Source organism: Stegostoma tigrinum, chromosome 5 (genome assembly GCF_030684315.1).
Source record: "Stegostoma tigrinum isolate sSteTig4 chromosome 5, sSteTig4.hap1, whole genome shotgun sequence".
In the NCBI taxonomy this organism is placed as follows: domain Eukaryota; kingdom Metazoa; phylum Chordata; class Chondrichthyes; order Orectolobiformes; family Stegostomatidae; genus Stegostoma; species Stegostoma tigrinum.
In genome coordinates, this window is record NC_081358.1 from 85,736,165 (window position 1) to 85,808,253 (window position 72,089).

General features: G+C 41.3%; 1 protein-coding gene across 1 annotated transcript; it reads left to right on the forward strand.

Annotated features, from left to right (window-relative positions):
* Positions 1–3,589: 3,589 nt before the first annotated feature.
* LOC125451728 (serine/threonine-protein kinase H1-like) lies at positions 3,590–56,837 on the forward strand. Its single transcript, XM_048529272.1, has 3 exons — positions 3,590–3,841; positions 15,840–16,506; positions 56,529–56,837. Exons 1-3 carry the CDS (start codon positions 3,615–3,617, stop codon positions 56,835–56,837), a joined length of 1,203 nt encoding a protein of 400 aa, XP_048385229.1. The 5' UTR covers positions 3,590–3,614.
* Positions 56,838–72,089: the final 15,252 nt, after the last annotated feature.

Here is a 72,089-nt window from a genome sequence, read left to right on the forward strand (position 1 = left end):
CCAGTCTGCACTTTGTTTCTCCAGTGTGGAGGTGACCACATTGTGAGCAATGAATGCAGTAGATTGGATTGTGTGAAGTGCAGGTGAACTGCTGCTTCACCTGAAATGTATGTGTGGGTCCTTGGATACTGGGGAGGGAGGAGGTAAGTGGGCATGTGTTACACTTTTAGCAATTGATGCCGTGGGGCTGTGGAAGGGTATTGGGAGTGAGGGAAGAATGGACCGGGGTGTCCTGGAGGGAGCAGTCCCTGCAAAAGGCAGACAAGGGAGGGGAGCGGCATCTCAGTGGAGGTGGCGGAAAGGGTCGCTGATGACCTTCAGGACATGGATTCTGGTGGGTTGGTAGGTGAGGACAATCATGTCAATCCACTCGTTTTAACACACCTATTTTACATCTATAGGCCTAGCATTAAAATAGAGGCCATCCACCTCGCCTTCCTCCCCAACCTGGCTGAACTCTCTCTGTCCTGATCCCTTGACTATTTTGTGCTTTGTCCCTGGATGAACACAGCAGGCCAAGCAGCACCTCAGGAGCACATGCTGCTTGGCCTGCTGTGTTCATCCAGCCTCACATTTTATTATCTTGGATTCTCCAGCATCTGCAGTTCCCATTATCTCTTGTGCTTTGTCCCTACTGTATTGGCTCAAACAACCCAGATGTTGCTAAGGAGGACTTTGCAGAGTTGAATTGTGACAAAAAAAATTATAAAAATGCATCGATGAGTTAAATACACCTGCTAATCCCATCAGGTTCAAAGGCAGCAGAAGGTTATTTTCCAGAAATGCAGTCTGCAGTCACAAGCCCTCTAAGAGGAGCCAGGATACCAGAGTCATCCTGAGTGGCCAACAATCATAAGTGATTAGCTCGTTCCACTCTAATGCTCAACATTAAGTATTTCCCACTCCCTGACCTCACTGTTTCCAATGGGGCCTTGGCGATTGACTCTGGCCAACTGAAAACTGATTCAGAGAGTGCCAGTCCGCCACATAGGCCAGTGAGATCAATGTTGCGGTGTCAGGCATTGACCGGTTCTGGGTTGAGACCACAGTTTGTGTTGGGTGAGCACTTAAGGTGGGATAATTCTTTCCAGATAATTTTTCCAGTTTAATGAATCAATACAATTTGTGGTAGCTGTTGGTTGTAAAAACGAACAACCACACATGCGCAGAAAAATCAGAGTTAATGTAACGGGTTTATGACCCTTCCTCAGAACTGATGGTAGATAGAAAAAGATCGGCTTATGTGCAGATAATAAGGTAGGACGGGGGTAAGGAATAAACAATAGGTGGGGATAGAGCCCAAAGACAGAGGAGAACAGTTGGATAGGCAAAGGAGTTGAAAACAATCAGCAAGTGAATAGCTGTTAATGGACACTGTCAGGGGCTAACAATAGGTAGCAGGTAATGGCAGGCCATGTGATAACAAGGCCTGGTGTGTGGCATAGGGGGCTGGGACATGGAGGTATTCAGGCCCTAAAATTATTGAACTTGATATTGAGTACTGAGGGCTACAGGGTCCCCAAGCAGAAAATGAGGTATCGCTCTTCCAGCTTGTGCTGAGCTTCGCTGGAACACTGTAGCAAGCCAGAGATAGTGAGGGTGGCCAGGGAACAGGGTGTGTGTTAAAGTGGCAGGAAACTGGAAGCTCATGGTCTTTTCTGTGGGCAGAATGTAGATGTTCTGCAAAATATTCACCCTGTCTATGCTTCATTTCCCCAAAGTGGAGGAGACCACATTGTGAGCAGCGAATGCAGTAAAGTGCTGTTTCACCTGCAAGGTATGTTTGGGCCCTTGGATAGTTGGGAGGGAGGAGGTAAATAGACAGGTGTTGCACTTTTGGCAGTCGCAGGGCAAGGTGCCATAAGACTGTGACAGGGTGTTGCGAGGGAAGGAAGAGTGGACCAGAGTGTCCAGGAGGGAGCAGTCTCTGCGGAATGCGAAAAAAGGAGAGGAGGGAAATAGAGATAACATGGTGTGAAGCTGGATGAACACAGCAGGCCAAGCAGCAACAGAGGAGCAGGAAACCTTGACATTTTGGGTCGAGGCCCTTCTTCAGAAATGGGGGAGGGGAAGAGGATTCTGAAATAAATAGGGAGACAGGGGGAGGCGATAGAAGATGGATAAAAGAGAAGATAGGGTGAGAGGAGACAGACAGGTCAAAGAGGTGGGATTAGAGCTAGTGAAGGTGAACGTAGGTGGGGAGTTAGGGAGGGGATAGGTCAGACCAGAGAGGACTGACACGTCAAGGAGGCAGAATAAGGTTAGTGTGTAGGAGATGGGTGTAGGGCTTGAGGTGGGAGGAATGATTATGGAGGCAGGGACAAGCTGGGCTCGTTTTGGCATGTGGTCAGGGGAGGGGAGATTTTGAAGCTTGTGAAGTCCACATTCATACCCAAGTGAAATATGAGATGCTGTTCCTGCATCTTTCGGGTGGCATCATTGTGGCAATGCAGGAGGCCCAGGATGGACATGTCGTCCGAGGAGTGGGGCTGGAGTTGAAATGGTTCGCGACTGGGAGGTGTAGTTGTTTGTTGCAAACTGAGCACAGGTGTTCTGCAAAGCAGTACCCAAGGGGAGAGAATATGTATCTGGTGGTGGCATCTTGATGGAGGTAATGGAAATAGGTAGGTAAGGACAAGGGGAACCTTATCACTGTTGCAAGACAGAAGAGAGGGAGTGAGGGCAGAAGAGTGGGAGATGGGTCGGACCTGGTTGAGAGCCCTGTCGACAATGGTGCTGGGGAATCCTTGGTGATGAAGAAGGAAAATGTTTTGGTCGCTCCCTTGTCGAAGTTGGCCTCATTAAAACATTTGAGACGGAGCTGAAAGAATGTAATGGAGTCTTTCCAGGAAGAAGGGTGTGAGGATGTATAGTTCAGGTAGCTGCAGGAGTCAGTGGATTTGTAATGGATATTAGTGACCAGTCTATGTCCAGAAATGGAAACAGATTTGTTGAGGAAATAGATCATGTGAAAGTGATGGCAGTGTGGAAATGAATTAACTTTTCCAACTCCGAATGAGAGAGGGAAGCAACTCTGGTGATATCATCGATATGTTGGAGAAAGAGTTGTGGGCGTGGGCCTCAATCGGATTGGAACAAGGAATGTTCCAGCACCCCACAACAGACAGGCATAACTTGGGCCTATGGCCACCCCTCTGACCTGAAGAAAATGAGAGAGGTTAAAATAATTTTCTTCACATATGCTGCCAGAGCTGCTAAGGTTTTCCATCAACTTCTGTTTTTGTTCCTGATTTACAGCATCTGCAGTTCTTTTGGTTCTAAAACAACCACAGATGCTGGAAATCTGAAATAGGGAAAAAGTGCCAAACACGCGTTGTTGATGCTGCTGGGCAATTCTTTGTTGCAAATGTTGTGATAATCGAATCAAGTCACAATTCTTTGACGGGAATATTTTAGCCAGGCGCTCTCCTAGGTGCACCCACACCAGTGTGGAGTTTCTGTAGAGGTGAATGGCAGAGGCACCTGTAGGATGGCAGGCTGGTCGCTTGGGGGCAGTGCTGCTGCCTTACCTGGCAGCGTGCGGGCACACGGTGAGTGAAGGTCTGGATCGAGATCGGCCAGATGCAGCTCGGTGACCGCACCATGTCCGAGTGATGGGCTGCGGGACGAGTAAAGTGCTGCCAGAGCCACCGAGGAACTGCTGCGTGGATTTTGTGAAGACCGTGGTGAAGTGCAAGCCGAAGGTGTGCGAGGAGGGGCCGCTGACAGCGGGATCCAAAGGGGTGGACAGCGGGCAGAGCGATGCGAGCTGCTCCGATGGAGTGAGGAGAACCCGGGTGGCCAAGTACAGAGCCAAGTTCGATCCCAAAGTGATAGCAAGGTAAACCCGCAGCCATGGGCAAGCAATACTGAATTCATTCCAATCTCAGGTGATCAGGAAAGCGACAGTTTTACACCGAGCTCCTAACTTTTGCTGTGGTGTTATCGCACAAATTAGAGCAGCTTTGTCATTGCTTTCATCGTTCTGAATTGTGTTTGACAGCGAAACGAGATTGAACGTTTTTGAGGAATTGCTAAATTTGAATGGTAGCTTTAAAATATTACGGTGTCCCCTGAAATCATGGTCCCATTAATGGGTCAGCTTGTTCCGACCGTGAAATCATTGTTGTGTTTTGATTTGAAACGAATCAGTTAGATCAGAGATTCAGAATGAAGCCGTCTGGATGCGAGCTGCTTGGTTTTTCCATATGTATTTGCTAATGAAATTTGTTCTTCATGGGATAATTGGTTGTAAGAGAGGACCAAAACTTTAGAACAACACGATTCAATTGGATGTTTATCTTTTATTCATCCCTACCACATTTTGTTTTCTCATGAAAAATAATTTTCTTAACATACATACAAAATATTTTTATTTTGTATTTAGCATGGATGAAATTTTAAAAAATAATCATTCCAGTTCTGCTGTCCTTCCAGTTTCCTGAATCAACAGTAAGTTAAAGTAAAAATAATTCTGTGGATGCCCCTCCAGGATGATTTTTCCAATTTGTTGAATTCCACTTTATTTTGAGGAAGTTGCTGTGCATGAGCTCCTTTATTCTGGGAACATGATTTCCTTCATATTTTCTTGCATATTTTGTCTGAGGCAATAAAGTATTGAATTGCTGGAAAATTAGGCTAGGGAAATAGTATTTGGGAACAAAGAAATGGAGAGGAACTGCATATGTACTTTGCATCAGTTTTCACTGTGCAAGACACTAGCAGCATACCAGAACTTCAAGAGAGTCAGGGGTAGAGGTGAGTGTAGCGACCATCAGTAAGGAGGTGTGAGGGAACCTGAAGGGTCAGAAGTTGGATAAACCACCTGGACTAGATGGACTATACCCCAAAGTTCTGAAGGAGATAGCTGAGGAGATTGTGGAGGCATTGGTGGTCATATTTCAGGAATCACTATAGTCAGGGAAGGTCCCAGAAGACTGGAAAAAAGCTAATGTAGCACTCCTGTTTCAGAAGAGAGAGAGGCAGAAGGTCATTGCTAAGATTTTGGCGTTCATTAGCAAGGATGAGATTATGGAGTACTTGGAAGTGTGTGGCAAGATAGAGTGAAATGACCACAGCTTCATCAAGGGCAGGTCATTCCTGATAAATCTGTTCAAATTCTTTAATTTTAGGTAACAAGCGAGTTAGACACAGGAGAGCCAGTAGATGTGATCTACTTGGATTTCCAGAAGGCCTTAGTCAAGGTCCAGCACAGGATGCTGCGAAAACAGATAAGATCCCATGGAGTTAGGGCAACGTACTGGAAAGGATAGAGGATTGGCTGACTGGCAGAAGGCAGAGAATAGGGATATAGGGGTCTTTTTCAGGATGGCAGCTGGTGACTAGTGAAGTTCCGCAGAGGTCCATGTTGGGGCCACAAATATTCACATTATATATTAACAATCTGCAGGAAGGAACGGAGGACATTGTTGATAAATTTGCAAATGACACAAAGATAGGTGGATGGGCAGGTAGTGTTGAGAAAGCAGTGAGACCACAGAACGACGTGAAGCGGCTAGGAGAGTGGATGAAGAAGTGGCAGATAAAACACAATGTGGGAAAGTGTGACTCTTTAGTACTGAGATGAAGAGGAATTTCTTCAGCCAGAGGATCGTGAATTTGTGGAACTCACTGCCACAGAAGGCTGTGGAGGCCAAGTTATTGAATGTATTTAAGACATAGCTTCTTGGTTAGTAAGGGAATCAGGGGTTACGTGGAGAAGGCCGAAGAATGGGGGTGATAAACATCAGCTATAATCAAATGGCAGTGCAGACTCAAGGGGCAGAAAGGCCTGATTCTACTCCTATGCCTGATGGTATTTTGTAGGAAGAATAGAGGTGTAGACTATTTTCTAAATGGGGAAAGGCTTTAAAAATCTGAAGCAAAAAGGACTTAGGAGTCCTAGTTCAGGATGCTCTTAAGGTGAGCATGCAGGTTCAGTCAGCAATTAGGAAGGCAAGTACAATGTTAGCATTCATTTTGAGAGAGCTAGAATGCAAGAGCAGAGATGTATTGTTGAAGCTGTACAAGGCTCTGGTCAGACCACATTTGGAACAGTGTGAGCAATTTTGGACTCAGTGTCTTAGGAAGGATGTACTGGTGTTGGAGGGAGCCCAGAGGAAGTTTACAAAAATGATCCTGGTGATAATGAGTTTGTCATATGAAGAGTGGTGAGAATTCTGGGTCTTTACTTAAGAGAGTTTAGAGGGATGAGGGGGCATTGAAATTTGCAGAATACTGAGAGGCCTGGATAGAGTGGTCATGGAGAAGATGTTCCATTTAGGAGGAGAGACTAGGACCTAAGGTCCTAACATCAGAGTGGTGACCCTTTAGAGCTAAGATGAGGAGGAATTTCTTCAGCTAGAGGGAACTTGTTGCCATAGAAGGCCTGTGAAGGTCAAGTCATTGAGTATATTTAAGACAGAGATCGAGGAGTTCTTGATGAGTAAGGGGATCAAAGATTATGGGGAGAAGGCAGGACAACGGGGTTATGAAACATAACAGCCATGTTCAAATGGCATAACAGGCTCATTGGGCTAAATGACATAATTCTGCTGCAATGTCTCATGGTCTAACTTTACCTACATAGATTTCAGAGATGAAATACAAAATAGTCACAACTAAATTAGCCTAGAAATCCAATCATACTGCTCACCTAACATCATAGTTAAGGACGTTTTCTCAGGGCTAGAGAGGAACTTATATTGGAGAGGAAGGATTGTCGTCATTCATGTAGGTACCAATGACATAGGTAGGATTAAAAGGTTCAGCCAAGGAAGTCTGAGTAACCAGGGGAAGTATCAAAAAGCAGAACTGCAAGATTACCAGTGGAGCAGTTAGTAAATTGGCACAGAGTCAATAAAATCAAAGCGTTAATGTGTGGCTCAAAGATTGGTTTGGGAGGAAGGGACATTGCCATAGCTTCTATGGAACGAAGGAATTATTTCATGAGGATAGGCTTCAATTAAATCATGCAATGGTGAATCAAATAATTACAGCTGTAGGGAGGGTTTCAGCCTAAATCATGAGGCCAGAGGTGGTGGATTAGAGTTCAAGTGAGAGGAAATTTAGAAAGTTAAAGAAAAAAGACTTGACAATATGTCGGGTAGTAATATGGGAAAAGATCCCATTGTGTAAGAGGAAGGTAGACCAGTGAATAAGGTCAGAGTAGTGAGGAAAATGTTAAAAAGACTAAATGTTTCCAGTGACACATAGCTTTCATAACAAGGTAAATGCATAGGGAGAAATAAATGATAAAAATCTGATAGCTAAAGTGAACTGGCATACTATATTAAGGTGTAGTTCAACAGAAACTCAGTGGTGGACATTTCAGGGATCATTTCAGAATACTTAGATTAGGTACATTCCCACAATGAAAAAAATAGAGAAGGAAGACAATGGTTGCTTCCAGAAGATGTGTACAAGTAGGATAATTACCGAGTAGCAAAAAGTCAAATCGCTACTCACACAAAGGCATTCATAGGTTACCATAGAAGCAAAGTATTTCTAGGGAAAGTAGTGATCCAAGTCAAGCATATGGCTAGAAGATAATTATGAAGAAACACTACTTACAGACTCGAACAGTGCAATTACATGGTTCAGGAGGTCTCAAATTAAGGGTTTGCTACAAGCAACCTTTCAAAACAAGGTGTTTTAGGTTTCAGTGAGCATATCAGTATCAATCAAGAATGCCTCCTTCTCATCATTAATGTGTGTTTCAACCTCAATCTTCTTTGAATAGTAGAAGGAAATAAACTTGCTGCGATCAATTGATAATGGGCCAAGAAACAACCAAACATGGTACATCAGTTCAAGGAACAGTAGGTCATGAAGCTACAAGCCAAGGGAGAGTAGTTAGTGAACAGTCAGTTAAAGGATGACTGGTTGAAGATCTCATAGGGTTTTCTAGACTAATGGCATTGCCCAGAACATTGACAGAATCCATTGAGGTCAGCTCTGTTGACACAGGAGAGTTGTTTCATGCTGTTGATAAGATAATATGGCCAGTAACCTAAATTCTGTTCCAGCAAATAAATCAGAAGTAGAAAAGTAACCACAATCCCTCTTCCATACCTACACTGGCCCAAAACCCGACCTCTTCCTCCATTACATTGATGACTGCATTGGCACTGCCTTGTGCTCCCATGAGGAGCTCAAACAGTTCATCCATTTCACCAACACCTTCCACCCCAATCTTAAGTTCACCTGGATCATCTCCAATACCTCTCTCTCCTCCCTGGACCTCTCCATCTCCATCTCTGGCAACCACCTAGAACCGATATCCATTTCAAGCCCACTGACTCCCACAGCTACCTAGAATACACCTCCTCCCACCTACCTTCCTGTAAAAATGCCATCCCCTATTCCTAATTCCTTTGTCTCTGCCTCATCTGCACCCAGGATGAGACATTCCACTCCTGTACATCTCAGATGTCCTCGTTTTTCAAGGACCACATCATCCCCCCCAGAGTGGTCAAGAACACCCTCGACCGTGTCTCTTGCATTTCCCGTAACTCATCCCTCACACCTCCTCCCCACAATAACGACCAAAACAGAAGACCCCTCATCCTCACGTATCACCCCATCAACCTCTGGATCCAACGCATCACCCTCCAACACTTCCGCCATCTGCAATCCGACCCCTAATCTGCTTTCCGGAGGGACCACTCTCTCTGTGACTCCCTTGTCTGCTCCACACTTCCCTCCAGCCCCACCACACCCGGCACTTTTCCCTGTAACTGCAGGAAGTGCTACACCTGCCCCTACACCTCCCCCTCACCTGGATCCCAGACGATAAGAAGACTTTCCACATCAAGCAGATGTTCACTTGCGCATCTTCTAATGTGGTATACTGCATCCGCTGTTCCTGTTGTGGCCTCCTCTACATTGCGGAAACCAAGCGGAGGCTTGGGGACCGCTTTGCAGAACACCTATGCTCGGGTTGCACTAAACAACTGCACTTCCCAGTCACGAACCATTTCAACTCCCCCTCCCATTCCTCAGACAACATGTCCATCCTGCGCCTCCTGCAGTGCCACCACGATGCTATCCGAAGGTTGCAGGAACAGCAACTCATATTCCGCTTGGGAATCCTGCAGCCCAATGGTATCAATGTGGACTTCACAAGCTTCAAAGTCTCCCCTCCCCCCACTGCATCCCAAAACCAGCCCCACTCGCCCCCGCCTCCCTAACCTGTCCTTCCTCCCACCTATCCCCTCTTCCCACCTCAAGCCGCACCCCCTTCTCCTACCTATTAGCCTCATCCTTCCCCCTTGACCTGTCTGTCCTCCCTGAACTGACCCATCTCTTCCCTACATCCCCACCTCCACTCGCTTTTACTGGCTCCATCCCCGCATCTTTGACCTATCTGTATCCTCCCCACCTATCTCTCCTCAATCCATATTCTATCCGCCTTCCCCTCTCTCCCTATTTAATTCAGAACTCCCTTGCCCACCCCCATTTCTGAAGAAGTGGCTAGCCTCAAAACGTCAGCTTTCCTGCTCCTCTGATGCTGCTTGGCCTGCTGTGTTCATCCAGCTCCACACCTTGTTATCTCAGATTCTCCAGCATCTGCAGTTCCTACTATCTCTGAACCAAGGATGTGCCACCATTTATCACAAATATGTTCTAAGTGAAAGAAATTGAGGAGATAAAGGGTCCTGCTTTTTGCAGGGACTTTAAAGATCTCACACTATCAAGAACAGAATCAAAGTGAACAACCCCCATGACAAAGATTGATTAATATCCAAAGTCCAAAAAAAAACGCATTCTGGCAGCATCGAGAAACCACCTAGACTGCCTCAATTTTTGAAATCAGAGACTTGAGGGGAGATTGGGAAGTAGTAAATGTAATTGTATATATGAATGGAAAAATATTAGCAATGGAAAAAAAAGATTGGTGAGCTGTTTTATAATACGTTTGGATTTAAAATGTTAAAGCTCCTAACTATATCCATCAGACTGATGTAAGTTGGTCTTAATTGCTAACATGTAATGAACTACTTCTTAACTAATACAAGAGCTTCTTCTTCTTAGACTAATGCAATTTTCCTCTGTCACACCAGACCAGTTCTCATCATTGACATGGCCTTTACAACCCATAGTCTCACTAAAACCATGCTTCCCACCTATAGAGCTTCACCTTCCCACCACGATCTTGCTTCCTACCTGTGTCCGCAACAAATTGTCAAAGGCGTAAACACCCATCCTACATGCCCAGTGAGCCATGCCTTGATCGCCTTGAACAGCCAACATGCTCCATTAGTCAACCATGCCCTGATCCCATTCCACACCTGCTACTCGTTACCTGCAGTCAGCCATGTTTTGATCTGCTTTTATTGATGTTATCCAATGTCATACATAAATTCCTTCTCTCCTAGCCCAATAAAGTTCCCCTGCAATAAAAGCAACTCCCCGTAAGTCCAAACACACCAAGACTGTTTTGTGCCATGTTTAAGAAGTTGTGAATCTGAAAGCTTTTGTTTCTTAATACCTGCAGAATTAATTGCAACGGTACAAATTAATCTGTTGAATTTGTGATAACATGGTATGAAGGTGGTTGAACACAGCAGGCCAAGCAGTATCAGAGGAGCAAGAAAGCTTGACGTTTCGGTTCGGGATGAGTATGTGTGACTTGTTTTAAATTCACACATGAGATGTGGGCAACACTAGCTGGGTCAGCATTTATTGCCCATCCCTACTTGCCCTTGAGAAAGTGAACTGCCTTCTTGAACTGCTGCTATCCATTTAGATGCCATTAGGAAGGGAGTTCCAGGATTTTTACTCTGCGATACTGAAGGAATGGGGTGATATATTTTCATGTCTGGGTGGTGAGTAGCTTGGAGAAAAACTTGCAGGTTGTGTTGTTCCCATGTGCGTACTACCCTTGTGTTCTAGATGGTGGATTTGGAGACTGCTGTGTATAGAACTTTGCTGAATGTATTAAAAGACATTCCAGTTGCTTGCGATCAGGAAGCATAATACCCCTTCAACCTGCTGTTGCCTAAATTTGCTACATTCATTCCATCATGAGAAAGCTAAAATTTTACCTCCCATATAACTCGCACTTCCAGCACATAAAATCCCCCCTAAAGAGATTGCAGTGGAATGTAAATGTATAAGGTGAGTGGCGAAAATCTGGTAGATGGACTAAAATGTTGAAAAATATGAGGCTGTTCCAGGACGAATAAAAAAGCAGACTATTATTTACGTAGACAGAGAGACTACAGAATGCTGTGGCACAGAGGAATTGAAATGTGCTTGTACGTGATTCAAGGCTTGCAAGTACTTCTAGCAGATAGCAAATGGCATATTGATAATTATTGCAAAGAAAATGCCGTATAAAAATAAGGAAGTCTTGCCTTGTCTTTGTGGATGTATTGTATTTGGATTTTCACTGCTTTTGCTGAGCAGTGTTGCAAGTTTCTTGCTAGGTAGTGGCGAGTTGCCAGTGAAGAGGGAATTAGAGTTAGCTAAATACCTTATTAGATTTTACTAAATACCTTATTAAAGCTGCAACTCCTCTCATTGGTATTCATCAGGTGGCAGATGCAGTTTCTGTGGATAAGTGTGAAGCTGTCAACTTTTGTAGGAGAAACAGAATGACAGTATTATTCAAATGATGATAGCTTGGAAAATGTTGATGTATAAAAGGGATCTAGGTGTCCATGGAGAGTTGTTGAAAACAAGCAAACAGATGCAGGAAGCAATTATTTTGTTGGCCTTCATTGCAAGAGGGAGTGAGTATAGAAGATTTTGTTTATTGGGCCTGGATTCACTGAAGTTTTGAAAAAATGGAAAGAATCTCAATAAAACAGAGAATTCTGACAGGCGTGGACAAATTGCATGCAGGGATAATGCTTCACCCGCCCAGGGTGTACAGAATAAGAGGTCATGGTTGCGGGATATGTAGTTCATAAGAACATAAGAAGTAGGAGCAGGACTAGGCCATTAAGCCCCTCTTGCCTGCCCTGTCATTCTATTAAGATCAGGGCAGATGTGCACCTGGCCATCACTCTCCTTTCATGCCTTTCAATCATAGCCCTCAAATCCTCATTATTTCAGAAAACTCAACCTCCTCCTTAAATAGTCTCAGCAATCTAGCCTTCACAACTCTCTGGAGTGTAGAGAATTTGAGACGTTCATTATCTTCTGAAATAAGAAATTCCTTCATATCTCAGATAAGAGTATCCCCTTATTCTAAAATTATATTCTTTAGTTCAAAATATCCCAGCTAGTGGAAAAATCTTCTCACAATCTGCTATGAAAAGCCCACTCAGAAATATTTCAGTAAGACCACTCTTCGTTTTCACAAACTCTAATGAATAAAGGCCTAGTTTCATCTAATCAACTCTTTATCCCAGGAACCAGCTTTGTGAATGTTTTTTTGAACTGCCTCCAATGCAATTGTATCTTCTCTTTAGCTCAGGAACCAAAACTGTACACAATATTCCAGATGCTACCTCACCTACACCCTGAACAGTTGTATTAGTCTTAACTATGTCTCCTTACAAATGCCTTATGATCTTATCACAGAATGTCCTGTCATCTATTTTGGTATCATTAATAAATTTAGATACATTACACTCTGTACCCTCCTCCAAGTCATTAATATAGGTAGTAATAATTAGACATTTTAGTCTTCACTCAGAAGGTGGTGAACTTGTGCAATTTTCTACCAAAGAATACTGTAAAGGCTAAGAAACTGAATATATTTAATAAAGAAATAGATTTCTAGAGGCTAGAACTGTCAAGGAATGTGGGAGAAAGTGGGAAATGATGTTGAGTCAGACGATCAGGCAAGATCATGTTGCTTGTCTGAGTGGGCTCAATGGTCAGCTCCTGTTACGGTCCACTCCTGTTTTTGTTTTCTGTGTTACAAACAATCAGGGCACTGGGAGAGAATACCAAAAGGACTCACAATTTTGGCCTCCTTAGCTAAGGAAGGATACTCTTGCATTGGACACAATTCAGAGAAACTTTACTGAATTGATTCCTGGGCCGAATGTGTTGTCTGAAGAAGAAAGGTTGAGAAGACCGGACCCACACTCACTGTTCTAAGGGAACTTGACAGGGTAGCTGCTGAAAGGATTGTTTCCCCCATGGGGTGCTCAGAACAAAAGTCACAGCTTCAAAATAGATATTAAAACTTCCATTTAAGACAAAGATGAGAATTGTTTCTTCTGTTACAGCGCTATGAATCTTTAGCATTCAATACCATAGTGAATAATGGGATTGAATATATTCAAAACTGAGTTTTTGACTGACAAGTGGGTCAAGTGTTACATGAGGCAGGCAGTAAGCTAGATTGAGGCTATGGTCAGGACGGCCATTAAATGCTAGAGCAGGCTCATCTGGCTTAATCCTGCTTCTAGTTCTCATTTTCTTATTCTAATATATCTGCTCATGCATACACATTACTCCAGCCCTTCCCTGGCCTTTAGCTGTCTGGAATTTTATTTCAATTTCTCTGCTTTCTTGCCTTTAGTCAAAAGCCTACTTACAAACTCATTCTTTTGACCATTTTGATCATTCCTCCAAATACTGCATTTCTGGTCAAAATCTACATTTGTCAGCTACAGACACCAAGTAAGCACACGACGATACTATTCATCCACAAAAGAATCCAGATGCAGTTTAACATTGTGGCTCATTGGATGTGTCTGAAGTATTCCTTTTCAAAACTCAGATCTCTCGGGCATACAGCAGAAGGGTTTCTCTTGGCTTGAGCTTAAGATCTAGGATGAAACAAAGCTGGATCTTTGGAACCGGTAGTATTGATTACAGATAGGGAGGAATTCATCTTATTCTAATCTGCCATTGCATAAACTCGGAGGTGAATTAGCCTCATAATTGGTTAGTAAATCACGTTGTCTGAACTAGATTCGAATGCAGTCAGTGATGAATAAGTGCGAAAGCAATAAGTTTGGAAATCTGGTAGGTGGCTAGTATATTAGTCACAAGCCCTTCCCCAATGCTGAAACTTCTGCTTTGTCAGTGCGAGTTAGTTGCAACATGCAACTTGAACATTTTGTCAACTGTTGTGTTATCTAGAATCTAGCTATGACAGCAGACATTCATATATCCAATGTTTGGTACCTACCATAATTGGGTTGCCTGGTGGCAAAAATATGCTGATGGATCTACCATTTATTGGAATATAGTATGTATGAAGAAAATGACTGAGCAAAATACTATTTGAGGACCAGGATCTCAAATCCAAGGCTAAGACCATTGTGCACCAAGGCAGGACTGATCCCCATATTCTTACATGTTTCAGCGATTTAAACAACAGCAAGTGCCTCAAAACACTGGAGAAGTACTTGCTCTCTTTTAGGATGGGCCCTGTATGGGCAGGCAGTGAAGTGGTGCCTTCACAAGATCCTTCAAACCAGTTAGCAAGAAAGGCAGACTATCTCCCAAAACAAGCCCAATGTTGACTCATCAAGATTATCAACAACACCTCTGCTGGGTGGGATCTGTTATTCCATACGCCCAAAGTAACAGATTTGCTCGAAATTCAGCCATGGCAGGAGAATCCTACATTTCCAGAAACATTTTAGGATTGTCCTCAAGGCATCCCTGAAGAGATTAAACAACTCCAACTACTCTTGGAAGTTCCTGATTTGTGACTAAACAAAATGGAAATGATTTATTCAAGAAAGCACCAAATACATTGACAGAATTCATCAGGAATACACAAAGATAAGACAAAACAGCAGAAGCGTGCACAAAGTCTCCAAACAAGTCATCTCCCATTCCTTTAAACACTTTCTGCCCTGCATGTGGCAGAGTCCACAAATTATGGATTGGGTCTCTCAGGCATCTCAAAATTCATGCATTTGGTGTGGAAGTAACTAATTCCAAGGGATTGACTGTGTATGAAAAGAAGGTTTAGATGATAATACATTCTTACATTTTATCATGGATCGTGCTACTAATGATGAATTCCTGGTCCCCGCTGGTTTTTAGAAGTTATACTCGTTCTTTTTAGTTGTCCAACTTGTGACCACCATTAAGAAAAGGAAGAGATAAGTGGAGTCTATTGTAGCCAAATTGGCTCCCAGATGGTAGTTAAAAATCGAAGCTTGATCAAAGATTAGTGGCAGGTCCACTAACTAAAGTATCAGTGATAATGGGAACTGCAGATGCTGGAGAATCCAAGACAATAAAATGTGAGGCTGGATGAACACAACAGGCCCAGCAGCATCTCAGGAGCACAGAGATGCTGCTGGGCCTGCTGTGTTCATCCAGCCTCACATTTTATTGTCACTAACTAAAGTACATCAGATTCTAGCATATGGTTGATAGATCAATCCAAACCTAAAATGATGATCTACATTGAGACACACGATACCTCAAACCTTATGAAACTGAATCTGTGATCTGGCCCTCAGAGTGGTGGTGACAACAGGTATATCTTGGGAAGTAAAGAAATTATTTTGTTTGCCTCTGAACTACTATGTTTATACATACCTCTAATTGTTTTCCATGTGAATAGTGAAAATCAGCCACCATGTGTATTATTGGTTAACAAGTGCATTCCACTTGATATTATGGAAACTGGATCTGTAAATGAAATCAATAGGGATTGAGATTAACTATTAGTGTCAATTTCCAAAACAAAACTAGCAAATTGCTCACTGGTGACATAGTTTCTCTCTTTTTAACCATTATATGCAGCGGCTTAATAGGACAAGTATGGCTTGACTGTGCTGTTGCATAAAGCTTTAACCTCAGCAGTAACTCGTGATATAGAATATTAGAATTAGCATGAGGTAAAGCATTCCAGCTATGTCAGTGACCAATGTTGATAAATTTCTACTGTTCATCTTCATCAGGTATGACATCAAGGCTCTTATTGGGCGAGGAAGCTTCAGCAGAGTGGTGAGAGTTGAACACAGAGCCACCAAACAGCCTTTTGCCATCAAAATGATAGAAACAAAAGCTAAAGAAGGAAAGGAAGTATGCGAGTCTGAGCTGAATGTGCTGAGGAGAGTGAGCCATCGGAACATCATTCAGTTGATCGAGGTTTTTGAGACCCAGGATCGTATCTACATGGTGATGGAACTGGCTACCGGTGGAGAACTTTTTGACCGCGTCATTGCCAAAGGATCATTTACAGAGAGAGATGCAACAAGGGTATTGCAGATGGTTTTAGATGGAGTCAGGTACTTACATACCTTGGGAATTACACACAGAGATTTGAAACCAGAAAATCTCCTGTATTATCACCCAGGTTCAGACTCCAAGATCCTTGTCACTGACTTTGGACTAGCTAATTCTGGGAATAAAGGTGGAGATTGGTCCATGACAACCACTTGTGGGACACCAGAGTACATTGCACCTGAAATTCTGTTGAGAAAACCTTACACCAATGCAGTAGATATGTGGGCTTTAGGTGTAATCTCCTATATTTTGCTGAGTGGAACTATGCCATTTGAAGATGAAAACCGGACGAGGCTTTACAGAATGATTCTGAAATGCGAGTACAGTTATGTAGGTGAGGTAAGTGAAACTTTTTGAATTATTAGTTTAAAGCTGTAACTTTTACTTTTCAAGTTCTTAACAGCTTAAGGTAAAACTTCTTATTTAACTCTATTTTGCAATTCACTTTTCAACTCCTTACATAGACTGTTCTTGTGACATTTTAGCAGGTACAATTTTTCATTAGTTGGAGTCTTGTCAGTAGACTTTGTTCACTTCACACCATCACCAAAGTCAAAATTATTTTAAAAGCATTTTTAACAAAACTGGGACACCATAGATTTCTTATTTTTTCTTGTAAAGTTTTCATTAAAGGATTAAATAAAGAGAAACTTGTCCAGTCATAATTTGGTAAATTGGCCATATCAATTCGAGAGATGGTCAAGTTAGCAACAAAAAATTGGAAAGAAGAGCTTAGTTGATATATAAAACAAATTGAATTGATACAAAATTCTCCTAAAATGTTAACTCTTCTTGCTGTTTAAAAAAGGCCATATGGCCATATATCTTGTGCACTTTGGTGTTCAGTGGGAGAAAATTTAAAACAAATTGCCACTTATTCTCACAAGCTAACTATCTAGGATAACAAGGTGTAGAACTGGATGAACACAGCAGGCCAAGCAGCATCATAGGAGCAGGAAAGCTGACGTTTCAGGCCTAGATCCTTCTTCAGAAATGCTTTGATTGTTCGTAAGAGATTCAACCAGCCAGTGCTTGCAAAACCCAAATTAAAATATCTGTAGTTAGATGTAATTTTGAAATTGGGCAGCACTTTCTGAACAATTCTGAGTCTGCTAATAGCTGCATGAATTTAGTAATAATCAGTCAAGCTCATATCTTGGCTTATTTACTATTGCAAGAAGAGACATATATTCATATACAGGATATGTTCTCTATAAACAGAAGAAACATATCAAAGCCTCACGGCAGAAGCTTGGCAAGCCTTAGGAGCTCCATTACTGTATAAACAGCAACTCCTGAGCTAATTAGAATCATTTTTTCCAATCAGTCAACACACTGTAATATAAATTATTGTGTTTGTTTGCAATGTGGCATTCTTGCACTTGTTCTGATTAGTGTAAGAATAAACATTTCAGCAACATCTATCTCCCTCTCTGTTTCATGGCTATTGGCAGATCTTGCTGGTAGCAATTAGTTGCCATTTCTTCTACATTAATAAGAGAATGACTACACTCAAAAACTGTAGTGTTTTGGAATATCCTTTGCATTGTGGGATGTAAGGAAGCAATTGATGCCCAAACCAGTTCTTTTGCTGTAAAAACCTCTTTTGAAAACCAAACAAGACTAGGATCTAAATCTTGATGAACACAGCAGGCCAAGCAGCATCAGAGGAGCAGGAAAGCTGATGTTTCGGGTCTAGACTCTGCTGTGTTCATCAAACTCTACACCTTGTTATCTCAGATTCTGCAGCATTGGCAGTTCCTATTATCTCGGGATCTAAATCTCCTTGGCGATTCTCATGTATGGTCACAATATATGTTCTAGACACAGCAATATCCCTGCTACTGCTGGACTACCCATTCCTGCCAGGTAGACTGCTTGTGATTTCTGTACAGACTGGCTGTAGCTGCATTTGAATATCAATGTGCTAATGCATGGGTGACACCATATGCAGTTAATTTGTTTATTGTAACTTGTATCATTGACTTTCAACAATCTAACAATCAGATATTGACTGGTAGATTGTTTGCATTTTCTCCTGCATTGTCTATGAGTGTATGTCAGCCATTTTTCTTTGGACATATGACATTGATATCAGTAAGAGCTTGACATCACTGACATATTTAGTCAATTACACAATGTGAAAATCCTGTTTACTTTTCAAGTGAAGATATTTTCACACTGAGTCTTCACCCTGGTCACCTCATGTATGGGCTTGCACTTATGTGGATCCCTGGCTGACTCTGTTGTTGCAAACATGTGATTTTTGTTTGGTTACATTTTGCTGCAGCCTCCATTAACATTGCTGGAACCAGAATTCCTATGTTGTTGATCTCAATATTCATTTACACCACATGATTTGCAAAGATCTTGGTACACTCAAACATATGAATTAGGAGCAGAAGTAATCCATTTTTCCCCTTGAGCCTGCTCCACCGTACAACAAGATCATGGTTAATCTGTTTGTATTTCAGATTGCACACTTTCATCTATCGCCTAAAAGCTTTGATTACCCTGCCTAAAAGGAATCTATCTGCCGCTGTCTTTAAAACATTCAATGACCTCTCCTCCATTATGTTATGAGGCAGAGAACTCTGACAAATTTCTACTCAGCTCTGTCCTAAAACTGCAACTTGTAAGTGTTAAACTGTGTCCCTTAGATCTAGACTCACCCACAAGCAGAAACACCCTTTCGATGTCCACCTCATCAAGACCATCTTACATATTTCAATCTGTCACCCTTCACTACTCTAAATTCCAGTAGATACAAGCCCAATCTGCACAATCTATCCTCTTAAAACAACCCACTTATTCCTAGTATCAATTGAGCAAACCTCCTCTGAACCACCTCAAACAAACATATACTCTTCCTTAAATAAGGGTATCAAAACTGCAGTATTTAAGATGTGATATCACAAATTCCCTGTTTAACTGAAACAAAACATCCTTACTTTTCATTTCAATTCCTCACATAATAAAGGAGGCAGCCTTCCATTTGTTTTTATAATTGCTTACTCAATCTGTACATTAACGTTTTGAGACTTTTGCACTTGGACACCTAAATCTGTCTAGATGAATTTTGCAGTTATTCTCTATTTAAGAAATACTCTGTTTTTCTACATATAGAAGTGAACAGCTTTACATTTTTTCCTACATTATCCTTTATCTGCCTGATTTTTGTTCACTCACTTCATCTAACTCTGTGTTTGCACCCTCCTTCTATCTACCTCACAAAACATTGACATTTTTGTGACGTCTGCACATTCACCTACCATGTGTTTACAGGCCAATCGTATAAAATGTACAAAATAGAAGCCTCATCCTGATCCATGTGTGACTCCACTCAACATATTCTGCCCATCTGAAGAAAAAGCTTATTTATGTGTACTCTACGTTTATTACCAGTCAGCCACTCTCTGCCCAGGCCAATGCATTACCCCTGGTACCTATGAGCTCCTGCATTACACAATAACCTTTTATGTTGCACATTGCCAAATCTGAATCTTTCTAAAAATCGTGTATTACTCTTTCAAAATAGTCCGTACATTGGTTAAATGTGTTTTCCTTTGAAAAACCATGCTAGTTCTATACAATTACCTTGAAATTTTCCAAAAGCCCAACTATCTCATTAACAGTTGGTTCCCACATCTCCCCCACTCTGGATGTCCAACTAACTGGTCTATGCTTTCAATTTTCTGCTGCCTGACCTCTTGGAATAAAGAAATTATGTTTGTTGCTTTCCAGTCTGATAAAGTCTTTGCTGAATCTGGAAAACTTTAAAATTAATACCAACCTATTGACTACCTCATTAGCAAGCTTTTTCAGAAACTAGGATGTTAATCAAGACCCAATAGCTTGCCAGCTCACAGCTCCGTCAGTTTTCTCCGTACCGCTTCTCTGGTGATTATAATCTCACTCAGTGCAAACATCTTCAGCTACTTCAACAATGACCTTCCCTCTATCCTAAGGTCAGAAGTGGCGACGTTCACTGATAATTGAACAATGTGCAACACCATTCGTGACATCTCAGATACTGAAGCAGACCATGTCCACATGCAGCAGAACCTGGACAGGGTTCAGGGTTATCTGGGCTGACAAGTGGCAAATATAAGTGCCAGGCAATGGCCATCTCTAACAAGAGAAAATCTATCCATCGCCCTTGACATTCAATAACATTACCATCACTGAATCTCCTACTATCAACATCCTGAAGATTACCATTGATCGGAAACTGAATGGCCTAACCATATAAAAACTGTGACAACAAGGGCAGGTTAGAGGCTAGAAATCCAACAGCCAGTATCTCAGATCCTGACTCCCCAGAGCCTGTCCATTATCTGCAAGGCACAAGTCAGGAGTCCAATGAAACACTTCCTACTTGCCTGGATGAGGCCAGCTCCAATAACACATAAGAAGCTTGACTTGATTTGGCACTCTATACATAAATCCTGGATCTCCCTTCCTGACAGCATTGTGCTTGAACCTATACAAAATAGAATGTAGCAGTTCAAGAAGGTGGCTCACCCCCACCTTCTCTAAAGCAACTAAGGATGGCCAAGCCTGCTTCCCGTAAATGAATTTAAAAAACGTTTATCTCTCCCTTCCAACTCTTGATTCACAAATGTTGCTGGAAAGTATTTTTGTACCCTTTGTTGCAGGATTTCCCAAACTGGGGTTGTGAGCTGAACATCTGGGATCACAGGCTTTGAGATAGCAGTGACTGTAGACCTCTTACTGAGCTAACACAGCTAACACAATTTCCTCATTGCGTTGATGAGGTCACAGCAAGAATTTGAGACATGAGCTCAACGAGGGAAATTGTTTGGTTGCACTGTTCTATATTTGTCACAAAGTATTTGCTCACTTTATCCACCATTTCCTTATTGTCTCTTATTAAATCCCCATTCTGTTTATCTGGAGGACCAATACTCAGTTTATTTACAACAACAACAAAAGCAGAAGTTACAAGAAAAGCTCAACAGGTCTGGCAGCATCTGTGAAGAAAAGAACCAGAGTTAATGTTACGGGTCTGTCGACCTGAGGAAGGGCTACCGGACCCGAAACATTAACTCTGATTTTTTTCTTCACAGATGCTGCCGGACCTGCTGAGCTTTTCTAGCATCTTCTGTTTTTGTTCCTGATTCACAGCACCTGCAGTTCTTTCAGTTTTTACTCAATTTATTTACTTGTCTCCTTTTGAAATACCTGGAGAAAATCTTGCTATCCATTTTTTATATTTCTAGCTTGCTTTCTTTGTCTAATTTATTTATCCAGATCAATCCTTTGATTATTCTCGGCTTTTTTGAATGTATTCTGCCTCATCTCAGAACTAATTACATAATTATATGCTTTTTCCATAATTTTGAAGTTTTCATTAGGTAAGCATGGATGGTGGATCCTTCCCCTGGAATTTTTTACAGTGGGAATGCACTCCTCCTGTGTAATTTTGAATATCCCTACAAATATCTGCTACTACTTGTCTATTCACAGAATCACAGAATTGTTTTTGTAGAACTGTTATGGTGCAGTAGGTCATTTAAACTAATATGACTGTATCAGCACTCTGAGCATTTTGACTTATTGCTAATCTCCAGCTTTTTGCTCCATACCCTGCACATAATTGTTATATAAACAATTACCTGATGTTCTCTTGAACACCATAATTGACGTTGCCTCCACCACACTTCCAGGCTGTATAATCCATAGCCTGCTCATTCACTGAATGAGAAAGGTCTCACCTCACTTTTGCAAAATCCTTTCAAACTGTGCCTCCTGGTTCCCAATTTTTTTATGAGCTCATGAAATAGTGATAGATTAGATTATCAACATTGTGGAAACAGGTCCTTCGGCCCAACAAGTCCACACCACCCCTTGAAGCATCCCGCCCATACCCATTCCCCTACAACACACACACCCCTGAACACTACGGGCAATTTTAGCGTGGCCAATCCACCTAGCCTGCACATCTTTGGACTGTGGGATGAAACCGGAGCACCCGGAGGAGAACCACGCAGACACAGGAGAATGTGCCAAATCCGCACAGACATTGCCCTCGGCTGGAATCGATCCCGGGTCCCTGGCACTGTGAGGCTGCAGTGCTAACCACTGAGCCACCGTGCCGCCCAAGCAGGTTCACATTCCCCCTTCTTACCAATCTTGTTAAGACCAAAGTAGACCATGAGTTTTGGCTGTTCCTCCTCCCCAAGAACAATGGCCTGTAGCCATTGACCCTGGCAACATACCATCCTGAAGGTACATTGACAGCTCAGAGACGTCTGTCTGTTGCTGTAACGAAAGAATCTCTATCGATATTCCTCTTCAATTTGTCTTCTTTTCGTCTGTTGGAGCTGTGTCACCCTTGGTGCCACAGGTCTGGCACTTGCTGCATTCCTTCCAAAACCACTGCCATCTTCAGCAGCCAGATGGACGACTGGTTACTGAATGGGGCCTCTAGGGTCTCTTGTAACCTGTCTGCTACTTATTGTCCACTTCAGTTTTGCCACACCGCTTTTAACATTTGGTTTGACCCGCTCTCAGAACATGTTATCCACGTTGTCCTCTGAACTGTGGATTCACTGGAGTCCGTGAGCTGCAAAACGTGGAGCTCGAGCTTGTGCAGCTGCTGACTTATCCTCCATAAATATTTGATCAGGTCCCATGAAATGTCCATAACTCCCCACGTACTATTTGATTTGGCCAAGCTTCCCTCACATTTAATTTTCTATAATTTTACGTAATTTGAATAGCTCACTTTTTTTAATCTTTGCTGTTTACAATACTTTGGAAGTTAGTGAAAAGTAGAAATTCCCAGCTATCACTCAAAAATTACTTCCCAGCCCTGGGCCTGTAATACTTTTTCTCCTTCCCTTTGCCAGGTTTAAAATTATCATTTAAATCACACTCTCCCAATGTTCCTCTGCTAGTGAGTTGCCAAGATAAGGTCCTCGCCTATGTTAGAACAGAATCAAATTCCAGCCAATGAGCCAAAAAGTTCATGCGATGTCAAATTTTACCTTCTACTCTGAGTGCCATTCTCACTCTCACAGCAGCAGGAGCCCCAAGTGCCTCTGATCTCTCACGGTTGCACTAGTTTTACAGCCCCAAGTGGCTCTAATCTCTCATTCTCATTCATGTTGGTTTTAAGGCCCCAAGCACTCCTGATGTCTTGCTCTTCCTCGCACTGATTTTGTGGCCTCAAACTCAACTATTGCCAAGCCCCGTATCCTGGTACGTGTCAGCTAACTGTTTTCATGCCCACATAGTTGTTCTTTTTTTCATGTTTAATGTATTAATTTTAGACCAACTCTTGGTCCTTTCAATCCTATCATGGTTGCTACTGCCTCAGAGAAATGCTTACTCTGAGCCTATTACGTAATCTTGACACATCATACTATACTATGTTTAATACACCCTGTTTTCCGTTCAGTTTCAGAACATACTACTCTAAGAAACTATAACTATTTTTACCTCAATGTGGACTTACAAATTATTTGTTGTGCATGTTATTCGCATTTAGATATAGACCTTTAGTTTAATCTTATTGTTGTCTTGACCACATGTAGTGTTCACAATAGGTGAATTCTTTAGTTTATTCTCTCCGTCCCTTCATGCTATTCCCTGACCCTCATTCCCCATGTTACTATTTTGCTGTCATGTCTGATTGTACGCCTTGATTTATTGCATCTATCCCCCGATTGTTTAATTTATAGTTCTCTGTACCTCCCCCAGTTCCCAACACTGGTCTGGTACAGACTGCCCCAATGGTACAGCCCTCACTTACTCCAGTGCCTCAGGAAATGGAATCCACTTTCTCGACGCCAAGTTTTTGAGCCAAATATTAATTTAATTAATTTTATGTGTCTTCCATCTTTTAGCATATGATTCATGTAACAATTCAGATTATTACCCTTGAGGTTTGACTCTTCAGTTTGGTGCCTAGCTTCTCATATTATTTCAGCATAACTTAAACAAGGCCAACACAACAGTAAGACAAACTTAGCTAAAGGAAACTGACAAATTAGCTTAAGGTATAGGTCAAAGGAAATGTAATGGTGGATGTTTAAAGGAATATTTCAGAATATACAAAATTGACATATTCCAAAGACAAAGTAAAATTCCAAGGGAATCGAAGATAACAAAGTGTGGGGCTGGATGAACACAGCAGGCCAAGCAGCATCTTAGGAGCACAAAAGCTGACGTTTCGGGCCTAGACCCTTCATCAGAGCCAAGATGCTGCTTGGCCTGCTGTGTTCATCCAGCCTCACACTTTGTTATCTTGGATTCTCCAGCATCTGCAGTTCCCATTATCTCTGATTCCAAGGGAATCATCCATGTTCAACTAAAAAAGATAAAGATATAATAATGTTTAAAGAGAAAACATAGAAGTGTGTAAAGGTGGATGGCAGGTTAGATGATTGAGTAGAATATTAAAAAGTGATTCAGAAAAGAAAAAAAGGGTTGAGAGAAAACTAGCTGGAAATATAAAACAAGAGTATGAGTTTCTACACATTTTTTGAAAGAAAGATGTTAACAAAACAAGTGTTGGTCCTAAGAAAGGTGTGTCTGAGTAACCAAAGAAAAATAAGAAGATACCAGAAGAATGGAATTGTATTTGCATCAGTCTTTACTGTAGAGAACACAACAAAATCCCAGAAATAGCTATAAACCAGGAAATAGAAGGGAGGGAGAAACTCAGTACTTGCCATGGGGAGGGTGATGTGGACGTCCTTGTGGTCTGTTGCTCGAACAGTGATGTATTTGGTCAACTGTCAGTGTTTTGACTGAGGGTGTTGTCACTAGATTTTGAGCAGGAATTAATTATGACAAGGCTACATTTCACAATTTCACCAGGAGGAGGACTGTATATGAGTTTACTTTCCCTTGTCCATCTTTGACTATCATACCCTTCTAGAGATTCATATCCTTCCCAACTGTGGCACTGAAATCTTTGAGGAGGATCATTTTCTTGCTGGCTTGGCCTTGAGCTAGGGGTTGCTCAAGATGGGTGATTGCTAAGATTGTTCTTTTGCTAGCAAGATTTGTCTGTGTTCCTGGCCTCTGCTTCCATGCTAAGTTTTTTAGCTTTATCCAAAGTTCAACCTACTTTGAACTTCAAAAGATCTAACAAATACAGATTGAATATTTGAATGACAATTCTGTCTCTTTTGAATTCTGATTGTAAAGCTCCAGATATATAGATTTCATCTAATGTGTCAAAATAATCAATGAAATTGTCTCCAAATTCTCCTGGAAGTGGAACTCTTCTGTTAAATCTAGCCTGTTCAAGAATTCTGTTTGTTCCTGAGTAAAAGTAACTGTTGAAAGTTTTTGTAATGTTATCAAAAGTGTCTACAGCTTCTTTTATTTTATGGCAGCTCATAACATCATTAGCTGTAGGACGTATTAAATATTAACTCGTTTGATTTCTGATTTGGTCTTCAAGTTTGCAGTCATTCTTATTTTACAAACTGTTGAAATCTAATGTTGTGTTCTGTTGGGACTACCACCGATCTTAAATTTTCCTGTAAGTGTTATGTTTGCTTCATAAGCTGTCCTTGTATTTAGGACAGCAATTTTATTTTTGTCGATAAAATCTTTTAAACTACAGAAAGAAATTTCCTCATTTATATACTCTACACATTTCATTTTCCACAGGATTACAGCCCTTATTCCAAACACTCCACAGTTGCTTCCAATTTCTAATAGACTCATATTTTCCCATTTCATTAATAACTTTTACTGACTGTCTCTAGACTCTTCTCTCAGTTTTTGGAAAGCTTCTCAAATCTACCACAAGCAGCAAAATCCATTTCAGAGATTATCTTATCCCTTAGCCACATCAGGATGATTCTCCCAGATTCCTTCGATGACTTGTGTTTCTTTGACTGGGATTGATCTCCTTCCTGCCTTGGTAGCTCACAAAGAGCCCGTTCTATTTGTCGCCCACACTAACTGGTATTCTTTTCCTTTCTCCTTCTGCCCCAAAGTTTGGAGCTATTCACTGTTAGCGGAGCTGCGTATATTTCCCCTGTATCAAAACTACAGTGTGGAAGCAGGCTATTCAGCCCATTGAGTCCACACTGACCCTCCAAAGCACTTTGCAACCAGACCCAACACCCATCCCTATCTTATCCCTGTAACCCTGAATTCCCTTGGCTAATCCACCCAGCCTGCACATCCCTAGACACTATTGGTAACTTAACGCAGCCAATCCACCTAACCTGCATATCTTTGGACTCAGGGAGGAAACCAGAGCAGACACAGGGACTGTGTAGACAGTCACCTGAGGGTGGAGTTGAACCTAGGTCCCTGTCGCTATGATGCAGCAGTGCCAACCACTGAGTCACCATGTCTGCCTCAGCAAATCCTGTTATTTATGCAGGTTTGTGGCCAGGCAACATTCTGAATAGTCACTGGATCAATATCACTTTTAGATTTAATTTCAAAGATTTGTCCAGTTTACAGTGAACAGTCTCTACCTCTTCCCATTGAAGACTTATTCAAATAAATCTCGGACTTTAATTGCTGTTTGCTGTTTCTCTGTTTTAAGCACAACGTTGACCTTGATTATATTATGATTGTTATTAGATAAATAATCACACACTTGTAAGCCACTAAATGAATTTGACTTATCACCTAATAGCAAATCTAATATGACCATCCCACCACCACCAGCAGTGCCCCCTCTCCACCCCAACAGCTCCAATATGGTTGTATGCTTTTGTCACAAAACTGTGAGATGGATAAGAAGTTTTCCACCTTTCAGAAACAAGCTTGCCTCTTTATGCCTTTGAAAACTGTTAAAATCCACGTTTACTTCATTCTTGACTAATCTATGATTCATATATTTTGCTACTTTACAGCTACCAGCCAACCTCTACCGAACTCCTCATAGTTTTCATTCCTTCTCTGTTTTGAGATTCGACTGTAACAACTCCACTGTGAACGCTTGTTACATCATCTTTTATTGTAGAAGTAATTTAATTTTTAATTGTAAATGTTACTGCTTCCCTCCAGAAAGTTCCCCATGCTTCCTGTAGACTTTGTAATCTGCTTCAGCCCTAGTCCTGATTACCCTGCTACCAAATCTCAGTAATTGCTGTCACGTTTTATCCGGTGTTTGAGTATTTGCACCTGCAATATGTTATGGAGCTGCGTAGAGTAATCATGAATTGGAAGGCAGGAAGCTAGAATTTGTTTGTAAATTTGAGTGCCTCATTCCTTTAAGAGGTAAAGTGCTTTTCTAAGCTTAGAGAATTGTACAGAAAAACATGTGTCTGTATTTAGCTGAAAATATACAGACAGTTCTGAATTGAAACATGTATCAATTGGCTGTGTGATTGGAAACCTTAGGCATGTTTTGATGTTTTGGCAATAAGCTAGAACCAGCAAATTAGTTTAAACCAAGCACTTAGCAATTGAAAGCTGATTGAATTTAAATCTATTGGTTTTGACAACCTCAGACCAATGTTATTGTAAAAAAATTGATGGGTCATAAAGGAGAGGATTTTTGAGCATCCGTGTGAGGGCAAACCACCATCTGATAAATAAGCATCTAGCTCTCACAAGAAATTGCTAAGCTCTCCAAGAAAGCACTATCTATTCATAAAAGGTACCGTGGTAGTTCTGGCTAAGAGTCCTCACAGAAGACTTCGCAGAAAAAATAATCCCTGACAGCTAGATCCACGGAAGAATGCTTTTTGAGTTGAGAACAACAGAAGAAAGCCGTGCAGACTTTGAGACACTAAGTTTTAATTTATTTTCTTATTAGACGGGTGTCTTATATAATGTGATAGTTCCGTTCTTGTGCAATCTCATATTATAAGAAAATTGTGCAATAACCATGACATTTAAAGTGATGGGGATAGACTCGCATTGTAGCCAGTGTTTGTGTTGTACAAATAGCCTTCTGTAATTCTTCAAACGCATTAAAACCAATCCACGTGGGTAAATAAATTGTTACTTGTTACTTAGAGAGTGAACATAAGGGATTTTCTTTCATTTGACCACTCTTTATAACATTAATAAGGTGAAGCATGCTTTTCTGTGTATTTCAGATGTAATTATGAGAAGGGAACCTCTTCTCCCATCATAACAGATTGGGGACTTGTGAATTATCAGAGGGGTGCAACCTCCCGCTTTGTAACAAATACATTAAAATCAGATAATAACTTTCAAGAGAAAAAGTGATTAGAACCACGTGGACCTTGTTAACTACAAGGTTCTTGATTAGAGATATTAACCTGGGCCAATCAGGAAAGCCTTGGCTGACCAATATAACCAGAAGATTAGAATGTCCTTAGTTGAGGATTCACTCCGAGCTGGCTGGATACAGCCAGCGCACTGTGCACTAGTAAATGAAGGATGACTTCGTGACAGGAAACTGGCCTCCGTGCAGTTATTTCAGAGATAGTTCATTATTTTAAGTCATGGAAAATGTTTAATCCCAAATCAATATTATTATTTCCTGCTTACTGTGTATCTCCCCATAGGTGCTTATGATTAGGCCACAGGCTTTTCTCTGATCTGGCTGCAAATTGAAGTGATTTTGAAACTCCTTGTTAATGGGACTTATTGTATATTTTAAATCCACTTCTCCAGTCATGAGGTTCATGAAAGGAGGTACATTCTCCAAATTCAGGATTTGCTGGTAATCTTGTTCAGACATTTAACAATACACCTCTGGAGCAAATGGGAACCCTTACTTCTCTGTGCTTGTTTTATGTGTATTAAGCCCAGGAATGGGGACAGAGAGCTTGGGTTACATTCTCGTGCATGCTGTTTCCTTTCTGAACGTTATTGCTTGCCTCTGAACTGCGATCTATTTGTTGAATGCAAGCAGAAGCAAGTGAAAAGTTGTACAAACATACCAAATAGGAACAAAACTGACCCTTTGGGCCCTCCAGCCTCCTTTTCCTTTCAATCAAATGATGATTGAGTTGTTTATGTTTTGAATTGCATGTTCATATCTATCCCCATAACCTTTGATCTCCCCTGTGTAAAAGTAAGTCAACTAAAATATTTAAATATTCAATGATCCGTCCACCTACTGCTTTCTGAAGCAGAGAAGTTCAAAGTCGCACAATCTTCCGATAGAAAATAAATTCTTATCTCTGTCTTAAGTGGATGACCCTTAATTATAAAACAATGTTCCTTAGTTTTGAGCTCAACCACAACAGAATAGTGACTGTATTTTCACTAAGTTCCACTCTCCCTCCCACCTCCTGACTTTTAGGTATTACTAAAATGTTTTTGTATGCTTTTTAGTGAATGCAAAAGTAAAGTATTTGTTCATTTTATTCAGTTTCCTTAAATCTCCATTCTACCTTCTAAAATTCACTTTCCTCACTATTGTCCTTTTTAAATACTTGTAGAAACTCTTGCTATCAATTTTGACATTCCTAACTAACTTCTTTTCATACTCTAATTTCTTGATTAACTATTTCTCTGCTATTCTTTATATCCTGACCTCGACTCCCCTTTGCACAGTTGTATCCTCCCCTTTGCACTGTTATATCCTCCCCTTTGCACAGTTATACCCTCCCTGTTGCAGTTTTACCCTCCCCTTTGCACAGTTATACCCTCGCCTTTGCACAGCTATCCCCTCCCTTTTGCACTGTTATATCCTCCCCTTTGCACAGTTATACCCTCCCCTTTGCACAGTTATACCCTCCCCTTTGCACAGTTATACCCTCGCCTTTGCGCAGTTATGCCCTCCCTTTTGCACTGTTATATCCTCTCCTTTGCACAGTTATACCCTCTCCTTTACACAGTTATATCCTTCCCTTTGCACAGTTATACCCTCCCTGTTGCACAGTTATACCCTCCCCTTTGCACAGTTATATCCTCCCCTTTGCACAGTTATATCCTCCCCTTTGCACAGTTATACCCTCCCCTTTTCACAGTTGTACCCTTCCCTTTGCACAGTTGTACCCTCCCCTTTGCACAGTTATGCCCTCCCTTTTGCACTGTTATATCCTCTCCTTTGCACAGTTATACCCTCTCCTTTACACAGTTATATCCTTCCCTTTGCACAGTTATATCCTTTGTGCTTAAATTTGATATTTTCCTAACTTCCCCATTTAACCACAGAAGGTGGCATCTCCTTTTAGAATTTTGCTTTATAAAAGGAATATACGTGCGCTGACTATTCTGAAATATCCCCCCAAGTGTCTGCCACATCATTTCTGTTGATCTATCCCATAGCCTAGAATGCCAGTTCACTTCAGCTAGCTCAGTTTTCATGCTTTGCTCAGACACTAAGTTTTGTGATCAAACTGGTGTCTGACGTTTTAAGACAATGTTAAAATACTTGGATTAGCAAACTGAAGTCACAATCGTCCCGGCTTTTATTTAATTTCCCACGAGTACAATATAACTAAATTATCTTGGAGATAGAAATTCTATGAAGCAAGAAAAGAACAATGACTATTGTGAGTCAGATGGTTGATTGGATATTTTCACAAAGTACATTTTAGTTGAGCTGACAGATCACGTCAAGCCGAAGGAATGTGTAGGAATGTACAAAACCGGAAAACGTCTGCAAATGTTCAGTTAGTCAAGAGCAGAAGGAGACGAGAGTCGACTCCATGCTGCTTGGAGGGACTGGGACCATCCCAGGGACAGAATCTGCTCAGTGCTGCTAAGAGCTCAGGCTCACATAAACTCAGGAACGGTGCTTGCTTAATACAGCTAGGCACATTGAGCTTGCAAACCCAGAAATAGTGTTGGCAGTGGAAGCTGTGGTTGTATTTGAATTTGGACTCAAGAATGTAGCCTGGCCAATGTGCGGGTGTGGGGTGGTGCACAGTCTTGTAGGAGGTTAACTCGGCTGGGGAAAATTACAGAAGAAGCCATTCCTGGGAGCAAATTTCAGAGAATTTTAGAACAGTGCACCTTTAGGTTTAAGATACTACCCTTGGAGTTCAGATAAAGGAGGGATACTTTCAGCTGGGAATCCAACAAGCTCATTGAAAGTGAGGAGCTCCATCTCGTCAAGAGAGACAGAATCTGAAAAAGATTTTTGTGAATCACTGACATTCTGAGGTTGTGAAAGTCACTTTAGAATTAAGTCTCTCTAGTTTTTGAAATCAAGTAAGGCAGTGTTTAGAACTTGACATTCTGTTGCCAACATGGATTGCATCAGCAGGTTGTCTCACCATCAGATTCACACTCAGTCCCTTTAGGATCACCTATGGTGCCAACACAAAGCACCGACTGAAATTCCATGATTTTTGTCTCCCTTATTCTAAAATGTAGAAATTCAGTCACACACTTTCCAAAAATCAACTCTATTCCCCAAGTATTTTGTGCAAACCAACAGCAGGGGAGATGCCCTCATCTCCAACGGAAAATTTGAAAATAAAGAGTTTGAATAGTAATCCTCAGCTGAGAGTCCAGTCTTACCTCAGTCATTACCTCTTGTTGTCACAACTAGGGAGACGGTTTAAGGATTTACAGCTTTATGAATATAGGACCATAGAAACCATCGAAATGTTACAGGGCAAAAAGAGGCCATTTGGTCAATTGTGTTGGCACCAGCCAACAGTGGGGAAAAAGAATCAGTCACTCATTCTAATTCCACCTTAAAGCAACTGGTCTTTGCTTTGCATGTGACAGAATTTCAGATACAAATCTGTTTGCCTTTTTAATCAGTTGATGATTTCTAACTCTGCCATCAAACTGAGCAGAAAATTCCAGACACCAACCGCCCTCTGGATGAAAAAGGATTTCCTCATATCCCCTCTAATCCTTCTCCCAATCATCTTAAATCTGTGCTCCCTAGTAAATGACCTCTGTGCTAAGGGAAACAAATCTTTCTGGTCTACTCTATCTAGGCGCTTCATTATTTTGCATTCCGCAATTAAATAACCCCTCAGATACCCAAACTTGCATCAAAGCTACAATTTTCAGGTATTGGCAACATTCTCATAAATCTTGCCAGAGTCCTTGCTGTAAATATGGTGACCAGAACTGAACATAATTCCAGCTATGGCCTAACCAGTGTCTAATACAATTTCAGCTTTATATCTCTGGTTTTTATATTACATGCTTCATTCAACAATCCAGGAAAGGAAACCATTTCTTATAGTTTCTTTAAGACTTAATTTATCTGTTCTGCCACCTAAAGGGCCTGTGAACATGCAATCTAAGTTATCTCATTTCTTCTACCCTCTCAAAATCCTGTTTATTGTGTATTCCTAGCATTTTTTTCCTTACCGAAATGTAATCTCATGCTTACCCAGATTGAATCCCATTTACTTCTTTGCCACCAACTTAACCAAACCATTGATATTATTACGGAGTTGACAGCTACCATCTTTAGTATTAACCACTCAGATTTTTCTTGTAACAAAAATAGAAATCGCTGGAGATACACAGCAGGCCTGGCACCATCTGTGAGCAGAGTAAACTTTTCAGGTCCAATGACCCTTCTGCAGAACTCCGAAGGATCACTGGACCCAAATGTTGGCTTTGCTTTTTCTCCACAGATGCTGCTAGACCTGCAGCACTTTCTGTTTTTATTTCGTATTTCCATCTCCTTAGTACTTTCGCTTTCAGCCATTTTTTATGCCATCTGCAGATTTTCCAATCATACCATCCCCATTTAAGTCCAAATCATTAATTGCAAAAATGAGCAAAGAATCCAACCTTGAGCCTTGTGGAATGCATCATGGAACTGTTTTCCATCTGCAAAACATTCATCAACGGTGACAGCAGGCCAAACAGCATCAGAGGATCAGGAAAGCTGTCGTTTTGGGTCGGGATTGTTCATCAGAAATTTTCTGTAGAACGATCCCGATCCGAAACGCCAGCTTTCCTGCTCCTCTGATGCTGCCTGGCCTGCCATGTTCCTCCAGCTCCATACTGTGTTATCTCTGACTCCAGCATCAGCAGTTCTTACCATCTCGCCAATGGTTACGCTTTGTTTCCTGTTACTGAGCCAATTTTGGGTCCAAATCTACACGGCCCCCTGCATTGAATTAGCTTTTACTTTCCACTCTAGTTTGTCATGTAACACCTTGTTAAGTGTCTTACTAAAAGCCATGTAGACAACGTGCAGTGCACTGTCCTAAACAGTGAATTAAGTAATAAGGTGTCCTAAACAGTGCACCTTATTACTTAATTAAGTTAGCAAGACGTGGGCTTCCCTTAAAAGTGTCGTACTGACAATTTGTGTCTTTTGACATGGCAGTCTACCCTGTCTCAGAATTGATTTCAATAATTTGCTCATCACTGAAGCCAGGTTGACAGATCTATAGAGTTTTGGCCAATTCCTGGTATTCAATTTAAAGAATATTACTATCTCCAAAATCACTCCACTGCTAATTCATTCACTTGCCCAGCTTCGGCTTTGAAGACTTAAATCAGGAATGGTATTGTAGAATCACATTCGGGTAATGTAGCAACCAGAACTGCACGCAGTCTTCCATCTGTGGCCCAACCATTGTTGTGTAAAATTGTAACAAGATTTCTTTGCTCCTGTATTCTACAGCCCAGCTAATGAAGGCAAGCATCCCATACTGCTGACACCTTCAGGGATCATGTCATCTCCAGATTTACTAATTCCACCTTCCTGCATTCACATCCAATTCATTAAAGTATGTGACAAACAGCAAGGGTGTCAGCACCAATCCCTGTGGTATAGTGCTATTCACGTGCAAAAAAAAAACTATAGACACAAACCTCCACTGTAACCATTGCCTCTTATTTGTGAGCCAGTTATGGATTCAGTTTGCCAACTTGCCTTGGATCCTATAGATGGTGCATCTGGCATTTGTGGAAAACCAGCTTTTTGTGTTCCCTAACCAGCACTCCAGGCTAGCACCATAAAGGCTAAGTTGAAAACAATGACTTATCTGAATATGGAGTCAGAACGTGCATAACAAAATCTGCTAAAACCATGGGCTCCTCTGCTGTCCACTGCCTTGATTTGATTATTTTCCTTCATGATATCTGCTTTGATCCTCATCTGGCCCCTTTCCTGCTTGTTCCTTCTTTCAAGACCTATCTGTCTCACTGTCCATACAGCAGCCCAGAATTCAAACTTTCTTCCTGGACTGAAATCCTTGAGGATCATTTTCTGCTTCAGGGTTCACACTGACTGAGCAGGCTATCCAATTTCTAAGCCATTTTGTCCTTGGTAATTGCGTTGCCTTTTCATTTGGAATGTTGGACTGTTTGTATCATGAAATCTTCAAATTCTTTTGCAGTTAAACTACCGCTGTGTTGAATCCTACACAAACAAGCTTGGAGCCAATGTTTGTTCCGGTATGCCATAACTGTGACATCACAGTGCAGAAATGTCAATGAAATGTGAGATAGCTCAGAGCAGTAAGAAATGCAGATTTTCTTTTCTTACGGAACACTCCTTTAACTTTCAAGAATTTCTGTTTATCACACAATTCATTTTTGTTGTTTCAGACATAATCCAATCAGTTCAGGTCCATACAAGGATGTGCCCTGTGGAAACTAATGAATATTATGTTGTAGGAGTGAGATTCTGAAAGGACTATGCTGAACCACACCCTCACACTGCAAATGTACTGCTACCTGAAAGTCATTCCTTACAACTGTACAATTTATCTGTAACCTTCTACTATAGCATTCAGTTCTGGTCGCCACATTACAGGAAGGGTGTGGAGGCTTTGGAGAGGGTGCAGAAGAGTTTTCCAGGATACTCTGGATTAGAGGATGTGAGCTATGAGGAGTGGCTAGAAAAACTCGGGTTCATTTCCCTGGAGCGGTGGAGGCTGAAGGAAGACTTGATAGAAGTCTATAAAATTATGGGATGCATAGATAGGGTTGACTGTCAGAATCTTTTTTCCCAGAGTTGAAATGCCTAATACCAGGAGGCATGCATTTAAGGTGAGAGGGGGAAAGCTGAAAGGAGATGTGAGGAGCAACATTTTTACACAGAGTGCGATGTACCAGGGATGGTGGCGGAGGCATTACAATAGGTGTATTTAAGGAGCTTTTAGATAAGCACATGAATACATAAGGAATAGAGGGCTATGGACCAAAGGTAGACAAAGGGAATAGTTTAATTTGGCATCTTGTTCAGCACAGCATCATGGGCGAAAGGGCCTGTTTCTGTGCTCTACAGCCCTATGTTCTATGTTCTTCAATGAAATCTGGAACTATCTGGAAATTGACACGGAATTATAGGCCAGGCAAATCACTTTCGTTGTTGTAGTGAGTTTGGAGTGTATTGTCTGTAAAATACAATTTGGAGTCTCCCAATTGTCATTAGTGCCTACTTCCAACGTCACTGAGCCCACTTTTTAATTTGGTTACCCACCTATCAAAGCCCCTGCCTCCCACACCTCCCCCCCAACTCCCAACATCCATGTCTTCCCATCTGGGTTAGGGTCCCGGTTGCTGAACCCACCTTCTCACTAACCCAGAAACGCAGATGAGCGGATGAGCTTCAGAAATGACAGTCCCTGAAATGTTTGTTCCCTGTGTGACATCAGCCCTGTCAGGTGTTTACCTGATCATGATGGCAAACTTCCACTTTGCTAGCATCTTTAGAGAAAATGTTTCCAGGAAGATGCACAGATTAGTCCGAGGTTTTGCTGCATGTAGATATGTGGGGAGGTCATAGTCAACCTGGCTGCCACAAGCTCCCCTGATGTTACTGTACAACCCCTTTCAAATATCATCCATCCTGCGAGGGTGATCACAGTCGTTGTACATAGATGCAGTGTTCACTCAATGTCCATCTTTTCATAAACTCTCAGACCACGGTCTGCTAGGCCAAGAGAAGGCATCTCTGGAGGTGCTATTGAAGGGCAGTGAAGTTCTTATCAACTGCTCACTTGTGTGGTTAATTCACACTGGATGATTCATGTGATGCCATATCCCTACTCCCATTATCTGGATTCCCGACTAAACTTTTTGAACTGATATATTTTTCAGATGTAACTGGTAATGAATGTATCATCATTTGAGAAAGAAGAGAAGATTTAGTGTTTCAGAGAAAGTGAAGGTCTTCCTCCGTCATCATCTTCTCTCATAATGTTCGTATTTCCACTCACTTATCATCATTCTTTTCCCCAGCATAGAATCCCCTACAGTGTGGAAGCAGACCATTCGCCCCATCAAGTCTACACTGACCCTCTGACGAGAATCCTACCCAGTCCGACCCCCTATCCTAACCCTTTAATCTTGCACTTTTTCATGGCTAATCTAACTAGTCAGCATATCCCTGGTCACTATGGGCCACTTAGTGTGGCCAGTCCATCTAACATGCTCTTCTTTGGACTGTGGGAGGAGACCGGCGCACCTGGAGGAAACCCACGCAAATGCAGGGAGTATGTGCAAACTCCATAAAGGTAGTTGCCCTGGGTAGAATCTGGTCTTTGGCACTATGAGGAAGCAGTGCTAAGCACTGACCCACCATGCCACCCCAAAATGACCCACCCATGGAAAGTGAGGAACTTTAAGAAAGAAAGACTTCCACTCATGTAGCATCTAGTACAATCTTAGAATATCCCAAAGCGCTTGACAATCACCATAAAGAAGTCTCAGCCATCTAGAGGAATGTCCAGCATAGGAAGAAGGTCAATGTCCTTCTTCACTCCAACACCAATGATACCTCCCACTCACGCAGTCTCTGGTACCAGTCCCACCTCCCACCAAGGCTCGTTCGCTGCCACTGTCATTATTCCGTACACTATCTTTCTCACTCACTCTCATGCACACCGACCTTCAACACTACAAACTCTGCCTGCTTTCTGTGCTGCCTTCTCACCCACTCAGGATCTCTCTCCACCTGCATCAAAAATATTAGCTGTGCAACCCACTTTCATCTCTTGTCTCTCATTCTAAGAGGAAAATAGTCCATAAAAGGACAGAAAGAGTCCAGATGAGTGGTAGACTACCTGTCATTCAACTATTACGGGGAGAAATCTTGACTGCAGCCACCCAAGGTGGCTAACTGACCATGTCCAAGCCCAAGACTGGTATCTGAGGCTGCCCTTGAATTACTCTGCCAGGAGCCCCTGAACAAAGGCTATACCCCTTGATGTGACTGAGGCTTGCGGACAACTATGACAGGCTTCCTGGCTTTGTATTTGCATTAGATGGTTCGGCAAGCCAGCAGTATTCTGATCCTGGTATCTCTGAATAGAGGGGGAAAGTACACAAAGGGAAGGCAAGGCAAGGCATGGGAGAAATGCTGTGAACATCAGATGTGATGAGTGAAAGCAAGTGAAGAGTCCAAAATTGCAGCTTGGTCAAGTCCATGAGCAGGATGTGTGTCCCCTGATTAAGTGTCCCACAGTGCCCCCTGTGTCCTTACTGCAACATTACAATGATAGTTAAAGTACAACCAAGGGGCAGCATCAATGTGCAAACGTGTCCTGTAAGTGGATGGGAGATGTGTCATGAGGATTCTTAGAAGCCGGCACATGGTGGTTGCCACTATCCACAGATATGGGTTGCATGTGCCTGGTGCCTGTGGAGACTCCCCTGAGACATTGGTGCAAGGTCAATAGGGAGAAACCATGACTAAACACAGTCAGGAAGTACCTTTCTACTTTAATACAATGTCCAGCACTTGGCCTATACTGTTGTACATTATGTCACCTCAAATGATCTTCTAAATACTCTAGAAATGTATGATGGCTCTTGCCTCTACCACCCTTTCAAGAAGTGAGCTCCAGATACTCACTACTCTCTGGGTGAAAAAATTCTTTCCTAAATCCCATCTAATCTTCCTGTCCTTTACCTTAAATCTGTGTCCCATTAATGGTTCATCCACTAAAGGGAGAAAAGTCTTCCTATCTACCATGTCTATGCCTCTCATACCTCAATCTGGTTGTCTCTCAACCGTCTCTTCTATAAGGAAAACAACCTCAGCATAACTGAGTCTCTCTACGTTTTTTGATCCTCCAGTTTCTTTAAAGGATCTCACAACTCTGGATTTCACAGTTCAAGCATAGTCTTCCCTGAGACCCCAGGGCAGTGGCTTTAAACCTCAGAAAATACCGTTAGTCAAGATCACTTCCAGAACTCCATTTACAACTGGATTATTGGGAGGATGACTGTAGATTTCTCCTTTAGTTTCTGTACAGGCAAATCTTCTAGCTGCTTTCCCCTCACTGACTTGCAATACTGTTAGTGAGATTTTTTTGAATACCAGCTCCAAGCAGGCTGCATCATGGATGATAGAGCTAGTATTTACTGTATTTCAGGTCTGTTTTACTTTCTCAACTTGCAAAGTGTTTATAACCTAAATAAGAAATAAAGTTGACGCAGACTCTCAATTTCTCAACCCAACTTGTCTACTGGTTGACCCCTAACTACATTCACTGACATAACTCGAAACAATAAATCTCATTAGAAGCTGAAAAGTTCCACCCATTTCCATGGCGCCTGAACAGTAGGAGCCATATTTAATTGAGAGTGTTCATCATGTAGAGCAAAAGGTCTGTTTCCGTGCTTTGTGACTCTGTGACTCTGTAAGTGCTGTGACAGGGGATGTATAGACAAAACATTCTGGAGCAGCCATCATCAGTTTGGCATCAGATTATGTGTTCAGGTAATCATTGTGTGAAGTTTCATTTTTTCCTTCCATCTGTAGGAAGAATGGGCCACAGCACAAGGGAGAGGGCAAGATCAGGACTGGAGTGCCTGAGCAGACATGTGCTAATGCCTGCAGAGGGGAGGCACTTGGACTGGCTGGAAAACAGTCACGAATGGTGATTAGATTCGAGCAAAGAGAGCGAGGAGGCTTCAAGCTAATGCATCCACCTTTGGACCAATGGTGATTCACTGTGGGTTTGGAAGGGAGGAAGAAATGGGAAGGTCCCTTTCTCTAAGTGTTTGTGTTCTCTCATTCAAGTTTGTACACTACAAAGTGTGGTCAGCCATATGGAACTGAGCCTTGCAATCCACTGCTCAGGATGAAAATGAGGATTGCTCAGCAATTGCAACTTCACATCATTTCCATACACCCTGCCCCAGGACAGAGAACCTTTTGCCAGTGGGTTCGCGGTCACGACCAGATCACAAGCTGGGGAGAGCTTTACAGATAACGCTCAGACAGGCCCCTGACAGTTGGAGGACTGTGTGAAGTCAGGCTGCTTATGGACTGCAGCTGTTGGGTGGAGTTGCAAAGAGAAGTAGGAAAACAAAGGGTGGAGCTATCAGCAGACACATGCAGAAGGCAGGAGAGTCTACTCAAGAAATATGTGCTGCCAGAACACAAGCAGATGAGCAAACCGTGACCTCCAACTTGGTGACTGTGGTGACGGGTTGGACAGTCAGTTTAAGCAGACCACTGAGATACCTGTGTGCATCGAAAGGGAGGAAGACCAGCAGCCAACAGGCTGAGGGCCTCACCTCCAGGCTTTCAGATTCTGACAGTGGCTTCTAAGTTCCTCTGCTGGTAACGCAAGCACCTCCAATAGTCACAGGGATTGAGCGGAGTCCTGCACATGTTCAAGAGCCCCTCTGGCAGTCTAAGGACTCCTGCAAATGTTATTCCAGACTACAGGGCAACCCCACGAACAGCCGCTCTCTCCACTCCTCCTGCAAACACTGGAATTGCACTTGTAAGTTTGCCAAGAGCACCAAGACAGAATGGAGTTGGGGAGCTGGCTAGAGTTCTCTGGGCACAAGTGTTAAGAATCTGTCTATGTTAACAATTGATATTAATGATTGTTCCATTAAATTGTGTTTATATTTCAAGATGTGGGTATGCAATGAATGGAGTTCTGTTGCTTAGATCGTATACCCTTGCATCATTATCTGCCAGTCTGAATGGGGGGTGAAGCAAAAGCTGCTCATCTCCTTAGTTGTCACCTTCTCCAAACATGGAGAAAATTGTACTGGACTTTTTATTATTCACTCATGGAACATGAGCATTGATTACCAATCCATATAAGTCATTAAGAAATTTGTGGTGAGCTGCATTCTTGAACGGCTACAGTCCGTCTCCTTTAGGTAGACCTGCAATACTTTAGTGAGTGTAAAGTGAAAGGGAATGTTATGCTAATCTGGAATGGTGTTTTTAATGGGCAGGCAATTCAAGAAGTTCTGTACCATCAAGAGCTTAGTTGACATGCTATCTACACCCTAAGTGTTCTCTCTCTCTCTTACACTGGCACACAGTGGCAGCAGCTGTGGACCATCGGCAATCATCAGCATCATAGAATCCCTACAGTGTGGAAACGGGCCCTTTGGCCCAACAAGTCCACACTGACCCTCAGAGCATCCCACCCAGACCCATCCCCCTATAACCCACCCAATCTACTCCTCCCTGAACACATGGGCAATTTAGCATGACCGATTTACCAAGTCTCCTTCCACAGCACCTGGATCGTCTTGAAAGACGAGGGCTCCAGATGCATGGAACATCATTCAACAGTTACAGAAGGATACAGATTGGAATGGAGTGAAGAGTTCATACTAAAAGTATCTTCTGCAGGCTAAAGAATTTATTAAGGACATACTGAAGATCTGTAGGATAATTTGACAGGTTAGGTATGCAGCATATCAAAGAAGAATAACCACTGAATGAATAGACCTTACATGTAAATAAAAGAACACTGAAGTTATTGTTTGAGTATATTTAGTCACTACGTGATTATAACAATACATCTGGCTGACTTTAATTCCATCCCCTGTGCCCCCAATGCCGCCAGCCGCCTCCCCACCCCCACTCCCACCTCACAAAGAAAGTTCTCTATTACCTGTCTTGTGCTTGCTCAGGTTTCTCCAACTTTTAAACAACAAAGCCCTGTTTCCTATTCAGTGCATTAGAAAATCTAGCTGTGAAATCTTTCAAAGACTGTATTCTTTTGTCTCATAGCTGAGCTGATACAGAGATAAGGGCTGTGTCCTCTGGACAGGTATTGTTTTACCTCCTTGATATCAGTATCATCTAGCACTAACTTATGTCTCTGTTGTGTGCCCTCTTTGTTATACTTGCATGCAGAGAGAATCAAACCTGCATTTACCAGCCATTGGAAGCAATATACGAGCATTTGTCAATTTCATGCCCTGATGGATTTTAATTATAAAATGTGAAACAGAAGAGAAATGTGATCTAAGCAAGCTCAGTGCAATAGGTGGCTGAAATCAAAAGAGAAGGGAATGATTTATAAAAGTGAATGCAGTGACTGGAAGGCCACAGTAAAATCCAAAAAAGTTTCCAAGCATCTTGGGAGCATAAGAGGAACAGAATGTAAAGTGTTAATTATCTTAGAATTGCACCCCTTTCAAAATATCCATTAAACTCTAACAAAACTGTGTGCTAGCAGATGATGCATTAATTTCCAAAGAGTTGCATGAATATAAATGAAATCAAAAGCTGCTGACCTAGAAGTTTTGCCATTTATGCCAGAACTGCTACTGACTTTATCCACAAACCTTGTCAGCAATGTCAGATTTGTTTGTGACTTTGGCTTCTTGGTTAGGAAGCTAAGACAGAAATCTACCAGCTACCATCCATTAGTTTCAGGCAGTGAACCTTCTTTTAGCAGTTTTGGTGAAGCGATGGCCCAGTGGTATTATCACTAGACTGTCAATTTACAGACCAAGTTATATCGTGGGGACCCAAGTTAAAACCTACTGTGGCAAATGGTGGAATTTGAAACAAAAAAAACTGAAGTTAAGAGTCTAATAACCGTTAAAAAAAGGTCAATTGTTGGAAAAGCCCTTCTAATTTATTAATACTCCTTAAGGAAAGAAATTTCCATCCTTGACTAATCTGGTCTCCATATGGTTGGGATGGGCAATAAATGCCATCAATACCCGCGTGTGAATGAATTTTAAAAATCCTTCTGTCATGGAATCCTTTCTTTGGAATTTACACAGGTTACTTGTATATGCTCTTAAAATGGAGTTAGACCCAGAACAAGTGGTGGAGGATTCACATACAAGACAATCATAGAATCCCTACAGAGTGGAAACAGGCCCTTTGGCCCAACAAGTCCACACCCCCTCAAAGCATCCCACTCAGACCCATCATCCTAATCTACACATCCCTGAACACTATGGGCAATTTAACATGGCCAATCCATTTAACCTGCACATCTTTAGACTGTGGGAGGAAACCGGAGCACCCGGAGGAAACCCACGCAGACACGGGGAGAATGTGCAAACTCTACACAGACAGTCGCCCGAGGATGGAATCGAACCCGGGTCCCTGGTGCTGTGAGGCAGTGGTACTACCCACTGAGCCACTGTGCTGCCCCTTCAAGGCTTCATGAAATGGAAAAAGACCATCTAGGAACTAACCTTCTACTAAAGTTCACAGACCATTTTGTTTCTTTGGAATTGCATCAAAACAGCACATAATTTTTTGTGATCCATGCACCTTGACACCCAGATTCCTTTGTATGTCAGAGGTCTGCAATCTATTTCCATTTAAATAATACACTGATCTTCTATTTCTCCTGCCAAATCTTTTGGTAAGATGGCAGAGGAGTAGGGCTCGTCCACTCCATCCACTTTTATTTTTGTTTGTTTTCTTTTTTTCTCCTCCCTTCTCTTGTGATTTTTTTCTCTCTTATTTCATTTTACCTTTTGGTGAAGAGCTTGGGCATCAGCAATGGTGAGTAGGCCCAGCAGCACAAACTCATAGCAGTGACTTCGGAGGCGGGTTTGGATTCCTGGCAGCTTCTGCGTTGGAGGCAAGATGGCACTGGAGAGTGATGACTTTCATTTCAGTGGTGGCAGCATGGCAAAGGTGAATTGTGCCTGGCCACCAGGCCCATGGCCCATGACAGAGCACTTATCAAGGAGGACTGTAAAGTTGGATACTTTTTCTTTGTGTCTTAATTTTTATGCCTTTTTACTCCATGTTTTTGTTTATTTTCCTGTGTTTTATGATGGCGCCAGAGAGTGGCATCACTATACAAGTTTTTTGTAACAAGATACATGTGATAATAAGTAAAATGTACAAGTGAACAATTTTCCACATTATGCTTCATCAGCTAATGTTTCGCCTGCTAACATAAACGTTTGCAGGCTCCTTATATTCCCTTCAATTTCCTTTCTTTGTTTCATTGGCACATTTAGCATAGATTTGGCTTCTTCATCAAAGTTTTTATGTAGTTTGCAAATAATTGAGGCCACAGCACTACTCCCTGTGGCACACCGATCTTCCCAGCCTGCATACCCAAAAATAACCCATTTACGCCCACCCTCTACTTCTTATTAGCCAAAAAATCCATTGGTCATGTGAATATGTTACTCTGAACATCATGAGTACTAATTTTGGCAAGTAACCTTTGGAGGGACACATTGTCAAATGCCTTCTAGTACATCCACCATTCCTCTTTATCTACATTGCTTGTGATTTTCTCAAATAATTCTAATAAATTAGATAAACATTTTTTTTCACAAATCATACTGACTTTGCCTGATTGTGTTAAGATTTCCTCATGCTGCTTAATAATAGATTCTAGCATGTTCCCTTTGATAGATGAAGAGCATCTGGCCTGAATTTTCCTGCTTTCTGTCTCCCTCCTTTCTTGAAGAGGGGAGACACATTCACTATTTTCCAATCTGATGGGATCTTCATGGAATATAAGGAATTTGGAAAAATTAAAGTCCATGCATCTAACATGCCACTAGCAGTTCACTTACTTTAACACACTGGGATGAAATCCATCTGTCTCAGGGAACTTGGCAGATTTTATTTCTAATTATGTTTTCAATACACATTCCTTAGTGTTTCTAATTCCTTACTTCCTTTTACAATCTGATCATAATTACTAATTGGGTCATATTTAAATCCTCTGCAGTGAAGACAGATGCAAAACGTAAGTCCAATTTATCTGCCACTTCCATTTTTATTTCCATTTCATATTTTCCAATATTAATTTCCTAAACTCACACTCTAGAGGATTTTTCCTTAATCTTTTCATTTTTAGATATCATGATAACCTTCTACTCTCTATTTTCATATTTACAGCTAGCTTTGTGTTATAATCTAATGCCTCCCTCATGATTAATCTTTTAGTCATTCTATGATACAATAGCCTTCATTAATACCATATGTTTTTGAAATACTATCAAAACGTTATTGAATCAGTGAATAATCACATGCAACATCACTATCTGAGGCACTTTTTCCAAAACATTTTCATAACAAATATGCTCAAAGTAAAAATTTTTGTTTTCTGTAAACAACAACACTGTGGAAATGCTTCACAGAAATAAATTTTCCTTTGTAAATACTCAAATCAGTCTATAAACATTTGGCTGTCTCCCCTCGTTCTCTGTTGCAACCGGTTTTCATTTTCTTTGGAAAACACAGCAAAATCAACATTCCACAATTCTTCTGTGCAGCTGATTACAGCAGGACTCATAATCTCTATTAGTAACCCAGCCAAAGTATCTGAAAGTTGAGTCAAGTTGTTATAATAAATCAACACATTTCTTGGATGAAGCAACTGGAAGCAGCTGATAAGTGCGAAGATTATGGAAAATATTCCCCATCATCATTGCAAAATATCTAAAGCACAGCAACAAATGATTCACTCAACTGAATTGTGCTAATGTTTGAACTTCACGCAAGCTTTATCCCAATTTTACTGTTACTGACTGAAGGGAATGGTACAGTAATGTAGTAAGTTGTACCAGAAAACAATGGATGTAAACCCAAACACTTGGTTGACTTACTTTGAGGTCTTAATGAAGAAAAATATTTTAATGAGATAACCAAGATAATCTGGACATCCTTGAATAGTACATTTGTGGCCTTTCTGATATCTATCTTTTTATTAATCTATATCTTTTATCTCTATATCTATATCTCTACTTTTTACCTGATATCTATCTATCTTTCTAATATCTATCTGACATTCATCAAAGTTCAGAGCACCCCTCTGTAGAAATAGCTATTTGCTTCCTACAGGGGTAATGGACAATGAAGATGACTTTACATGGTGATGTGATTGTTTTTTCTTTGATTTTTCTAACTGATTACTCATGGAAACGGTTTCAACTTCATATCATTGTGGAAATATAACTTTATTACTGCTTGAACATGGAATACTTTTAGAAGTTAAATATATTTGATATTAGTTGTGATATGAAGTGTGAGTGGAGTCACTGTGCACCCTGGTTAAACAGGGAAGCCATTGTAGTCATTCAGTAAAAAGAAGAAGATTAAGATGCTAATTTAGGAACCGAACAATGCATTGTGTTATACAGCGGTTTTCGTAGTAGACCCATTGCATGAATGGTACATTGTGTTATTTACATTGCAGTAGTGGAGCAACGAAGTGAAAACTTGACCAGATTAAGTAAAAAAACATAAAATTCTGCAGATGCTGGAATTGCAAAACAAAGAAAGAACATACTGTCAGTCTACCAAGTGAACATCACTATGTGATTTCAAGTAGAAATTCTTCTTTAAAGCTGGAAAGTTAAAGGGAAACAGTATATTAACCAAATGAAAAAGGAGAGTAATTAAAAGATACATACTAAATCAGACAATTCCAAAATAATGCATGATTGGACTATTTGATTGGAAATATGTTTCTGTTAATTGATTGACTGTGTTTACAATTGGAGAAAAAACTGCAGCCTTTGTGCAGAAGACTCTGACCAACCTGGAGTGCTTGAGGCATTGGCCCACCAGAGTGTATGTAGCCACTAAAGTCATCTCAGGCGACATAGTACCCAGCACGCTGTTTGCATCCAGCTGTGGATGTTGAAATAGCTTTAAAGCATAAGCAAAGAAAGTGTGAACTTGCATTTCAGTAGCACTCGTGAACAATCATTTCATGATATGCTCAGCTGCAGTTAAATATACAGCTTAAAGAACTCAATTCATGTGTGTTAAATGTTCATGATTATTTGAGCTTTGTGAGCTAATGTGGGCTTTTAGGAAGTGATTCTTCTTTGACTATTAATGATGGATTAATATGTGCAGAAGAATCAACATTTATGGTAAATCCTTGGAAATATGGAACTTAGGAGCCTGTTGACACATGCAATTTTCTCTGATTGTCAGTCCTCACTAATAAATATGCATAGCGGAAGGCAACCTGCCATCCTTACATGGTCTGGTCTATTCAGTAATGTGGCTAATTCTTAAATTTCTTCTGGTTGTAGGCCATTAAAGTGGATAACTAAAGCTGGTTTTAATTGACAATGATGTTCACTGCCCATGATGTATTAAATAATGAAAAGGACTTACTCCATTTACATACATTCCTCATTGAGCTATGACCTATTTCCCTTTCCCAGCCAGTACCCAATCTCAAGCACCCTCTCCCCATCTCAGCAAAGTTCCTCAGACAGAAAAATTTGATGGAATTTGATCATTAACCAGCTTTGAATCTAAAGACACATTTGCTGTGTACTTAAATCTAAAGGTAATAAAGTTTAATTATAATGAATATGATGTGCTGCTTATTAAAAATGGGTTTCTGCCACTACTTCTGGGGAACCACCCTCATTTGTTCCCAAGACTACCCAAATTTCATCCTGTTATCGGGAAGCAGACATTCTTTGCAATACAATAAACAGTGCACTATTCTGTTCACATCAGTCCACTGCCTGTTTAATAGTATGGCCATCAGCAAAATATTGGGAACATTTAGAAAATGTCCTATGATCATGACTATGACAGTTTCTGTGTCTCAAATGTATATAGCTCAAACTTCTCCCTTCAGCATTCCTTCCCAAACCACCCACCATTCCCTTTCCACACACATTGAACAAAACATATAAGGCAGTGAGGAACTGTCTCTCTGTGTAAACCACTCCTGTGTAGTGTGGGAACACTTCTGCATTTTTCTTCTCATTTTTGTTTCACTAAAGTAACCTGTTGACTGTACTTCATAACCTGACTCAGAGGGGAAAAAAAAGCTTTTGCTTCTGATGTTGCAACATTACAACATTAACATGGTATTATTTTGCCAAGACTTTATATTAAAACTGCAAGAGATTTCCTTTGAGTGCCATGCCTGATATGCAAAAGGATGGTTTCGGATTTCTTTAAACATAATACCTAAAGGAAGTTACAATAGAAGCCACAAATGTAGCTGATTCCTACTTCTTCCTCAACAGTATACCATTGTAGGTTCACTGTACATTCATAGAATCCCTACAGTGTGTAAGCAGGCTATTCGATCCATCGAGTCCACACAGACCCTCCAAAGACCATCACGACCAGACCCATCCGTCTACCATATTCCTGTAACCCTGCATTTCCCATTGGTAATCTACCCAACCTACACATCCCTGGACGCCATGGGAATTTAACATGGCCAAACCACCTAGCCTACACATCTTTAGACTGTGGGAGGAAACCAGAGTACGTGGAGTAAACCCATGCAGACACGGGGAGAATGTGCAAACTCCATTCTTATGCGTTTATGGACTATTACACATTATCTTCAGCTTTAGCTTTAAACAATGCAAATGTTGCTATCTTACAACTCAACACTAATTTATTGTTATGTTTAAGACAACAAATGAAAGACCAGAGATAGTAGGAACTGCCGATGCTGGAGAATCCGAGATAACAAGGTGTGGAGCTGGATGAACACAGCAGGCCAAGCAGCATCAGAGGAGCAGGAAGGCTGACATTTTGGGTTGAGACCCTTCTTCAGAAATGGAGGAGGGGAAGGGGATTCTGAAATAAATAGGGAGAGAGGGGGAGGTGGATAAAAGGTGGGTAAAGGAAAAGATAGGTGGAGAGGAGACAGACACGTCAAAGAGGCGGGGCTGGAGCCAGTAAAGGTGAATGCAGGTGGGAAGTTAGGGAGGGGATAGGTTGGCCCAGGGAGGACGGAAAGGTCTGGGAGACAGGATGAGGTTAGGTGGTAGGAGATGGGGGTGGGGCTTGAGGTGAGAGGAATGGCTAGGGAGGCGGGGACGAGCTGGGCTGGTTTTAGGATGCGATCGGAGGAGAAGAGATTTTGAAGCTTGTGAAGTCCACATTGATACCCTTGGGCCGCAGAGTTCTCAAATGAAATATTAGATACTGTTCCTGCAGCCTTCAGGTGGCATAATTCTGGCAATGCAGGAGGCCCAAGATGGACACGTCGTCCATGGAGTGGAAGGGGGAGTTGAAATGGTTCGTGACTGGGAGGTGCAGTTGTTGTTGCGAACCGAGCGGAGGTGTTCCACAAAGTGGTCCCCAAGCCTCCGATGACCATGTCATTTTTTTAAAGTTCCTATGCTTGAAACTTACTGTACAAAAATTCATTGGTGAAAACTTACTTTCTATCATTCAGTGTATCACTGCACCATCATAAATAAATGTACAGTTATTACAAATAATGTTTTGTTTAATGTTATTAAAACCTGTTGTTGTTACTGCGGAAAACTATTCACCAATCCAGACCAATTGAAATTAAGCAACTTTGACACATTTTGAAGTCCTACTATTCCACATTTCTATATTAATTTAGTTAATACAAAAGGCATAGCCAACTGTTCAACATCAGTAAGGGAAAAAGCAGACTACCATTTTGGGACTGGTTCAACATTAGAATTCCAGTTATATGTCCATTCGTAACATCAGCCCAAATTGTTCCATTATTAAATGCACTGGCATTTCCAGTATCTCAGTTTTTATTTTTGGTTTCTGGCATTCACAGTACACATAGCAAGAATTTGCACAAATATTGTCTTTGACATTGTTAAAACATTGTGCACAGAAACATAGCCAAAATAGTCATAATTGAATCACAGAAGGACACATTATAAATGTAAAACCAATGTCAAAATGAGAGTTTCAAAGAGGTTCATGTCGGATGATAGAGAAGGAGACAGGCAGTGCCTTTTGGGTGGCTGAAGACCTGATTGCCAATGAGCATGAAAGGAGTTGGAATTAAACAGGGATATAATAAGAAATTTAAATCAAAATAATGGCATGCGCAGGAGAGTGTGGATTTTTGGTTTCTAGACATTACACGGGATGTTAAGATATGACCTTTGCGCAATTTCAAACAATGATCAAAATTTTGATGTAGTCAGAGATTAGGAGCCAACAATGCTAATGGTGGACGATTAGACATAGTTGGAATGGCAAACGGGTAAGGGAATTCTGGGTGTGCTGAAGTCTACAGACCACGAAGGATAGGAGGCCAGTCCAAGAGAATACTAGAATTATCAGTTCTGGAGGTGACAAAGTCATTAATGAAGTGAGGGCAGGGATGAATAATGTTACAGAGGTCAAAATAGGTAAAGAAGGCACAAAGTTAAAGTTAGAGCTTAGGATAAAGGAGTCAGCAATGAGATCAGAGTTTAGATTGGGATCAATGGTTTCCATTTTCCCTGTGTTTAACTGGAGGAAGTTCCAGCTGATAAGACCGTATAAGACCATAAGATGTAGGAGCAGAACTTAGCTATTTATCCACAATCTGCTCTGGCATTCAAGGAGATCATGGCTGATCTGATGATCCTCAATGCAACTTTCCTGCCTTGTGCCTGTAACCCTTGATTCCCTTACTGAGTAAAAATCTTCCATCTCAGCCTTGAATTTACGTAGGGATCCAGCCTGCAGTAAAGAATTCCACAGGTTGACTAAGTCATAAATGAATGACCCCTTAATCTGAGATTATGACTTCTGGTCCTCGACTCTCCTAGAGAGGAAACATTATAGCATATTCTCTGTCAAGCCCCCCAAGAATCTTCCATGCTTCATTTAGTTTCTGTCTCACATTTATGAACTTGAATGAGTACAAGCTCCAGCTGGGATGGCAGATCTGACATTTCAAAAGAGATTGAATTGGTTAGGACTATATTTACTGGGAAGAATGACTAAAAGAATGAGGGGTGATATTATAGACACCTATAACATTCTCACAAGAGTAGACAGAGTAAATGCTGGAAGGATATTTCTGATGACCAGGGAGTTCAGAACCAGAGATCACAGTGTAAGGATAAGGAAAGGCCATTAGGACTGAGATGAAGAGAAATTTTTTCACTCAGAGAGTGGTGAGCCTGTGGAATTCACTGCCACAGAAAGCAGTTGAGGCCAAACATTGAATGTTTTTAAGAAGGCATTAGATATAGTTATTAGGGCTAAAAAGGATCAAATGGTATAGGAACAAGGCATAAATAAGGTACAGAGATAATGGGAACTGCAGATGCTGGAGAATCCAAGATAACAAAGTGTGAAGCTGGATGAACACAACAGGCCAAGCAGCATCTCAGGAGCACAAAAGCTGACGTTTCGGGCCTAGACCCTTCATCAGAGAGGGGGATGGGGGGAGGGTTCTGAAATAAATAGGGAGAGAGGGGGAGGTGGATAGAAGATGGATAGAGGAGAAGATAGGTGCAAAGGAGAGTTTGGGTGGGGAGGTAGGGAGGGGATAGGTCAGTCCGGAGAGGACGGACAAATCAAGGGGGCGGGATGAGGTTAGGTAGGAAATGGAGGTGTGGCTTGAGGTGGGAGGAGGGGATAGGTGAGAGGAAGAACAGTTTAGGCAGGCGGGGACGAGCTGGGCTGGTTTTGGGATGCAGTGGGGGGAGGGGATTGAGTCAGTACCATGGGAATTGAAATGCACATTGATACCATTGGGCTGCAGGGTTCCCAAGCGGAATATGAGTTGCTGTTCCTGCAACCTACGGGTGGCATCATTATGGCACTGCAGGAGGCCCAGGATGGACATGTCGTCTAAGGAATGGGAGGGGAAGTTGAAATGGTTCGCGACTGGGAGGTGCAGTTGTTTACTGCGAACCGAGATTCAGATTATCAGCCTTATATTGAATGGAGGTGCAGGCCAGAAGGACTGAATGGCCTACTCCTGCTTTCTATGTTTCTATGTCACAACTCAATCTCTCCTCATAGGAAAATCCATGCATACCTGAAATCGACCTCATGAACCTCGTCTCATCATCTCAAATGCCAGTATACCTATCCTCCAATTAGGGGCCCAAAGTTGTCCACAATACTCCAGAGGTGGTCTGACTAATACCTTGTATAATTTTAGTAAAACCTCCTTGCTTTTATCCTCCATTCCCTTTGAAGTAAAGGCCAGCGCTTCATTTGCCTTAACTATTACCCATTGCACTTGAACCACTACTTGTGATTCATGCATGAGATGCATCAAATCCCACTGTGCTGTAGTTTTCATAGGTCTTTCCTCATTTAACTAATATTCATTCTCTATATTTCACTGCCAAAGCATACAATCTCACACTTTCTCACATTATATTCCATCTGCCAAATTGTTGCTCATTCACTTACCCTGTCAATATCTCTCGGTGGACTCATTGTATCATCCTCATTACTTCCCTTTCTACCTACAAGATCATAAGACATAGGGGCAGAAATTAGGCTATTCAGCTCATCGAGTCTGCTCCGCCATTCAATCATAGCTGATAAGTACCTCAACCCCATCGCCCCACTTCCTCCCTGTAACCCTTGATCCCCTTGATAATCAAGAACCTATCTATCTCAGTTTTAAATGTACTCAATGACCTGGCCTCCACAGCCTTATGTGGCAGGGCATCATCTGCAAACTTGGCAATTAGCGCATTCACTTCCATCATCCATGCCATTAATGTATGTTGCAAATAATTGTAGTCCCAGCACTGGTACCTGTGGCACACCACTAGTTTCGGGTTACCTTCCTTAAAAACACCTTGTTAATTCCAACTCTTAGTCATCTATTAGTCAGCTAAAATACTACAGAGTCCCTCAAATACCATGGGTTCTCATCTTATTAAGAAGCCTTATGTGCTAAATCAGTAGAGGTTTTTCCTGCCCTAGTATGCAATTCTGCACTGATCAAAGTTCATTTTTGTGGTAGATCAGTTGAGCAGAGCAGAACTGAAACATTAAAGTCATTTTTCACTGACAGACTGGAGAGTGTGGTTGGGATATAATTCAAAACAAAGCTAAGGAACAAGACATTCTAAAAATAAAATTGAATAACAGTCTGGGTATTGATGAGAGAGATCCATAGGGACGTGTGGAATTGGATGCAGGAAAGGTAACTCCGGCAAGGATTCAGCTCAAAAAGGGGAGATTACAACTGAAATTCCAAACAACCAAAGAAGAGGGAGGAGAGAGATAAAGAAGGGAAAGAGAAAAGTAGTTCAGAGAAAAAAAAGATGAAAGGAGGGTAAAGAAGAAAAAGGAGGAGCAAATAAATAAGAGGCAGTGGAATTTCAATCCAAAATATTAGTACTATGACGGGAGGTTGTCTCTGAACTTGGGGAAGGTACTGATAGAGAATGATACGGTCCCCAACTCAGAGTCATTTGAGCTGCTTAAATTTGCGAAAGGGATCCCAAAATTTGAAAAAAGTGAGGTAAATATTTTTCATTTCATTTGAAAGCATTGCAAAATAAATAAAATTGTCACAGAAATCTGCACAATACTAACACAAAACACTATGTGCCTGATGCTTATGCCTATCAACATCCTGGGGGTTACCGGTGACGAGAAGCAGAACCGGACTAGCCATATAAACATTGTGTCTACATAAGCATGCCAGAGACTAGAATTCCTGCACCAAGTGACTCACCTCCTTATTGCCCAAAGTCTGTCCACCTTCTGTAAGGCATAAGCAAAGTGAAGAATAAATGTTTCAAAAGCTGGACAAGCAGCTGATGAGCTTGTCCACAAACCCTTATCTCAATGTAAACTCTTTTTCCATTACCCAACAAACCTGAGAAGGATAGTAACAGGGTGAAAGGGTGTAAAGAAGAAGGGTCCGCCCCACAATGGGAGAGCAGGGAATGCAAATGGGTCTCTCCTCAATCTAGAAAGCAAGTTGTTAAGATTAGAAGTGATATGCTTTGTCTGTCTGCTTGTGTTGCAAGAAGACAGGATAGCTTCATGCTGATGTTGGAAGTGGAATGACAAACCAGTGGCAATGGTACAAATAAAGATTGTTCCTTCAGGACCCAGTAGAATGGGGAATACAGCCTGGGTTAGTCAGGGAGATTCTTCCAAGAATACTGCTAAAGTGAGCCAAGTTACTGGAGGTACAGAGGTTTTGCCTCCAAGGTGGAGGTATTCGCATACTTCTCCGATGAAACAAGTAAACAAATTAATATTTGGCAGACACTTATCAATGAAGATGACTGATGATTTGATTCATGTTTTCATGTTTCAGCAGGTATAATGAAAGGAGCATTAATAGGGAATATTCATGGAATTTATGAATCTGTTCATTTGTACAAAGGGAAGTAAGACTTAGTAAGCTGAGTCAGTACTGTGGGAATTGTTCCTAGTGAAAGAGTACATTTTGTATTGAATAAAGATTTGGCCATCGGAGACACTAATATTTGTACTAGGGTGGCACGGCAGCTCAGTGGTTAGCACTGCTGACTCACAGTGCCAGGGACCCAGGTGACTGTATAGAGTTTGCATGTTCTCCCCACGTCTGCGTGGGTTTCCTCCCACAGTCCACAGATGTACAGGTTAGGTGGATTGGCCGTGCTAAATTGCCCAAAGTGTCCAGGAATGTGCAAGCTAGGTGGATTAGCCATGGGAAATGCAGGGCTACAGGGGTAGTGTAGGAGGTGGGTCGGGTGGCATGCTGTTTGGAGGGTCGATATGGACTCAATGGGCCGAAAGGCCTGCTTCCACACCGCACAATGGTTAATATAGTGGTGACCGTGTTGCTCGATTATGTTCATCTTGCCAAACTCCCCAAAATTGTTGTGGGTAAATGCAAGAACAATCAGCTAATGATGAGCAATTGAAAGAAAAACTGATCAAGTATGGAATCAAATTTTGTGCACAAAAGATGAGTTTGCTAACGTTAAATGCAAACTATTGAGAACATTTTAGCATCAGTCACAGGAATTAAAATATTTCTTGAGAACTTGAAATGTTTAAACCGAAATCTGCAGAAGTAAATAAAACGAAAATTGATCTTCAATTAGAAATCGATCAAATCCATGCATCTGAAGTCTCTGTTAAATATCGTGACAAAACATTTAGAATAGAGTCATAGGGTCATAGAGATATACAGCATGGAAACAGACCCTTGGGTCCAACTTGTTCATGCTGACTGGATATCCTAAATAAATCTAGCCCCATTTGCCAGTATTTGGCCCATATCCCTCTAAACTCTTCCCAGTCATATACCTGCCCAGAGGCCTTTTAAATGTTATAATTGTGCCTGCCTCTACCAATCCCTCTGGCTGCTCATTCCATACACACACCACCTTCTGCGTGAAAAAGTTCACCCGTTCGGTCCCTTTTAAATCTTTGCCCTCTCACCTTAAACCTGAGCCGTCTAGTTTTGTACTCCCCTACCGTGGGGAAAATACCTTGTCTATTTACTCTATCCATGACCCTTATGATATTATAAGCCTCTCTAAGGTCACCCCTCAGCCTCTGATGCTCCAGGGAAAATAGCCCCACTCTATTCAGCCTCTCCCTCTAGCTCAAACCCTCCAACCCTGGCAACATCCTTGAAAATCTTTTCTGAACCCTTTCAAGTTTCACAACATCCTTCCTATAGCAGGGAGACTAGAATTGCATGCAGTATTCAAATAGTGGCCTAACCAATGTACTGTACAGTCACAACACGACTTCCCAACTCCTATACTCAATGACCTGACCAATAAAGGCAAGCATGCCAAACACTTTCTTTACTATCATATCTACCCAGATTCTACTTTCAAGGCAGTGAACCTCCACTTCAAGGCCTCTTTGTTCAGCAGCACTCTCCAGATCCTTACCACTAAGTGTATAAGTCCTGCCCTGATTTGCCTTTCCAAGTGCAGCACCTCACATTTATCTAAATTAAACTCCATCTGTCATTCTTCTGCCATTGGCCCATCTGATCAACACCCCATTGTACTCTGAGGTAACCTTCTTCGCTGTCCACTACACTTCCAATTTTGGTGTCATTTGCAAACTTACTAAACACACCTCCTATGTAAAGAAATTAATAGTCAAGATGGACAATCCACTGGAACATCATTATGAAAACAACAATGAAATTTTAAACTCCAATGCAATCTTCAGGATAAGAAAGATAGAATGTGTAGTTTGGGAGAGTAAATCTGTTAAAAATAAATGTAAGGAACATATTAAAGGGCAATCAGTAACCATGGTGAAAAAAAACTAAAATGAATGGAATGCTCATGGGAAATTGTCAAACATGCGCAAACGTTCTATGGAAGATTCTGGAAAAAAAAAGCAAATGTAACCACCAGAACCGTTGCTAAGATGAATGAAGCAATCAACAAACATGAAAATTTATTGGCAAATAAAGTGAAACAAATATTTGGAATAAATAGTAAAAGATGGTGAAATAAGGTTCTACTTTTGAAGCACTTTTGAAGTTAGAAAAAAAAAATAATGTGAGCAGAAGGCAGGTCTCTCACATAAACTAGGCCATGATTTGATTGAAGAGAACAAAACTCCCTCAATGCTTGTTATTCATGTGGTGTGAATTAAAATAATGAACTGTCAAAATCTGTTAGGTTGGAAAAAACTTTTGAAGCTGATTGCCAATCAGATGTAAAAGCTTTTCGTAGCAAACCTAAAGGACTCATTGAAAGTATATTTGTAGAAGAAAAGAAAACCCCCAACTGGATTGGAAGGAATAAAAACAGAAATGCTTGAGAAACTTAGTAGGTTTGGCAGCATATGTGGAGAGAGAAAAACAGCATTAATATTTCTCTGCTATGGAACTAAAGGGAGTTGGAAAGTAATTTTTTTTTACTTTTGACAAATTAGCAGGAACAGCAATTGGATCAGATTGTAAAGGTCCCCAGAGAGAAAAAAAGATAATGTGTGAATTATTATTTCTCCTCAATGTGATTGTTACTTAGCCTTAGTACTTTGAGGATTACACTCTGCAGGATTTTATATTTTTGTCCCAGACTTGGTGGTTGTGTGTATTATTTTTTAGAAAGAATAGTTGCATTTATTTGCACAGTTTAACCCCTTTGTTTTAACACACATGATTTCTTTTCTTGAGTAAGTTTGTTTGCAATAAACTAGCCCTTTATGTGGCACTTAAGGAACCTTGCTAGCTTGTTTCTGATACTGGGCTAGTCTGATTGGCAATACCATCTTTTTAAAAATTCTAACTTGGATGTGACCAATGGGGGAGTGCGGAAAATAATCAGACCACCCCTCCCAACTTGATGGTAGCAAGAATCAAAGGAAGATTTTCATTTGTGTCTGTCAAGGTTTGTTTAAGTGCCATTAATATACATGTTTGTAATAATGTTGTCAAAGGACAGCATGTATGTGGGAAGTGGAGTAAGCCAAGGTTTCAATACTCGCTGGACTCTCAAACTGGCTTGCAAGGGAAGAAAGAGATACGATTGCTACAGATGTTCAAGATATTTGCTGTTAATTAATAGCAAATGGTCATTAATGAGCAATTAATTGTTCGGTATCACATTCTGCACTAATATTGATCTTTCTTTACAATGTACTTTCATTACAGCCATGGCCAAATGTGTCTAACCTTGCCAAGGACTTCATTGATAAACTAATCACAATAGACCCAAATGAGAGAATGGCAGCTGCACAAGCTTTGAAACATCCATGGGTTGTGACAATGGCGGCTTCGTCCTCTATGAAGAACCTACATCGGTCAATCTCTCAGAATTTGATGCGGATGACATCTTCCCATAGTCCAAGCTCTAAGTCAGCGCAGTCTACCAGGTCAAGCCGTTCCAGCAAGTCACGTCGTTTACATGAGAAGGAAATCCAGGAGTTTAACCTGTGGTACCAGCAACATATTGTTCAATAAGGATCAATGGGCTGTCAATCAAGGTTCTTACAGCTATATAAACTGTTCTTCATACAAAACAAATGGTTGATTGGTTGACCATTTTAATGAGCCCAAATGAAGTTCAAACAATTCCTAGACGTAGCCACAACATTGCAGTTAGACACACTGTTGAACAATTGTCAAATCAAAATAGTTTTGTCAGTATTTTAGCAACTCTGCATAATCAGTGTCATCTTTAGGATTGACCTATGTGTTTCTGCCATCTAATGTAAAGTTCAAAGCTTTTTCATCTTTTCTGAATTTTGTTTAGTACTATGAATTATTGGGTCTGATTTTATTGTAAGTATTTTTGTCAAATAAGAAATAGGACAAGCAAGCCAGCTACCCCAGGAAGAAAGCAGATTGAGACCTGAATCATGTTGATGGCCGGTTTAGCTGTCTGACCATTCCATAGCATGGGAAAACTGTTGACTTATCTTCTGAACAGTTAGTTTAATGGAAGGAGAGCTAAAAAAGCATTAATGCCACTAAGACCTAACTCCTGGTTTTTGGAATAGCCTCGTGGGGCCCCTTTAAGATCTTCAAATTTTGCTGCTCCATGTTCCAAGCCACTTAACATAGCATATGAAGCCTAAGCTACATCCAATGGTGCTTGAATGTGGCAGTCTTATTAACATTATGGGGCCAGGTGTTGTATTTTCATATGATGTTCTCTAGTGTATTTGCTGAAGGGTTTTGGCTGCAGCTCCCAACTGAAATGATAATATTACTAGGGATTTCTCCTTTTCATGACTGTACCATTCCTCTCCAAAAACACGGACCAAAATCAGGACCAATATTCTTACAATGGTAGTATTCCAAAAACCTGATTTGCATAGTATTTCTTATTCATTGGCATAAAAATTCACAGTTTCTTTGTTCATAATATGTTTCAGCTTTTTATATTAAACGTATGAGAAGTTCTGCAGGCAATAAAAATGATCCTAAATCTATAGAGTTAAATATTTGCATCAAATAGGGCAATATAACATAAATATTTGACTAAGTGATAGAGACATGATCTTACACTTGTTGCAAATATTATTGTTTATTAATTATTAACATAATTAATTAAGATCTGACCCATATGAATTAAATTCCATAAATATGCCACTACTTGAAAATAAATTCTTTTGAGTATATGAACGCTGAAGTGTCTCTGAGCAAGAAAGGTGGACACGGAAGTTGTAAGCATTACTATTTTGAGATTTACATGCTGATTCAGTTCCGACATAATTAGATACCTAAATACCATTTTGCTAAATTGGAGGCTAGTCAGTCAATAATAACAAATGAGTCTGTCAAAGCTACATATATTTTAATCATAATGAAATATTGAACAAGATCTTTATGGGTTGTTTTAAAATTTAAAAAAACACATCTTTGTAGTTGTTACAGAGATAGTAGGAACTGCCGATGCTGGAGAATCTGAGATAACACGGTGTGAAGCTGGATGAACACAGCAGGCCAAGCAGCCTCAGAGGAGCAGGAAAGCTTGACGTTTCAGGTCGGAACCCTTCTTCATACCCTCCTTTATCACCAGCATAAATAACACAGAAGAAGGGTCCCGACCCGAAACATCAAGCTTTCCTGCTCCTGTGATGCTGCTTGGCATGCTGTGTTCATCCAACTTCACACTGTGTTATCTTACATCTTTGTAGTTGTTTTGTTGCATTGTTGGCAAATATTCCAAATTAGGCAAAGACCACAATATTTCCGCTCCCAAGAAAAGTAGAAGAATATATACTCATGGAGTCAGTTAAGTTATCCAACAGCTGACAAAATGTCAAAAGAGAGTTATAGAATGTGTAATATTCATGAGAAGACCTGTCCAACAGACCTGCCAAGACTGCAAAGTTATTTAAAACTCCACCCGCTTTAATCTTTGCAAAAAAGGTGGAGAATTAAAAGAAATATTCCTTTCTATTTCACTATTTTTATGAGCTAAGCCCAAAAATTTCTGTGATAATAAAATGTGAGGCTGGATGAACACAGCAGGCCCAGCAGCATCTCAGGAGCACAAAAGCTGACGTTTCGGGCCTAGACCCTTCATCAGAGAGGGCAACGGGGTGAGGGTTCTGGAATAAATAGGGAGAGAGGGGGAGGTGGACCAAAGATGGAGAGAAAAGAAGATAGGTGGAGAGGAGAGTATAGGTGGGGAGGTAGGTAGGGAGGGGATAGGTCAGTCCAGGGAAGACGGACAGGTCAAGGAGGTGGGATGAGGTTAGTAAGTAGGAGATGGAGGTGCGGCTTGGGGTGGGAGGAAGGGATGGGTGAGAGGAAGAACAGGTTAGGGAGGCAGAGACAGGCTGGGCTGGTTTTGGGGTGCAGTGGGGGGAGGGGAAGAGCTGGGCTGGTTGTGTGGTGCAGTGGGGGGAGGGGACGAACTGGGCTGGTTTTGGGATGCGGTGGGGGAAGGGGAGATTTTGAAGCTGGTGAAGTCCACATTGATACCATTGGGGTGCAGGGTTCCCAAGCGGAATATGAGTTGCTGTTCCTGCAACCTTCGGGTGGCATCATTGTGGCACTTTAGGAGGCCCATGATGGACATGTCATCTAAAGAATGGGAGGAGGAGTGGAAATGATTCGCATTACTGGATTAATGCAGCTTTACTGACCTGGGAACTTTACAGGTTTCAGGATTCAATATTGAATCTAATAAGTTTAGAGCTTGAACACTTCCTTCTGTGTCTTTTACCCACCACCACACCCTAGGTTCTAACATGCCATGGTTTGCTTTCAGCACAACCAACCCATTTTCATCCATTCATTGTCTCTATTATCACCTATCTAGATTTTCTTTTTCTCTGGCTTCCTGTAACAATCCCTTTGTCTGCCTAACTTTTTCCTCTCTATGTCTCCGTCTCTAGGCTCCATTTCCACCTATCTGCTCACTCATCCCTCTGCCCCCCAACCCCTGTCACTAGCATAAATAACACATTTTCCTGGCTGTTATCAATTCTGAAGAAGGGTCATTGGACATGAAACATTAACTGTGTTTTCTCTACACATGTATTGCCAGATTTGCAGATTTCTTCAACAATGTTTTTGTTTCAGATTTCCAGCGTCCACAGTTTTTTTTATATCATATCCATTAACACAATGGGAGCTTCCATTTGAAAACCTGCATGACAGCTACAAGTCCATTTAGAAACTTTGAAGTAAAACTTCTTCATGTAGATTGGGAAAATCAAATTGGCAGACATAACCACAAATAAGAATTCATAGGATATATTTGGGACAGTTGTTTAAAACAATATGTTATGGGTGCAACCAGGGATCAGACTATTTTGGATCTGGTGATGTATAATGAGGCAGGTTTAATAAATGAGGATAATCACAGGAAGAAGACAGAGTTGGCTGGAGCATTTTAAGAAATGCGTTTAGCAGCAAAACATAGTTGATGAACGATGGCAGACACTTAAGAAAATAGTTCATGAGTCACAATAAAAATGTATTCCACTGAGAAAGAACAATTCTACAAAAGGGATAAATCAACTATGGTTAATCAAGGAAGTTAGGATAGCATCAAATTGAAAGAAAGAACATAATGATGCTGGAAAGGTTGAGGTAAACCTGAGTTTTAAGAAAGTTTTCAAAAATTAACCACAGGTGACCAAAAAATAATAAAATGGGAGAAAATAAACTTAGAGAGTAAACTAACAAGTAATGTCAAAATGAATATTACAAGCTTTTGTAGATATATTAAAAGGAAGAAAGAGGTTAAATTGAACACAGACCATTAGAGGTTATAGGTTAACATTGACAGTTTGGGAATGACAGAGATGGCTACAGAACTTTAGGTGCCATGACTTGGCATGGATGGACCGTGGTGATTTTCAAGAAGTGAGTGAAAGGTTAGAAGTTAGAGGGATGTTTTATGTTTTACTCTTTATTTTAAAAGAACTGGGCAATGCACCAGAGCACCAAGGCAGGTTTTCTCCGCCATTCTACTTCTTCATTGAACATCCTCCCCGGGCCTACCAGCCCAACTTCTAAGCCAGCCTTCCGCATTTCCCGACCTTGCATGGAAATCCACTGCCATAGGTTCTGTTCATACAGCGAGATTGTTCATTTCTCTGCACAGCCAACCTGGGAATGAATACTGGGGTTATTGTGTTACCTCAGCATTTGCTTGCATACAAGCCATATATTTAGCCAGGTTGTTACAGTTTTAGCCGATTAACAAAACAGGTTATAACACTGAGACCAGAAATGGTGGCATTACCTTCTAATGTCTTACTGTGCTCCCGATCCAATTTAACTAAAGTTCCTGCATGGGATGGCCAGCATCCTGCCTCAGGCTGGTTGGGCTCTCCTTACCATGCTAAGGATTGATGTTGCTATTGTAGATGCCACAGTGCAATTTTGATTCCAAACTTTAGAATACACCATAATGCCAAAGACAGTGGTAAACCCTGGAGGAATGTAGTAAAATATATAGTTGGTCGATGTTGAATGATCTTTATAAACTGTGCACTAGGAGAAGTAGGAAAATTTGTCAGTCCTTAAACTTTTGGTGGTCAGAAGTTTGCAACCTGCTTCTTACTCCATACATCCGATTCCCACTCAGAGTTAAACTCTGCTGCTTATGTTTTAAAAATTCCTGTGTAGTGAGGTGTGGCTGTCTATGGTAAGAAATGCACAAAATAAATACAAATTCAATTTTTTTTCAGGTTAAAATCTGAACAGTTCATCTATTTGATCAAACCTATATAAGTAAGATAACATTTCGGGGCCGTTAAACGAGATCCAAATCTGATCTAAGATAACAAGGTTTAGAGCTGGATGAACACAGCAGGCCAAACAGCATCAGAGGAGCAGGAAAGCTGATGTTTCGGACCTACACCCTTCTTCAGAAAAAAGGGTCTAGGCCCGAAATGTCAGCTTTCCCGCTCCTCTGATACTACTTGGCCTGCTGTGTTCATCCAGCTCTAAACCTTGTTATCTCAGATTCTCCCGCATCTGCAGTTCTTACTATCTCCAGATTTGATCGTTGGGTTGTGTTGCGGTTGCTGGTCTCAGCCAAAACAATTACAGGAAGAGTGAAATTAGTCATATTTCCCAGTTTCATTCTAAGTCACGTTAGAAAGTGTCATATGGATTTAGATATAGTCTTTAATCAAAAGTAGTTGCTAAAGTAGTTTTATCTCTTCTTGAATAACTAACGTTCGGGTAAAGACCTGGAGTCCAGCTGACAATCATGGACCTGTTTTTGAAAATTAGTCACCATATTTGAGAGAAAAATCGAACTGGATGGATGAATGGAATGTTAGAGCTCTTTTTTAAACTTGACATTTAAATGACTAAGACTACTTTTTGTTTTATATATTGTTTGAATGTAATTATATTGCATGTGTACAGCAGCATGCCATAAAAAAAAATGAATTTTGACTGAGGACCATTTAGGTAAATTAGTGCCGCTCAGAAAACGACTGCAAATTTTTCAAACTGTTACAAGGTAATTGCGCTGGTGTTGCTTTGTTTCACTTCTGTGTGACTTTTCACACTTAGATGATCCACGACCTTAAGTAGCTTTCATGCCCTTAAAATGACATCACCTAATTTCAAAAACATCTTGAAATAATTTAAGTTCACTGGTCTGGAAGGATCAAGTAAGCCAAGAGGACCACCTTCGGGGTTTTCTCCAAGACCCCAATGTACTTATCTTTAAGATCCAGAATTGATATAGCCCACATCAGCAAGAGGGTGTCATGTTAGTTACCTGCCTGTGTTCAGTGTTCTTCTCTATGCTTGGATGACCCTGCATGTTCACCTGCACTCTTGGTGGGCAATACTAAGACTGGAGTTACTGATAGGTAACCTAATAGGTTTTCTAAGTTTCCTTTTGTTTGTGGATCATTTATTTTGGTTTAAGTTCTTTTATTATTTATGCCCAAAAGGGGAAGATTGGTTTTGTATGAACAAAACTGGGACATCTAATGTAACCCTTGTAAGTTTACAGAAACTAGTCCTGTTCTAAACAACACAAAATCTGGACAGCAACTAACCTTTTTATATACCTTGGGAGTGGGAGAGGAGCAATATCAGGCTTTGTTCAGATCTGAATTTTTGGATGGCCTGCCATCATTTTCTTCTGCTTTATATTTAAGTCCCAGTTGAAGATGTATGCAGCTGAAAGGTTTTGCATTTATCACTAGTATGTCTAATTTCAATTGACATGTACTAATCAAAGGGTAATAATTTTTGAATAATTTATCACTAGTTGCTTCCCTGCCGTTGTACTTAATGTCTGTTGTACAATTAAAGCAAATCTAAGGAAACTGATAGATCCTAGGTAGCATCTAATATTTGTGTTTCTGAGTCTTGTAAAGATTCAAGCATGCCACTGCCTCATGTTCCAATAGCTGAGAAATCATACTGTGTGGTCTAAATATTTAGCCAATGTTTCTTTCCCATCAGTTAAGTTCATGTGCTGTCATAGCTTGTAATACTTGAATACTAGCTGAGAAATCATACTGTGTGGTCTAAATATTTAGCCAATGTTTCTTTCCCATCAGTCAAGTTCATGTGCTGTCATAGCTTGTAATACTTGAATACTAGCTGAGAAATCATACTGTGTGGTCTAAATATTTAGCCAATGTTTCTTTCCCATCAGTTAAGTTCATGTGCTGTCATAGCTTATAATACTTGAATACGTGTGTTATTTTTAGCCAGGTGTTATTTTAAAAATAGCACATACATGAACACAGTTCAAATGTGTTATATATCTGTACTTGAAATCCATCATTGTAAATACACCCCTTATTACATAGCTTTGCTATTTTCCTTTGCTATATTATTGCTGAAACATTGAGGCAACAATTAAAGGAGTGGAGTCAAACATACTGAATAATTGGACAATAACATTAAAAGTGCGATTTAGGGTCATAGAGTTGTAAAGGACAAAAACAGACCCTTCGGTCCAACCGGTCCATGCCAACCAGATGTTCTAAATTGATGTAATCCCATTTGCGAGCATTTAGCCCATATCCTTCTAAATCCTTCCTATTCATGTACCCATCCAGATGCCTTTTAAATAGTGTAATTGTACCAGCTTCCACCACTTCCTCTGGCAGCTCATTCTATATATGGACCACCTCTGCATGAAAAAGTTACCCCTTAGGTCCCTTTATATTCTTGCCCCTCTCACCTTAAACCTATGCTTCCTAGTTATGGACTCCCTTACCCTATGAAAAAGACTTTGGCTATTCGCCCTATCCATGCTGCTCATGATCTTATAAACCTCTACAAGGCGACCCCTCAGCCTCTGACACTGAAGAGAAAATAGCCGCAGCCTATTCAGCCTGAACCTATAACTCAAACATTCCAACCTTGGCAACACCCTTGTAAACCTCTCCTTCACCCTTTCAAATTTAACAACATCTTTCCTATAGCAGGCTCCAGAATTGTATGCAGTCTTCCAAAAGTGGCCTAACCAATAGACAATATTCGTTGGAGCATAGGAACCAGGAATGGGCCATTCAACCCATCTAGCTAGTCCTGCCATTCAATACAATCATGGCTGACTAAATTTCAATACCTTTTATTTACCACATCCCCAGAATCCCGTTTGCCACCGGTAATCAGAAATCTATCAATCTGTACATTAAGTATACTCAAAGACAATGCCTCCAAAACCCTCTATGGTAGAGATTTCCAAAACTGCCCAACCTTCTTAGTAAACTAAATTCTCCTTAACTCAGACCTAAGTGGCATGCCCCATATTTTTAAGTTGTGCCCCATGTGGTTAGACTGTCCAGGCAGGAGAAGCATCTTACTTGCATCTACCCTGCTTATCACTTTAAGTATTTTGTAGGTTTCAATGAGACCACTTCAGGGGTTTCAATGAGATCACCTTGGTGGCTTAGTGGTTAGCACTGCTGCCTCACAGCACCAGGGACCTGGGTTTGATTCCACCCTCAGGCAACTGTCTGTGTGGAGTTTGCACATTCTCCCTGTGTCTGCGTGGGTTTCCTCTGGGTGCTCCAGTTTCCTCTCACAGTCCGAAGATGTGCAGGATAGGTGGATTGGCCATTCTAAATTGCCCATAGTGCCTAGGGATGTTTAGGTTAGGTGGATTAGACATGGGAAATGCAGGGGTAAGGGAATGGGCCTGGGTGGATGCTCTTCAGAGGGGCGATGTGAACTTGTTGGGCCGAATGGCCTGTTTCCACACTGTAGGGGTTTTATGATTTTTCAAAACTACTGAGCTCAAAAAAAAACTTATGAATGAAAGCAACACCCTTTAACCTGAACTATCAATGTTTAAAAATGACATAATTTCAAAATGGTTCAAAAGCATAATCATTTCATTGAAGGTACAAAGAGAATGGGGGAAGGTCAATATTGTCTAAACAGATACTATGGCATGAAAATGGAATATATGTGTTCAGTTTTGATGTTTTTTTACTGTTATTCTCATAGCCTAAATTTGATAAATGTGTATTTTTAGTGTTGTTTGTGCATGTGACTCAAACATTTTTATACTATGATCAATAACTTATTATTCAAGTAAAAAGAAAGTCCTTTGTGCTACATCTGGTACTATGTGTTACTTGATAATAACTTTTAGATTGGCTTTAGATGATAGGTTTTTGTGGCATGTTTTTGTATTGAACAAAAATGGAACTTTTTGTTTCAATAAATTAATCTGTTAGTGGGTGTGTGCATAATGAATCAGTTTTCATTCTGTGCATGATCGACCTACACCCCAAACTCCACATTCCTGCTTTAGTAGATGTAAAAATTAATGAGCGTGATTATATTTCAACTGAGAATAGAATGTACTAATATCATTGTTTATGTCAAAATAATGAAATACCATAGATTTTTTTCTCATACTGTGGCATTAGCTAATAAAAAACATTGGACGGCAGAAGAAAGAAAAGTGGGAAAATCTCAGTTATCTCAACTATTTAGATTTTGATGGACTATTTTTGTATCTGTTTTGTTGCTGTGACTGTCTCTACTACCTGCTCTTTAGACCAATGCTCTCTCACTGCATTTATCTTGAAGATTGGGTCCTATGGTTCGACAATACCTGCCTCATCTGTTCTCTGGTCTTCATCCTCGCTGGTGCTCGATGACAACTATTCTGCCTGAAAATAATTCTTCTCACGTAGATGTCTCTGTGTTGATGCTGGCAGATATAAGATACCAAGCCAAAGCTGCTGAGTACATGCAAGCAAGGATAATTTGTTTCCATTTCAGTTTGATGAGTGCTGACATGGCTCATAATTCCTATGCACCATCTGCAGATTCTGCAACTTGTGGGGCAATTGGTACTTGAAGCGTTGGCTACTTGGTCGTTTAGAAGGTTGTGCACTCAAACAGAAGTCTCTTGATATGTCTATAGCATTCCTGGATCAGCCTCCTCCAATGTAGTCTGCTACTAGTGAGGGTCTCCCAGTCAGCAGGTATGTTTTATCTTCACAGGACACTTTGAGGACATTTTTTTACTGTCTTCCTGGAAGTCTCCTGCTGGAATTGAGCTCTGAAAAGAGAAATGTTGCTTCAGGCATCTGCTGAGCGATCCGTTCTGCCCAGTGAGCTTGTTTTGGAGGAATAGTGCTTCAGTGCTGGGCAAGTTGGCTTGTGAGAGGATACTGCTGTGTCTGTGTTGCCAATAGATTTAGTTTTGTGAAGCTACAGTTAATGATACTTCTCCATTATTTTCAGATGTCTGCTTTAGGCTATCCCAGTATCCAAAGGATATAGGAGGGCGAGATCACTGCTGCATAGTTAACTCTGACCTTATCCTTAGACAACAAAATATGAGGATACCTTGGTCCTATTCCTGAAAGTGTATTTTTTAATCCTTTCCTGAATTGTTGGCAAGGCATTATTTCTTTTTCATCCCTAGATTCCCTGGAACTGAGTAGCTCACAAAGCCATCTCAAACACAGAGTCAACCACATTGTTCTGGCTGTAGAGTAGGACAGACTAGCTAAAGATGGCAGATATCCTTCCCTTATTGGGGGGCAGTGAATGAGATGGGTTTTTATGACAATTGATTCTTTCATGGCAGCTGCTCCTCCATCTTGCTAATAAGTGAAATTGTCCTTTAACTGACTGCATCCTTTTAAAGAATGCTCAAAAATTGTGCTTCATCTCTTTTGAGGCGAGAGACCAATGAAGTTCAATATTTAGATCACCGTAAGACCTTGAACAGCTAATGATGGAGTAGTTCAGACAATGTCATTGGCAGTTTTGTATCAGCAGATGTTAACATCAACATGACCAATGAGAGGAGAGCTGTCTAAGTATAGTTTTATCCTTCCATTTTAACACCAGGAGCATGGCACCATCACTGCAAGCAAGGATTAAATCTCCTCTAGTTCATAATCCTGTCCAAATAACTATCACATAGCTGATAACAGTTTAGAATATTGTGGTAAGATTTTGCAAAACTCAAATGCATACTTGCAAAAGCAAACCATTGAATAATTATCATTTGGTTATGGTGAGGCTAAATGTTATACCATGTGTTTGAGGTCTAATTCTAATTAGCCTGCCAAGAACTATTCTTTGAATTCAAAGGACTTTCTTTAACAACTCTTTATTTATAGCTAGATAGAAACATACATTGTCTTAGACTTCACAGGATGTGTCTTTGTGGTGCTTTAATCAGAGAATTCTGACTGATCTGATTCTGGAATCATTCTGCAGTTTTGGATGCTCTACCCTCTTCTATGAATGAACTCTTTCTCTCCTAGATGGTTTTAAGGTTATTTTTATTTATTCTAAGATGCAACGGTAGTAGATTCGCCAATTTTAGGTACATTTAAGTCGTCATTGGACAAGCATATGGACGTACATGGAATAGTGTAGGTTAGATGGGCTTCATATCGGTATGACAGGTCAGCACAACATCGAGGGCCGAAGGGCCTGTACTGTGCTGTAATGTTCTATGTTCTAAGTAGTTCCACGTTTCTATTGGCTTCTTGGTCTTGCAGCATCTGAGAAGAAAAGAAGTCAGAGTTAATCCTTCAGGTCCAATTGAATGGTCGCCGGACCCAAAATGTTAACTCTGACTTTTTCTTCACAGATGCTGCCAAACCTGCTGAGCTTTTCCAGCAACTTCTGTTTATCTTCCCGATTTACAGCATCTGCAGTTCTTTCGGTTTCTATTGGCTTCACATTCAGTTCTTACAATTATCCCTTGTACTGGTTTAACCCTGTGTGACATTGATTGCTGTGTTTTTCTATGATCATTCTCCCTCTCTGTTGATGTCTCATCTATATTCTTTCTCCAGGCTGTATCTCTGGCAACTGTCATGTTCTGTACCTGACACTAAAGCTTCTAGCCTGCTGGTCTCTTTGCACTTCTTGGTATATTTTCATTCTGTTATGGTCATTCTCAGTGATGTTTGGCTGTGGCTTCTGAGACAGAGGTAGAATTTGAGTTGAGTTCTCAACCTTTTCGTTATCATTATCTCTAATGATGACAATTCATTCTGTGTTAATAGTGATCTGTAGATTAGTTATGCTGGATTTAAATCTGTAGATTTTCAATATCTTGATTGTACCAACTCCTCAGTTTCTTCATTTACCTGACAATAGTGGAACAAACTTGTGGCACGAATAAAAATCATATTCAAGTGCAAAAATCTATTTACCCCTTCATTTGCATACCGCCAAAACTACACTGTTTGAAAGATTTTCTTGAGTGTTTCTACCATTGTGTCTGCTGTGATTTTGTGTAAACAGTTTGCCTCAATCCACCTTGAGTCATTGTCTCTGACAATAATGTAGATCTTGTCTTTTAACTCAAATAAATCTGTTCCCAAGCACTCTCATGATCTGTGTAGAAAAGATAATGGTGACTGTATCTGTTTCTTGTCTTGGATGTTCACTGCACACAAAATGCAATTGTTTGATCATTTCTTATACAGAGTGTGTAGGCCCTTGCAACTACACTCATGCCCTTGCATGATACTTTTCATTGCCAAATGACTCTGATGAATTCCCGAAAGAACTTCAAGACTAAATGCCCTTGGTAATGCTTCATTGAAGACTACCAAGTTGTCCATGATAGAGATGTCTACACTGCTCACAGTACTGACATGGTATGGCATTAATTGATGCATAATTTGGCCAACATTTCTAACAGTATTTCTTTATCTGGATAAACTCATTGCCACATACTTGTGCACCCCAAATTTCTTGCAGCTTTCTTTCTTACAATAAATATTCAATGACTTCTGATTTGTAGGCTTCAATAATTTCAATGAAGTCTAAGTAAGTTTTCTCTACTGCACCTACTGGTATCGTTAACAGTCTGTCTGCTGACATTTGGTGCTTCAGCCGCATGTATTCACTCATAGAGTCATACCTGGCTAGTCTCAATTTGAACCATCCTTTAGCTTGATCATGTCTTTTATACTCGGACTGTTTTACTTCTTCTCAATTTACACATCGAAGTTAGACTTTGCACCAAGTTCTATTCATGAATGAGACAGTTTGAGGGTTTGGATGGAAGAATAGAATTACAGTAAATAAAATTAAGGAGACAACTGTGTGGCTCATCATTTTGTGCAGGAGAAATGGGTTTTTATTTGTTGGGCACTGGCACCAGTTCTAGTGAAAGTGAGATTTGTTCTGTTGGTGATAATGGGAATTGCAGATGCTGGAGAATCCAAGATAACAAAGTGTGGAGTTGGATGAACAGAGCAGGCCAAGCAGCATCTCAGGAGCACAAAAGTTGACGTTTTGGGCCTAGACCCTTCATCAGAGAAGGGGATGGGGAGAGGGAACTGGAATAAATAGGGAGAGAGGGGGAAGCGGACCGAAGATGGAGAGAAAAGAAGATAGGTAGAGAGGAGAGTATTGGTGAGGAGGTAGGGAGGGGATAGGTCAGTCCAGGGAAGACGGACAGGTCAAGGAGGTGGGATGAGGTGCTAGGTAGGAAATGGAGGTGTGGCTTGAGGTGGGAGGAAGGGATGGGTGAGAGGAAGAACAGGTTAGGGAAGCAGAGACAGGCTGGGCTGGTTTTGGGATGCAGTGGGGGGAGGGGATGAGCTGGGCTGGTTTCGTGATGCAGTGGGGGAAGGGGAGATTTTGAAGCCCACTGACTCCCACAGCTACCTAGAATACACCTCCTCCCACCCACCCTCCTGCAAAAATTCCATCCCCTAATCCCCATTCCTCCGCCTCCACCGCATCTGCTCCCAGGATGTGGCATTCCACTCTCGCACATCCCAGATGTCCACGTTCTTTAAGGACCGCAACTTTACCCCCACAGTGGTCGAGAACGCCCTTGACCACGTCGCCCAGATTTCCCGCAACACATCCCTCACACCCCTCCCCCGCCACAACTGCCCCCAGAGGATCCCCCTCGTTCTCACATACCACCCCACCAGCCTCCGGATACAACGTATCATCCTCCGACACTCCCGCCATCTACAATCCGACCCCACCACCCAAGCTATTTTTCCAGCCCCACCCTTGTCTGCCTTCCGGAGAGACCACTCTCTCTGCGACTCCCTTGTCCGCTCCTCACTCCCCTCCAACCCCCCCCCCCCCCCACACCCGGCACCTTCCCCTGCAACTGCAGGAAGAGCTACACTTGCCCCCACATCTCCTCCCTCACCCCTATCCCAGGCCCCAAGATGACCTTCCATATCAAGCAGATGTTCATCTGCACATCTGCCAATGTGGTATATTGTATCCATTGCACCCGGTGTGGCTTCCTCTACATTGGGGAAACCAAGCGGAGGCTTGGTGACCGCTTTGCAGAACACCTCCGCTCGGTTTGCAACAAACAACTGCACCTCCCAGTCGCGAAACATTTCAACTCCCCCTCCCATTCCTCAGACGACATGTCCATCATGGGCCTCCTGCAGTGTCACAATGATGCCACCCAAAGGTTGCAGGAACAGCAACTCATATTCCGCTTGGAAACCCTGCAGCCTAATGGTATCAATGTGGTCTTCACCAGCTTCAAAATCTCCCCTTCCCCCACTGCATCCCAAAACCAGCCCAGTTCTTCCCCTCCCCCTACTGCATCACAAAACCAGCCCAGCTCATCCCCTCCCCCCACTGCATCCCAAAACCAGCCCAGCCTGTCTCTGCTTCCCTAACCTGTTCTTCCTCTCACCCATCCCTTCCTCCCACCTCAAGCCGCAACTCCATTTCCTACCTACCACCTCATCCCGCCTCCTTGACCTGTCCCCTCCCTACCTCCTCACCTATACTCTCCTCTCTACCTATCTTCTTTTCTCTCCATCTTCGGTCCACCTCCCCCCTCTCCCTATTTATTCCAGTTCCCTCTCCCCATCCCCATCTCTGATGAAGGGTCTAGGCCTGAAACATCAGCTTTTGAGCTCCTGAGATGCTGCTTGGCCTGCTGTGATCATCCAGCTCCACACTTTGTTATCTTTGTTCTGTTGGGACCGTTTTCACCTAAACAATCCTACAGTCAGTGTTCGAATGAGTTGTGTAATGTGATGTAGAGGTGTGGTGTTGGATTGGAGTGGACAAGGTCAGAAGTCACACCACACCAGGCTACAGTCCAACAGGTTTATTTGAAACCACAAGCTTTTGAATTTCTTCCCTTCATCAGGTGAATTGAAGGCAGCACCCAAGCACAGACCTTATAATCAGTGAGATCAAAAGATCATCCACTCATACCATTTGTATGATCTTTTGCTCTCACTGATTATCAAGTCTGCGCTTGGGTGCTGCCTTCAATTCACCTGATGAAGGGAAGCACTTCAAAAGCTTGTGGTTTCAAATAAACCTGTTGGACTATAACCTGATGTCGTGTGACTTTTGACCTTGTATAATGTGGGCTGTAGAGAGAACTTTAAGCTGAATAGTGGAGGTGAGGGATCGTGTATAACTAAAGATAAGGCAAGAGAGTCAGATAACAATAAGGAAATGGTGACCAGAAGGTGATGGGAATGACAGATTGTACAAACTGAAGAGTGCAACATTAGATAGGGAGGAGATGACAAAAATAATGAACAGACAGAACTGAAGGCTCTGAATTTGAATGCACACATTTGTAATAAAACAGATGAACCAACAGTGCAAGTAGAAATAATGAACAGATGCTTCTCCAGTTTGAATATTGAAGGGCATATAATTCCTGTGTGTTGGTGGGGTCTTGCATTTGATTAGGGAGGCCAGCAGTGTATATTCATAGCATTTCCTTTGCCCTACTAGTGATCACTTACTATTGTGAAGCTCGAATCTGCGCACTTGTTTAGGGAGTCTTATCTCGGG

Excerpts from the sequence above, each read along its gene's own strand:
- LOC125451728 (XM_048529272.1), top strand. The coding sequence starts at position 3,615 with ATGGGCTGCGGGACGAGTAAAGTGCTGCCAGAGCCACCGAGGAACTGC. Across the intron at positions 3,842-15,839 it reads GATCCCAAAGTGATAGCAAG|GTATGACATCAAGGCTCTTA; the intron begins GTAAACCCGCAG and ends CATCTTCATCAG. Across the intron at positions 16,507-56,528 it reads AGTACAGTTATGTAGGTGAG|CCATGGCCAAATGTGTCTAA; the intron begins GTAAGTGAAACT and ends CTTTCATTACAG.